The sequence below is a fragment of the Apaloderma vittatum genome, unplaced genomic scaffold, assembly GCF_000703405.1.
Source record: "Apaloderma vittatum isolate BGI_N311 unplaced genomic scaffold, ASM70340v1 scaffold1292, whole genome shotgun sequence".
NCBI classification, from domain to species: Eukaryota; Metazoa; Chordata; class Aves; order Trogoniformes; family Trogonidae; genus Apaloderma; species Apaloderma vittatum.
The window spans coordinates 4,327-66,218 of record NW_009702858.1 but is presented as its reverse complement, the minus strand read 5'-3'; the positions used below and the strand labels follow the sequence as shown (position 1 = coordinate 66,218).

Genomic DNA, 61,892 nt, shown 5'->3' with positions numbered 1-61,892 from the left:
ATATGTGTGTGTATATATATATATATATAAATATATATAATCTTTGTGGAAAGTGATCTCTTCTACAAGGACCAACAGCTGAGGGGTGTATCTGTCTATTATCTCTGATTTACAAACTCACATTACACATGCAAGTGAAAATACAAATACTCACAGAAAATAAACACAATATAGCAATAACTCATTGTGATAAGGTGACCTGCTCATAGTTAAGAGTGTCCTAGCAATACATCTTGGAAAAAAAAAATCTGAAGTCCCAGCTTGCTATTGCTGCTAAACACCAGAGAACTTCGAAAAAGCTGAAAAAGTAACGATTGTTTGGCTATCTTGGATTATTATTGTTTTTGAGACACTGAGTTCCATGAGTTTCAATGACTGCGCAGCTTCACTCAGATGATGAAGGCTGAATGATTTCAGAAACTGCTGTTGTCTCAGAGCAGGTGAAATCCCTACCTGTGTGGCTCATGTCACATATCTAGGCGAGAAGTGTGACACCATTTTTACTGCCTGTGTCCTCTCATTCAAAGATGACAACAAAAAATGACGAGGTAGATGAGGACCATGGGAAAAGCAACTGGGGTAAATCTAAGGAGGGAGAACAAAGGTTTGGAGATGCAGAACTTCTTCAAAGGAAAACAAACATTATTCACACAATGTATAGGTCCACCAGGAATTCCAAAGCCAAAGTTGGGCTTTGGAAGTGGAAAAAAACTAACAGAAACTTTTTCCAGTAGCGTATGCCAAAGGGAGTAATTAGTGTTGGGTTATACTTTGCAGTATACTTTGAAATGCAAAGAAGTAATGGACAATTTTGCAGATTATCACCTAAGCCTAGAGAGTGCATTGCAGAGGGAACTGCAGATACACAGATGCATGTTTTATTTAGGTAAACACAATTCTTGTACTATCTGAAGTGAAGGGAGGCTGGTTTTAGAATCTGTTTCAGTATGTGGGTAAGGCATTACACGCTCTGGGCAAGGCGAATGGTAATGCCTACAAGAATAGTGTATGCATCCCAAAACTCAGCAGGCTATCTGTGGAGAAAAGAGAAAACAGTTTTGTTCCCGGGCAGGGGCTGACAGATCACATTTCTGGAAAGAGGCAACACCAAAGAGCTCATGCTGAAAACAGGCAATTTTTGAGCCTGAGTGGTAAAAGGATTTTCAAATCATTGGGTCTAGCATTAAAGGACACATATATAAGCACTCGCATCACCAATTTCTGTTTCTCATGAGTGGGATTTTTGTCATTATAGATGCTTAATCCAGGGGCCAGTGTAGCTAGTGGTAAGATTTCTGCTGGTTTTGATAGGCTTTGGATTCAGATCTTAGTCTCTAAGCTTAGAGAGTATCTAACATAGTGCAGCCACAGCGCTGCTGGATGCTTCCATAAATAATAGTAAATTATCTGAAATCCTGGCAGACAGAAAGAAACCTAGGCTGTGGAAAAATAAGGGAGGGAGCACACAACTCTCGCCTACTAGCTCCCTGCTTAAAATAAGCAGAAGAAAGCTGATGAAGGACTTATTTCAAACACCAGGAGCTTAAAGTAAAGTTCCTCTGGGCTTCATATTTGCTTGTGCATTTTGGGATTGTTTTTCTTTTCAGAGTTCTTTATATTTGCTTTGAGATTCTTTCTAACTTGGTTTATTGGTTCTTCCCAGTCTCCTGACTGGATTTCATCACTGGTTTCTGTGATTTCTATCTTTCATCACCAAACCCCAAGCCACCCACTGAATCTCACTGAATCGTATCTGCAGTCTCTGCCCACATGTGTTTATGTAGCCCTCACCCCAGGGCAGGCATCCTCTCCCTGCTGCCCCACTAAGATGTACAGCAGCTCATCTTTCTCCAGCTGGAAGGTGGCTGAGATGAAGACCCCGTGGGACCTCTTATTGTGGTTTTTGGCTCCCTTCCCCCCGGCTGCTCCATAGGCAGAAATCCTGGAAGAAAAAGTAAGTAGTTAAAGAGACAAATCTCACAACTCCCATTCCCCACCAAGCAACTCCATCTGCAAGCTCTCCCCAGCCTGCACTTCCAAACAAGAATTGCTTCGGAGCAGGCTCCCCTGCTGCAGCATTCTCATGGCTATTCTTTGCCTGGGATCCATGAAGCCAGGTTGCTCAAGGGAACAGGCCAGAGACAGAGACTTGTGGAGCAAACAGCATGAGCTGGTGTAGCCAAATCTACAAAACCAAGGCTTTGGGACCGAAATGACGGCAGCGATTCCACTTGACCACACACCCATGCTCCTGTTGTGACCTCTTCTAAGTCAGCGCTCCACCCTTCCACGCTTCACAGTAGCTTGGACACAGATCCCTACAGCTAGCGTCCCTAATTTCTCTCTTACTTCACCGCCCCCTCCCCTCACTCTGCACAGACGGTCCCACGCTTAATGCTTGCTGTGACTCCACACACAAAAAGCAGTCAAACGTGGCTGCTTCTCCAGCCCATGCTGATACTCACCTGTACCGGTTTGTGGCTGGCACTCTCCAGACTTGCACTCCCCGGAGCCTGCCCTCTTTCTCCACGGTCACCGACACGTTGCTGTTCTTATAGGCACTGTCGCACTGAGCCTGAGTTGGCCCGTGTGGACCGCTGGCACCACATGCCGTGAACCACCAGAGAACAACAGACGTGTCCCCTGTGACCACAACAGCAAGAGTTGGGGCAGATGTGAGCTTCCCATTATTTCTCAGACATGTACCATAACTCATAGAACTATATAACCAAAGGGCAAGTGTCATTAAAACAAGCAAGTGTTGATATCTTTCCTTAACAGTCCTCTGATAACAAAATTCATGTTATTATTATTACTCACAAAGAACATTAAAACAAACAAAAAAAACCCAACCCCCCCCAGATGATCAAAAGAAAGACCATGTTGCAGCAGTATAGGCTATCTACAGGGCTTTAAAACTCAGTATGTCTGTTTGGTCATGTTTATTATCATAATCATACCAAAATCACCTAAGTTCGCATTTACAATGTGGAAGAGTTGAAAGGCAGTACATGTTATAGTTAAATTTATCCACTCAATTTAATGCAGCTCCTTCATAATACAATTCACTAAAATACCACCTTTAATTGTATGATCACAGGTCACTTATCCCAACATTAGTCTAGTCATAGCACCACTGCTGCTCTGTGTATAGTCACTGTTTTTTTTTTTCCCTTCTCACCTTATTTCCTGCACGCTATTTAATAAATCATGGACCACAGATAAACCCCATCAATGGGGCAGGGAGAAGAGGGGACACATGGGAATTCTGAGAAGGGGTTTTATCCAAGTGTCTCACAGACATTATCAAATTTCTCATCTCCATGCCAGTATGAAGCAAAGAGATATTTATTACTCAGCTTTCCAGATGGGAACTGAAGCACATACGCAGAAATAAAGTTTAAAAACATCTGCCATTACAACTAGTGAACATCTATGAAGTACGGTGGAAGTTTCAAGTGATTTGTCTCAGGCTTGCACGAGAACCCTGTTGCAGCAGCAGCAGTCAGGACAGCCTCTTGCTACTTTTAGTAGGGGCCCTTTTCCTCCAAGCAATTTTTTTCCTGGCTTTCATTAGGCATTATTCTTTTGTTTCCACACAATGCAGGAGATAACCACCTCCTCCATTTCACAACCCTTATCCAAGACCCAAACATATCCATCTTGTCCACTGAATGAGATGAGGCCTAAGAACAAAACTAGCCAATAATAATCTATAAACTCTGTGATGCGGTGCATGCACAAGGGCCAGAGCCAGAGGCAGAACTGTTTAAAAAAATTCTAATCTTGTTTAAAGGAAAAGGCAAGCAAAACTAGCCCTAGCACATGTCATCCTAGGAAGATGCAGTTGGATCTCTGGAGTAAGAGCATTCACTGCATCACAGAAACCTCTGCCCCTTGAGCTCACAGGAACTGACAGCAGTACAGACGGTCACACTTCGGGTGGGCACAGTCTTCAGGAGATGGTGCAGTTTGTTGGCACCCAACTTCTCCTCCAATTTTTCCCCCCTCAGTGGATTTCCAGATCTTCATTTACTTCCCCTTCCTGGATCTTCGTATTTACACCCCTGTTCCCTAATCATTAGGTTCAGCTTCACTGCTCACTAAGTCCTAGTATAGCTCTTTCTATTCCCAGCTTTCTGTACTGGTCTACACCTTTCTGTCCTGAGATGGCTTTTGTACACTCTGAATTTGTGTCACTCAGCTAACTTCCGCTTTTACTTCAAGATTCTTTACTTAAACATTCTGCATTTCTTTAAAGACATCCTGCTATTTATGGACTGGTGAGTTGGGCTCTAGCAAACTGCTGCCCTATAGACAGACAATACTGACATGATCTCCAAATCTTTGGGATGGATTATATTTAGTTGCCCTGCTGCTATAGGGCAGGCAGAGCACACAGAGGAGATGGAAAGGGTACCAATCACCTATTATAGGCAAGAGACAGGTTTTCAGCACTGAATTGTGTACCTGGGAGCGAGGGCTCTTCTAGGGGGTTCAGAATATGCTCATCCAGGATATCAATCTCCTGTAGGTCCTGGCGTTTCTCACCAAAATGATTTGGTTGTCTTCCTATGGTAGTTTGTAGAATAGATGAGAGCGATAGCAGGATGGTAGAAAAGACAGATGGAAAATTTAAAGGTCACATGAAAGAACAATCATTTGGTTAAAATAAGTAAATATTAACTTGAGCAGGAAAGGTGCTATAAACAATCATAATTTTTTATTATTCTTTGGGCTCATGTCTTGCCTTAGCTACTGGTATCTGTGCTGAAGTCAATGGGTGTTCACATAAACACAAACTCCTCATGTGACACCATGCAAGTTCACCTGCAGGATAAGCTCCTTGGCCAGCAAATTGCACAAGAGACTTTAGGAAAAGAATGGTGTGTGAGAACAGATACCAGGTGTCAATGTTCTGCTGGTCAAAGGGGCAGGTGACAATTCTGGACAGGCAAATGAGTGGAGGTGTAAAGGAAAGTGATAGCAAAAATCGTTATCTTTGGTTCTGAATGGCATCATGGTAAGTAAAACAGCCTAACACATCTCTCTCAGCAACCAACTTTGAGCACCTGAGCCCTTGCTTAGTCAGTGAAATACTGTATAAAATTACGTGACTCACTAACATACACAGTTCAGAAACAACATACCCTTGACACAAGCCTTAAATCTTTGGATAGACCTTTCTGAAGACTACAGAGTAAAATGCTCCATTTCTGACCAGTGAGAGAGGCCTTTAAAAATCAGCCTTTTCTCAGAGAGGAGGGACTTCAAAGCAATTCCTGATCCAAAGCATCTGAATGCATCGAGGACACCAGACAACCAAAGCTGCCTTACAACAGGAAAAAGTAATAACCCAGTCCTTGCCTTATAAAGCAACTTGTTTCAACAGTTAAATTACCCGTTTTTATGCAGATCTTTGATTGGAAAATCTCTATAAGAAAAAGGAGAGACTTCCTTCCATTTTAGGAGCCCTCAGTTGATTTAATATTGAACACTTTTCATCAGCTGAAAAACATTACAAATATTTCAGTTTGCTCCAGTTGTGAGAATCTAACAGCTGTTTGATGCTCTATTCAAAAGAGACTCACTCAGTTCCAGCTGGACAATTATCTCTGCCGCAAAGCCACTGCTCTAAATAGTGATAATTAACACCCTTGTTAGCTGTGTCAGAAAGGCCAAATAACTAATTGAAGCATGGAGACCTTGATGAGCTTTTCCTCCTGAGAATATTCCCCCCAGGTCTGACTGAAAGCACATTGATGGATGGAAGTAAAAGGCAGCTTTGTACTGAGGCACACTCTGTTCATACTGAGATAGAGAACTTCAATGGATGAAGTTGTCAAGCCAGCGAAAAATGAAATTAACCCCAAACAAATGAACTGGATCAAAGACAAGAAGGAAAACCAAATGAAAAAGACAATGCACGGCCAGAAAAGATGCTTGGTCTCCCAAGGCCTGCACTGAATTACAAATCCCAAAGGTCACAACAGTTTCAGATACTTGGAGACGTACAACAAGTCTGGTTACATTTGCCAGAGCAAAGGAATGTAAATCACCCTCTGAAATAGAGAGTTGGTCTGTGTGTCCGCATGGATTTTTTTGCAGCATCCCAACCGAGTATCCTAAGGCAATGCCCCATTTCCAAACAAACAATCCTTCCTTCTTCAAACAGTCTCAAACACTCACGTGTTGAAAAGAAGTTTGTCTCCTCCGTGCTCAGCAGCAGACAAGCTGCAAGATGGGCTGAGCAACATGCTGTCCACATGAGCTATTAACTCTTAGAAGGCTGGCATTTTATGCACTGTCAGACATGAGTCTGTAAGGTGGTGTTCTCCATAAATGTGGTGTAGCCCTGGGATCCAGGGGCTGGTGCTCCAGCCTATTTTAGCTTCCATTTCCTCCTCTGACAGCCAACGTTTTGACCGTAAGCCAAGGGAAGACAGCAATACTTAATTCATATTAAGGTGCACCTATACTAGAAAAAATAAGAAGAGCACAGGATGCCTTTCCCAGGATTTAGCTAATGCTGTTGATTTTCACTCTGAAAAGCCACAGAGGGAAGCGTAAAGAGAAAGAGAGGGCGTCTTTTGCAGGCAAAGACCTAAAGTAACTCCGACATCTCTGTCTCTGGGACTCTAATGAAGAAAGATAAAGTGGTCTTGTGGCTGAGATTAATCAGAGTAAGGTACCCCACAGGATCCTCTAAGTGTGCATGGTCTCCTCAGAGATCCCACCTTACTTATGCAGGTTGGAGTACTCCTGGGAGACTCTCTGGCTTGTCCTGGAATTGGACAGAGAATGAGGAAGCTACACAAGCTTCCCCCTTCCCCATCCCTGCAGCTGATCCACTGCATTTCGAGTCAACACCTTCTTAAATCACTGAAATGAGGCAGTAATGAGGCTTGAACCACTCCTCACCTCAAGCAATCAGATTGGTAGGTCGAGAGAACCAGATTTTGCTGGGTCGGGGACTCCTAAGTCAAGAAGCAGAGACATGCAACACAAAAGTTCTCTCTGGACAGTGTCGCCATTTATAAACAAGTATTCTGGGAAACTGTAAATGATGCACAGAACAAAATGTAATACCTAGGCCAGGTGCACTTTGACAGACCACAGACCCATGATCTTAACTGGAACGATATGATGCTTGAAGCACCTAAAGGTAACGGTAAAAGCAGTGTCCACACGAACACCGAGGAGGGTAACAGTCAGCACTCTATTTGCTGTGTCAGCTCATGTTTTCACCTCTAGACACTCAAAATTCAGACCTCTTCCTGTGAAAGCACTAGTTAACTAAAACAATAACATCTCCTTATGTGTGTTCCCCAAAATGTTCTCACAATGAAGCAGACCCATGTTATCTGACACGACACAGTCTTACACAGGGTGATTGTATGAACCAGAAGTGCTTGGATCTTACCTTTTTCACAGGGAAAATATCTGTCACTGCCCAGGAGCTGTCATCCAAAGAATAGTTTGTTTGGGTTTTGTCCTTATTGTTTTCCCTTGAGCTGCCCTTGCTACTCACTTGTTTTCCTCCTAAATCTTAACAAATCTTTCATCTTGATTTTGAGGTATATGGAAAACCTTACCTTCTTACCCAGCTTGCATACAGACAAGCAGTGCTTTCAGAGCCTGCCCTGGGTTTTGAAGAGCAATTGAACTACAGGATTTAAATAGATGGAGAAAATAATATTTACATCCTAGCAAGCAGCAAATTCTTCCTTCCTGCCATACATCCTTCCTGCTGCCCTCATGCAAAGAACTCACTGCTTGGATCTTAATTGGCTCCATCTCTGACATCTGAAACCTCTCCTTGCCAGGGAGAAATAATTTCATTACTGAAAACACAGCAGAGCTGCTGGGCTTCTCTGCAATGTAACCGAATTAAAGTCATGAGAAGACAAATGGAAGGGGGTTGCTTTCAGAGGCGAGAAAACGTCAATTTGCAAAGACAATTCAAGGAACAGTGGCAAGTGCAAGGCTTCTGAGAACCATGTTTCCTTCTTCTGCATGAGTCACACATCTCTGGGTTGCACCTTCAGATGGGGTAAGTGCCAGCTGCTCCTGGTCATCAGTGCAATTTATACTAATTGAAAATGAGGAGTAACTTGGGCAGTTTAATGGACAAGCTCTGATAACGTTGCTGCGGTGGCATTTACGGCCCACCTACTTGCCAGACGATACACACGAGAGCCAGAAAAATGTCTGTGGATAAAGTGGAGGCTGTATTTGCTCTCAGGATGGCAGTGAAGTCCCGAAGTTGAGTGCACATCAGCTGGCACAAAAGCATCTGGAATTACTCCCTTCAGTTTCCTCAAAAAATTTCAAAAGCGTGTCAGCGTGGAGATCCTAAAGTGTTTGAGAGCCAATGGTGTTAAGGAGCTGGAGCGAACAAGTGACATTACCCTCAGAGAACATCTCTTCCTCTTAATTTCAAATGAAAATGCAAATGCTCAGCATTTTGTAGAAGGGTAGTTTCAGTAAGCGCAGAAAAAAGGGACAGAGAATAGGAGATTGAAGCAGACAAAAGTGGGAGGGAGAAGAGGCTTTTGCTGATGAACTTTTCACATGCCTGTTTTGACATAAGCCCTTCCACATGTTACGTTAGGCTACAGCTAGTCTCGGCAATGGCATGTTACTACCCTAAATGCTGACCTACTGGTGTGGTGACACATGAAAAGTAGCACAGGACCACTTATCCACATTTTCTCTGCAACAGAAGTCACAATTCAAGTGCTTCAAACAGAGCAGGTAGGTCTTATCTCCAGGGACAAAAAGAAGGCAGTTTCTAATATGTATAGAAGTTCTAGTATCCAACCTCCTTCCACATGTCTGCTAAGAAAATCCTGCTCTTGCTAACATGCTTCAGAGGGTACCACTGGCTCCATTTTTCAGTGGAATACATCATCGTCAGTCCCGTTTGCAGTGATGAAGCAAAGAAAAGTACGTCTGTTACACATCTGCCAGTGACAGCTGATGTACCTCCTTGCAGAGTTAAACAAATTTGTTGCAATAATCTAAACTTTATGGTCAAATAGCCACTTTATTCCTTAATTTTCTTCCTTTCCTCCTCAAAACCACAGTGACTTTCCCCTTCAATTTCAATAAATCCCCTTCAGCTATCAATTGCCAGGGTGCACAGGTCAGCAGGGACCGCTGAAGAACAGTGTGATGTAATCCTTCTACTTAGGGAATAAGCCTTGTGTTTCTTGCCAAGACACACAGTCAGGTCTCAACACTGTGATGCAGGATATCCCAGATTAGAGAGAAAAAAAGAGTGCTAGGACATTCTGGCACACTATAAAATTGCCTTTACTTGCAATCTTCAGTAGGTCCGAGATAAAATGGCACTGTGCTGTAAAAGCCAACACAAATGATCCACGTGTGGGGAGAACAAAGCATGCGTGTACTGGATCTATGGGGTGCTGATCACACTACCCAAATCATTTAAGAGATTCTACAACATTTGTGGCTCACCATCAGTGAAGCAGTCCAGTCCAAATGTAATATTGTCGATAGCGATGTCAGCTTGGGAATTCCAGCCCCAGGTTGCCAGGAGCTGCAGTTGAAACCTTTGCAGTAAGACAGAATTTTTAGAGAAGACAGACTAAGGGGCAGGGGTGGAAAAACAAACCTAATAACACAATGTTCCCTTAACATCAGATCATGATTATCACTCTTTAGAATGTTTCCTCCAGACAAATGCTGCCAAAAGAGCTTGCTACTAATCTTATCTACACACCGACAGTTAGTAAAGACCAACCAACATTCATAATGCCAGGTTGTATGGGGAGCAAGAATGAGAACCCTACTTCCCCTACTACCTGCACACATGTAGAAACACAAGATACTGACCCTCACTAATACTTATATACAGACAATCATCCTTCTTCAATTGTTATAAACAGTCAGGGAATCAAACATGTGTGAAAGGGAATGGAAAAAATAATCTCCTTCTCTCTATCCCCAAGGAGAAAGCCAGAATAAAAACTGAACAGAACAACAAAACCCAAAGAGACAGGAATCTTGATACCTGATCCTCAGCCAATGACATTTTAAATTTCAGCTATAACTTCCTGAAGCTTTTGCTTTCTAGGCTGTCTCATCCTTTTCAACTGTGACCAGGTGTTTAGCTACTTATCTAGGAGGTCTATCATGTCCCATGTGCATTGCCATGCTCCGAATTCATAAGGAAGAAAGAAAATGGGCTGAAGAATTTCCTTCTAACGGATGGAAATGAATTGTTTTTCATTAAACTTCAGAAATAAATAGATGTCTCATGCTCAGTCAATTTAGAGCTTATTAAAAGCATATGGAGAGGACCTTTACTGCTGTCATTGGTGAATGCACTTGCACCAAATTATGGGCAACAAAGTATGTGTGCGGATTCCCCCCACCTGCCAAATGTTTGTCCGTATCCACAGCTAATACGGCATGGTATAGCTGTACCAAAATCTTTAGGGACATGCTGCTTTTACCCCAGCTCAGGAATGGCTCCTTGTGCTTAAATGAAAGTGTTCACACCTGCAAGATCTGAGCACTCTGGGAGTAGGTGTTGGTGCAGCAAGGGTGAAGCAATGGCCACTTCAATGACCACTCCCTTAGCTACAGGGCTAGCAGGGCAACTTGCCAGTAGATCCTTCTCCTCCAGAAACCTGCCTCTTTATTAGCAAGTTTAGCAATACTTCTGCATTTTCAGACCTCATGTCCACTGACACAAGACAGTAATTCCCTGGGCCATTTGGTGGAATAGAGAGTCACAGCACCTCGAGGACCACAGCACTTCTAGGACCCACAGCCACAGATACAGCACCAGAGCCTATCCCTTAATTAAGGCACTGATATGGCAGCATACCCTTCATCTGGCCCATGGAGTCAGGGCAGGAGAGGGTCCACAGCCCTGCACTACAAGGTAGATTTCCGCTCTGGCTGAGTGCAAGTGGGAGCCTGGGAATGACCCCCTCCCCTGGTGCATGAGAATCTCATGAGCTATGGGTTCTGTATGCCTCCCCTCTCACGTAACTTCAGGAAAAGGTGAGGAATTTGCCTTTTGAACTTTGTGCTGTGTTAGTCGGAGGGGTTTCCAGTGTTCCTGCTCACTGAGCTCATTTGGCTGACTCCAGCACGTTACACTCTCCAGACCTCTGATGTCTGGTCTTCTGCCTGTCTGATTTTCTTCTGATAGCAGCATTTTTCCCTGTGCATGGGAACCAAGTGAGTAAATTTGCCAGCTGATCACCAGCAGAAGCAGCTTTCCAAGTAGCTGGATGCCCAGCTGGAAAGCTGAGCAGCAAACTGTAGTTTGTCTTCCTTTGAGCATGATGCTGATAACACCAAGGTTGCAGGTTTGATACCCGCTCAGTCCCCATGTGTTGCCTGACCTAGTCGAGAGGTGGCGTCCCTGCCCACGACAGGGAGGTTGGATTAAATGATCTCTAAGGTCCATTCCAGCCTAGGCCAGTCTATGATTCTATGGTTCTCTCCTGAGAAATAAATTCACTGGAGGAAGCTGTTGCTAAAAATTACTTATAGATCCTCTCCATGGCCTCCTCCTTCTATCTCCTTCTCTTCTTCTGGTCCCATCAAGCTGTTCGTGTCCTGCTACAGCACCTATTTGTGTTGCACCCCTGCTCCTTGTGTGATCTGTCCCTTCCCACTCATTTTACTATTTGCCATTATGCCCTCAAGAAACCAAGGAAACATATAGCCCTTTCACAGAGCAAGAGAAGGACAAGAGTTTCCTGAAGATTCAGGATACAGGAAAATGATATGCCAGCCCAAACTCCATAATAAAAAATTCCCTCAGCACAGCACTGCTGGGGTTTGCATTACCAAGGAAAACTGCCAGCACCCACAAATACACAGAAAAGTCATTCATGGAGGTTTGTACCAAACCATACATCGCCCAGCACTGTTCACCATATGCCTCTGTTTACAACTGTTTGCAATGATGTCAACCTTAAACCAGTTTAGGCTAGACTTTCTTTCCTATCTAGGGCTAACCCTGGCGGAGCTCTTACCGGTTCTGAAGCACTGGCATTGGTAAGGTGATGAGAAACCAGTGATCGCTCCAGCTCCCCGCCCTTTCCCACATGGGCAAGGTGGTTGGAGCTCCCTTTATCTCTTCCCTGATGGAGAAGGAGACGGTACCATTGTAGCTGCCAAAAACATGCACTGAGAATTGGATCTGTAATAGAGGAAGAGGAGAAAAAGAATGGTATCCTGGGATAAAAAGCTACTCATTTCTCCCCTTCCTGGAGATCTGAGACACCAAACCTTTGGCCCTGGGTCACGTAGTTTAACCATGCAGACCATTAAGGCCTCCTCCTTGCTTGTGTGTGACTCATCACTGTTCCTCGCACAGAATTTTCTCTCACTGGAGACCCTGCCTGATACTCCTATTGGGAGGCTGTTCTCCAACCACTCACAACAATATCCACGGCCTCAGACATCACCTGGGTGACAGAGCACTGGTTTCCCTGTTATTTCCTTCAGGAACCAAAAGCAGTAGAGCAGAGGAACACCAGCTTAAACCCAAGAAAGACTATCATTAGATGCTTCCACTAGAGCTAGGTTATCGCAGAAAAACATAACCACGTTCCTCTTTAGTGTTCTCATCAGCTTAAGAGATCCTGCAAAAGGGTTTGAACCACAGGTTAATTATTTTAGGGACTCCCATTTTAACCATCCAGGTTAATGCATGGCTCAGTCCATACCCAGGCACCATATAGGGCACAAAAGCTTTCTGAGGGAAGAGCTGCCCTGCCCCAAGTGCCCTTGAAAAGAGGAATTAGGCTGTCTCTGGAGGCAGGAAACCTCAATCCATACTTGCTCCAAGTCATAGATAGGCACCACCTGGATAGTAGCACCCATATAACAGGTGAGCAACCTGAACACCAGACCAAAGAATGTTTTGAAGCAGGACTCCTTCTTCTTTCTTTGGAGTAAGCACTTCCACTTTGCCACAGAGCAAGAGAGAACTGCTGTTTCCACCAGTGCTTTGATGGCCCGACTGCTCTTTATATTACAAAGAGCACCAGCAGGAAAGGGATCACACACATGCGTGTGCTGCAAAGAACAACCACAGAAAGTTCCTTGCTCCTGAAATGTGGGTTCTAATCTTTTCCAGTGGAGGGAATGGACCTAGATCTCCTGTGATCACAGCCAACAGCTACTGCTCCTCCTCCTCCTGCTTTTGTGAACCTAGCTCCAGGCACACTTTATTTCGTTGAGACTACCCAGAAAACTTGACCTGGATTTATAAATAAATATTAATGCTGAAGTTAAATTTTTGGTGACTGCATTATATTTCTTTTGCCGTCAAAAGGCATCAAAATTTTGTGTGTTCCCCTAGCAGGACTGGACTCCAGCTGAGACTTGCAGCTTAATTTTCCTAAGTGTTACGGGTACAATATTATTTAATATTTTTAATTCCAGTGTCTTGGAGTTCCCTTTACTCATTACAGAGATTTGGGCTGAAAGCAGGTTATGTGGTTTTATCCATGCCAGCTGCCCTCACCTATTGAAACTCCCAAAGAACGTGGACAGATGTTTATCGTCATCTTCATCTATTCCCAGAAAATCTAAAGCGTACTAATATTACACCCCTGTTCTCAGTGAAACCATCAAGTTTGTTAACTCCTGTGAAAGTATTGCAGAATTTATGAAGAGACATCTCAGCAGCAGGTGTACTGAACAGCTCGGCAGCCCAGACAGCTGACACCCTTTCTTAAAAATCAAGGCCACCACATACAATTCACGTGCTGGGTATCCTTTGGAAGAATAGTTGGCACAGTTAATCTGAGAAGTTTTCCACATTAAGGAGTTGATTTGGGGCTCCTGCTTTCATATGCTGGGCATTCATCTCACATCTCCTTTCCAGTAGCTAGCTAGGTGGTATAACCAACTCTTGTGGTTTCCAGTGTCCTGCAGAGCATGCAGAGGCACAGGAGAATGCGCTAATGGTGCAAATGGTGCCTACAGCCTGATGGTTAATGCCCCAGAGGTGCTAAGACAGTGATATACCTGGTGGTCTTCCGTGGCAATGCTCGCTGGCAAACTTGTACTGTAAGCTTTGGCCACGCCACTCGTCTGATTGCTCTCTGCTCGCAGGTAGAGGAAGTGTCCTGTGAACAGAAAAGTGAATCAGGGAAGACAAGATGATGTTTTGCCTTTTTTTTTTTTTAATACTCTCTTGAAATAATTTAACATCAGTGTGCTGAAGAACAGCGTTAAGTGAGGTGACAAGCATGTCTTGAGAGCAAATCTGTCAGTGAGGATATAATAAGCGCCCTGCTAGGTTTTAGCAGCTACAAGGATGATTAAGGAACTTGAACATCTCTCCTATGAAGAGAGACTGAAAGAACTGGGACTGTTCAGCCTTGAAAGGAGACGGCTGAGAGGGGATCTTATTAACATATATAAATATCTGAGGGGTGAGTGTCAAGAGGAAGGGGACAATCTCTTCTCAGTGGTGCCCAGCAACAGAACAAGGAATAATGGGTTTAAGTTAGAACAGAGGAAGTTCCACCTCAACCTGAGGAGAAACTTCTTGGATGTGCGGGTGCCAGAGCCCTGGCCCAGGCTGCCCAGAGAGGGTGTGGAGTCTCCTGCTCTGGAGACTTTCAAAACCCACCTGGATGCGTTCCTGTGTGGCTGCCCTGGAGGATCCTGCTCTGGCAGAGGGGTTGGACTAGATGGTCTCTAGAGGTCCCTTCCAACCCCAAACATTCTATAATTCTATGAACAGTCGACATCCCAAACCCCATCCTGGAATGTCAGTGCATAAATATCAGACACCACCCAAGTATCTTCCCAAACAGAGGCTCACACCAATCTACAGTGACCTCCTGGTCAGCCCTAATTCTTACACCACTAATATCAATGACTCTTGCTGAGACAAACACTGGGCTGAAAGAGCTTATTTGTGGTCTTTGCTCCCGGGAAGAGTTTATACAAGCTCTCAAGAGACAAAGAAGATGCTCGTATGGACAACCTTCATTTTGACAGGGAACCTGAGGCAAGAGTCATCTGTGCTGGCACTTTTCTGACTTTCAACCTGAACATGTGGGGATCTGGCTTCCCTCTTTCTTATTTACCAAGCTCACAGTTCGGGGAATTATCTGACTTTTTTGCCACTGTTAGAGTCTGGCGAGGGCTTTCAGAAGACTTGTTTCTACAAGCTGCCTGCTTCTGTTGGGCAATTTCTGCTTTGTGATGCAGCAGCTATCACGTTGTTGCTGAAGTGCTCTGCAACTGCATAGCTCATAAGAGGAAGAAGGAAGAAGTATATATAGAGAAAAGAGAATTCATTATATATATATTTTTTAAGGTGAAGGAGAATCCTAATCTCCAGTAGTTTCATGTTAACTATTTTTTTCAGAACCTGTTTCATATAAAGTTTTGGATCATGTTCAAAAGTTAATTTTAACTACATTTAAATTATAGATAATTTAAATTATAGATAATATTGATGCTCAAGTTTCTTTGATGATGATGCCAAAAATTTTAAATCAATTTAAAAAAATGGAAGTTCGAGGCTACTGCACATATGCATACACACAGATACATTTACACAGAGAGAATAAGACAGAACTATGAGGAACTTACCACCAGTGGCTTGCAAGGTAGACCCTACAAATGAGTCATCTTTCACAATTTCAGTAAAGCTCCGAATAGACCAAGGAAATGCTGCAGTTTCATTCAGCACCCAGCCACATGGACCCTCTTCAAAAGAGCAATGTGAGCCCTCTGGGAGACTATCTACAATGGAGGATAAGAAAAAGCAGGAAAATAGGAGGAACTTGATTATGAGAAAACATAAGGAGTAGCAAAAGTCAAAACTCATTATGGTTGTCTAAGCGACCCAACATATCCTGGAGATACTTGGAGCTTTGCAGTTCTGTCCTGTTCTTGAATTCTGTGCAAAAACTGCAGCTCCCACTATGTAAAGAAAGGTAAATCACTGCCAAATGTCTGTAAAGGCCTTGTTGCATATGAAATTGCAGCATCACAAAGTGTTCTGTGTCTGCTTAAAGGAAGGCAAAGCCATAGATTATTTTAGACGTCTTGCCACTGTGCTTGCAACAAAGCTAAATGATGCTTCTTAGCACCACATATACTGAGTCCGGGGATTTCTCTGTCATGATGTGCAAGGAGAACTCTGAACTGGGATCTTGGAGGGACAGATTCATGACTGTGTTGGTGGCTGGCACTGGAGAGATGATCAGCACCTTTCACTGAAGGTAAGTTCAGACCCTGGGTCCAGAAGGAATTTCTCACCCAGCTGCAGACATGTAAATAAGGTTTTGACTTTCTCTGAAGTAGCAGCAACTATGAAAGGCAGGTCATTGAGCTCCTTACTCTAATATTTAAAAAACCAAACCAGGTCAAAAAACCCAAATCCATTTTATTTTATATAGGGTGAAATTTCAAAGAGAATCTTCATATTCAATTAATGCAAATAAGCTAAATTAATTCAGAAGGCAAAATACTGAATCAATCTAGAGATGGAATCAATTTGACTTATTTTTCATTCTAAATTATTTCTTCTAATGGGATGAAGGTTCGCATGAAGTGCCATGCCACATACTCACCACATCTCATTCCTTCTTGCTCTTTGGCAGGGCAATCACTGATGAACTCACAGATTTGTAGGTGGCTGACACAGCCTCCATGAAGGCAAGGGAAGGTGGAGCCTTTGTCATATAAAGAAAGATCTTGGTTTTCTTTATCTAAAGGGAAAAAGAGAAAGAAGCACAGAGATTAGCTGGGAGAATGTGCATGACATTTTTTAGCCTTAACATGTAGGATCTCAGAAAGCACCCTTTGGGTGATAAATGATATTCACCTCTGGTTTTGATCAAGTAGGCTTCTATCCACCATGAGATTCCTGCAGATCACCTCAGCTCTCATGGAGACCAAACTTATTGCTTCTTTCTCATGCACTGCCTTCTGCTGTGTTTGTGTAGATAATCACTTAGCTCTGGTCCTGACAGACACATTGCTACGCCTATTGAAACTCAGGCTTAACTAACACATTTCTGTGCCAGCTCTGTGGCATCCAGCCCATAAAGATAGCTGCTTCCCCAGCAAGTTGGCTCACTGCTTGGGAATCTTACCCACACACCCTAGCTAGTTTAGCTGGCTAAAACTCCAGGAGCATTTGACTGACAGCACAGGTACCCAGCAACCAGGCCAAATACAATTTTTCAGTCTGATACTTCCCAAAACCATGGATTTTAACGCTACCAACCCTGTCCTGTGAATGTGTGTGTGCTGTTATGGACCTGCAGGTTTGTGTAAATCTCTTTTAGACCTGCTCCCCTTCAGCAGAGCTCTGCACAGAAGTTCCCCTGGGATTGTTAGTGCTCTGGAAAAAATGCAAAGGTTAGGGAACCAGTTCCAGAAGAAAAAGGACACCTCTTGTCGAGGGTTAGGACTGGGCCAGCCACTGAACGCTGACAGATGCTCTCTAACCCCTCTCTCTCTCCCCAATGGGAAGGAAAAGGGAATGAGGCAGAGAAACTTATAGATTAGGAAAGAAAATTAAAACAGCCTTAACAAAACAATAATAAAAACCACCCCATATACATATATACAAAACCGATATCGAACCTGATTCCTCCCCCCTCCCCCGATGGCAGCTGTGCACAGGAGCTGGACTCAGGAACTCAGGATCAAAGACAGAAGATTGGTTGGAGTCCTCCCTCGACACCGGCCATTGCAGAAGAGGCCTTAACCTCCGTGACTCCTCAGTTTTACAGTAAACACGACTTCCTTGTGACCCCTTCTAATTCCCAGCCCCCTCAGCATGGCACAAGAGCCCACAGTGGCCTTGGTCACTATAGGAATAAGCATCAGCAAGAGCCTTTCTGCAGCCCAGTACAGGCAGGAACTGTAAACATCAGGTGTTATCACTGCCAGTAGCCCACACTGTCTGCAAAACATGCTGCTGACTTCAGCCAGCGCAGCCTCCTAGAAGAGATTGAGCTGAAAAGTAAAATCACTGAGTAGAATTGGTTCTGTTTAGCTCAAACTGAGACACCTCTGCAGCAAACCACGTACACAGTCTGAAATTCTATTTCTTCATGGTACTGTCCTGTGTGGGTACATGCATTAGCTTATTTAGGGACTGAGTGTTTAGCAAAGTGCTTCAGGCTATATGCATCCCCTTAAAATGCCATGACTGTCAAAAAAAATTACATTAAAAATACCATGTTTGTTAAATTAAAATATTAATGACGGCAGTAAAATTAAATCTCTAATATCAAAACCAGTCTCGTGGCATATTGTGAAACAGCTCTGTGAAACCAGTATTCTCATTTTATATTTGAAACTTTCTACATTACATTCCAAGCTTTTTCTACAGTGTCTGCAAAACAAAGGCAGTAGCATTATATTAATGCATGAAAACCAGGAACGGAAGATGATTATGTCTCCAACCTGCAGGCTACCTGTGCCAAGAGACTTTTGTATTTCCAAGAAACTTAAATGTCATTAGCAAGGTTCTGCAGAGCTACTGAGGATCATTTGCACAGCACTCACAACAGGACAGTAAGTACCAAGTAAAACTGAGGATTTCTGATTTAGACAGAAGTTCTTAGCCTGGCTGTAGCAAACAGACGCCACAAAGTGCAAAGGAGATCAGTGTTTCTTCATAAATTTGGAAGGTAGAGCCCCAGTATGAAAAAGGCTCTGGTAGGACAGAGTGGTATTTTGTTCTTGATTATTTAAGGAAGAAAAACATTACATGGTAAAATAATCTAGGCAAAGACATTTTTCCATTTCTGTTACTGGATGCAGCATAATTCTTGTTGTTTTGTCATGCAGAGATCAAGAGAAGCAAAGCTGAAAAATGGAGAGGATCACTTAAATCAGTTCTAATTCTGAGCTTCCACCCTGCCTTCAGAGCACATACATATGTGTGCACACACATAAAACACATGCAAACATGACCCAAACAGCTAGGCACTGCCAGATAGCCTAGAGGATACTCAGCTTTCTTTTAAATCCCATCCAACCAACTCTCTGATCATAGTCATCAATTCTGGCGAGGATGCTGCTCTCTTTTCTGACTGTGTTTATTTATTCCAAACCTGACTGTACTGCAACATACCATGAAAGCAGTTCCTGAGTTGCAAGGAGCCCACTGCCAGTACTCCACCCTCTTGTGCTCCACAGCTTGAATACAGCAAGGTGATTTTAAAAGGTCTTTCTATTCGGCCAATCTGGGCCATCAGGTATTTCCATTTCATCCTAGAAGACAAAGAGCTATCAGACATTCAGACAGCACGCTGGAATCCATGGAGTCTCTAGCATAAAGATTCCACACCATATCAAATAGTATCCACACAGTGAATATATAATCCATGAATGTAAACAGCAATGTAACAAACAGGTGTTAATATAAAAAAGTGACATTCAGCCTAACAAGCTCGTGTTCAGTTATCTTTGCTGCAGATCCTATTCCTAATGATGAAAAGATCCAACTTTTCCCAATGATTCCAAAATCAAAATGGGACTTAAGTTATCAGCAGTTTTGAACTCCCCGTATGTGTCTTTCACATATATGGTTGTGTTCTCTTTGCTCTTGCAAGTACAGAAGAACCAAGCAGCTGGATCTCCTCAACCTAACACTGACATTGGATGTTCTGCAATTAAACATCTGGCCCTGAATGTTTCTTGGTTGTGTCAAGTGTGAAAACAGTTTTTTTCTGTACACTCTCTATCTAATCTCCCACCTTAACAAGCTACAGTGCCCCCACGAAACAAGGGGAAGAAAAGAAGTGGTATTCCAGAAAATGCAGCTTGCTCTGGCAATTTACATTTCACCACAGAACCAATGTCATAGTCCCGACACAGCAAAGGCTTCTCAATCGTGCGGCGCTTGTAACAATTCAGGGAAAGACAGATGGTCCCATGCACTCTAATTTTAAAGACGGTTGTTAGCCATCAAAAGCTAGAGAGATGTATCAAATGGGAATCTTCACTCAAATAACTCTGACAGAAGTCAGTCCATTCAGATGTCATTAAAAAAATCCAGCAGGATTCCTAAAATATTTTTATTTTTATTTTTAGAAACTGCCTTTCTATCCCACGTTTGCAAGACAATAAAATATAGTTAAAATTACATGCTATTATTTTGTAAAGGGGTAGTAGCAAGGATAATGACATGGATCCTTGCTCTAAGTTTGTTTTTGAAGAGTATCGGTTTTACCCATTTGCTGGAGACATCCTGGGTGAGTGACTCTAAGTAAGTGCCAGTGGGACGATAAGGCCAGGCCACAGCCTTAAGATGTGTTGCTCAGGCTCTGCTCCTAGTATTTTTCGTTTGGGAAGCGTCTTCGGTTGCCATGAAGTAGTCATCCAGCCCTCATCCTGTGTCATAGACTCATTAGAAGGCAACACCTAGACAGCAAATAAACCTCTACTGGACACAATATAAAAATCACAGACCGTCTAATTTGCAGCTTGTAAAAAAAAAACAAAGCAAGTTCAATTTTTTATCACACTCTTCAGTTTTGCTTGCCACTGATTAGTTACCTAACTTGTTTTCCCTCCACAAATCAACTATATACTTTTTCTGGTGAGAATTTCTTACTACTCCTTCTATGGCATCCATCCCCTTATCTTCTACTTTCACCATTGGATGCACACATAAACATCCATGGTAACCCTAAACTCATCTGAAGTTGAGTTCCTCTTATCAAGATGAATCTATTTCTCCAGTTTCCCATCCTATCATATTATATTCAGTAGTTCAGTATAATTTAATTCAGCTTGAGAAATGTCCAGTCCTGGACCACAACTGCACTATCTCTATCACCCAACAAAGGAGAATTACTACTTTACTTTCATTTTGTATGACCATGCAGCTTCAGGAATGTCCAGCACTTATAAATATATGTTATAAATACAAGTATAAATTTATCGCCCTGCCACACTGTGGCACAATGCATGAGGCTGACCTGGAACTGAATCACTTCTGCCACATGACACAGCTTTGTTCATCATTCCATTGCATCCTCACAAAAATCAATGGGCCTTAATCAAATTGGTTCAGTGAGCCACTGAAGGTAAGGACAGTCTTTAAATCTTTTGAATTTACCTACTAAGCATTCCAAGCACCAAGACATAGTTCTAGTACCTCCACCAAGTTGCAGCCTACCCTGTGGCTGTGACATCCCAGTATCATGGAATCATAGAATGGCCTAGGCTGGAAGGGACCTCAGAGACAATTTAATCCAACCTCCCTCTCGTGGGCAGGGACGCCTCTCAACTAGATCAGGCAACACGTGGGGACCGAATGGGGATTGTCTATGTCACCGCACCCCTGCGTACCAGAACCTGTAGTACACAGTCTCTGATTCACAGTGAGAATTATATTTACTAGTAGCAACCAAAGAGATTACTGCCCCACAGCTGAAAACGACGACTACTTCAGCTGCTGCACCTTAATCTTACATGGTTTATGAGCCAGACACTTTGGAACTTGCCATATATAGCCTGGTATATCAAACTAAGCGAAAATCACTGGTGATCTCAGTCAATAAAACAACCACTGAAACGTCACAACTGAGAAAGATGCACTCTCCATTCTGTCATTTCTGCTGAGAGAACTGTGGCATCTAGTAGAAGAGCAAGGCCACTATCTTAAACCACTACTTGTGTGAACTGACAGGTCTTTGGAGTCAGAGCCCTAAGGTCCTGTGAAGCACTCTAGTTCTGCACTGAAATATCTCTAGTACTGATTCCATTTATAACACCACAGCAAACGCTGGCGAGCATCCAGAGACCACAAAAATGACAAGTAGCTTTGCATCACCAGAATACTTCTGCATATGGACTCTCATCATCATCAAGGTATTCCCCTTCAGAGAAAGCCTCGCCTCCAAGATTCAACTGCAGTCAGATTTCTAATGCTGTAGATAATTATACCTTCACTGCTCGGTCCCCCTACTCAAGTAGGGCCTAGGCAGAGCCAAATTAATTTTCTTAATGGAATCAGGAATGAAGCCCATTGTTGAGCTAAGCAGAAGATGGATCATTGCAGCAGGCTTCCAGATAAGCCAAGCTTGACAATACCTTTACTATTGATTTTCTGTCAAACCAGATCTCAAGTAATGAGGTAATATTACTCTTCTTCTAAAGAGAGACGTTAAAATTGATCTCTGTGTGTGGAAGGGCTATCGGAGTCTGACCTCATTTTGAAAAATTTGCATGGATAGAAAGTCTAGAGTTGCTAGCAACCTGATGCTTAAGGCGAGAGAACTCAAGATTCACACCACAAACCTATAATTTCAACCTCTGATTGTGTTTACAACTTTTTATTTTCATCAGCCTCTCAACCTCCTCTTCAGAGAAAACGTTTCCAGCTCCTCCTCCTTGCCAATCCTTTCTACACCATGCCTTTCCATATCCAACAAAGATCATTAATTTTAAGAAAGACTTTTAATATTAAGAACAACAATTTTGCCATTAAGAGTGAAAAATTCAGTAAGACTGAACAGGAAACTGAATTAAGGGCAGTCAACACATGGCTTATTGCACAAAGATATGTATGCAAAATGCTTCTAAGCTCAGTCAGTGAACATGCAGATTAGAAGTTTTACATTACTTTTCTACATACAGGAAGCTGTTGCCTCCAAGTCTTTGCAAACACCCAGCTCTTAAAAAGAAACAGGCGAGAGAGCAGAATACATGCCCTCCCCTCCCACCTTCACCCACCAGTTGAAGGTTCTTACTTGCCCCAGTGTATTTTCGGGTGCAATTTCAAGAGAAGCACAAGGGGCAGTAAATCATACTCCCAGACTGGTGTTCGAAAATCACAGTCTTATACAGGAGCTGGACTGTCCTTCCCTTACTAGCCGCATTTTTTTTCTAATTGAAATGACTGTGCTCACTGTTGTCAGTATGAATTAGGCATTTTCTGGGGACGCTTACCAGACTACTCCCTTTCAAAGACTTATGTAGGTGGACGCCTAATTTATGAAACTCAAACAACCGTAGATGTTTCTAGATGTTCAGATTAGCTATACCGCAATGTCTCCATGTACAATAAATAACTTCTGTGGACGACAACATCATTAGTAGAACAGAAGTGTCAAAGATGGTAAGTTTCTACTACAAGTGTCTCAGAAGCTGGCAAGGTGTTTTAGCACCACCACCACCCCCAAAAAAGAGAGAAGACACAAAAAACCTAAGCAATAATTGCTTTGTGAAGTTGGCTAACTGAAGACCCATGTGTGCACAAGGCTGTGAACTTCTTTGCTTTTCTGACCAACCAGACAGCCAGTGCCTTGTATTTCACAGAAAGAAAATAGAACAAAATCAATTTGTCTCACTGGCCACAGAAAGGGAAAAGAGTATCCCCACTCCAAGTGATCCTTTTTTATTTTCACTGAAGCGTGAGTACTTGTTGCTGAAAGCAACTAGCTCCTTACTGAGACAGTTTTGGCTGACAACACTGAAATAATTGTGGTCAACAACACACACAAGCATGTGAAACCCTTCAAAGCAAAACCACACAGGTCTCAGAAGCATTTTCAGCTGTGACTGCTTCTGGGTCTGTGTGGTAAAGAGGGAAACGGTGGGATAAGTAAAATAGTAAAAAAGACATTAGATGTGACCTGAACAAGCATCAAAACTGTAGCCCTGGGAAAGTGAAGACAGCTTTCTGAGCCAATTGCCACAAGAAGAAAGGACTTGCAAGCAAAGCTACAGGGTGTTGATGTTTGAGCTCTACGGGGGCAGTAAGAAATATAATTTTATATATTATTTATAAATACATAGAACCTCAAACACCTTGCTCTCCCAGTGGTCCTCCCTCTAACAGTAGTAACTCAGAATACTCTCACCCAATCGGTGTGGTATATAACAATAAATGCTGTGACTTTGTCCTAGTGGCTCAGAGGACGTGGTGTGAAGGCCCACCTGCTTCTTTGTTCTTGCACTGTGGTATATGTGTAAAAAAATGAGTGGCAGCTTCAATACCACCAATTTAATGATAAATCTAGTAGTTACTGAGGTGAACAGGACTGCAAGTTTCTCTCATGCATGACATATCTAAACTTTTGGGAACTGTGTAGCTGATGGCTCCTGAAGGAGGGAATACCATCAGAAGAAGTCTTCTAGGTCCAGAAAGAAGACAGTTCACCAAAGTGGACTGGTGCAGATGGAATTTATGATGAAGTATAGCTTGATCCTGGAATTGAGGGGTGGCAAAAAGAACTGAAGGAGGATTTTCTGGAATGCCTGATTATCTGAAAAACTGTCACCTTTTTTTTTCCTACGTCTAAGTTTCTACTCTGATCTCAAGACAATGCCTTGGTAGTAACTGTCAATGGTTAAACTACGTAATACACATAGGTATCTATCTCAAGGTCATTTGCTCACTGTCTTTCTTGCTCTGCTCTAAATTGTGTAACAGTATTTGTTTAACACAGAAAAGCTTGTAGAACTCCCACTCCCTGTGGAAAGGTGCTGGAAAGTGGAAACCTATCAGGATAGTCTCTTCTTAACAACCAGTAATGTTAAAATCTTAATCATGGAGAGAATGTTCATTTCAAACTACCTGCCTAGTAAGAAAACTCAATCACTGTGTTAGAAACAAATTTTGTCCTGCCTGTATGCTAAGATTTTTCAGGAGTTTCCCTGTAATGAGGGGGAAAAGAAAGGGTATTTAACATAACGTGATTCCTAACATTGTTTTGTCTCTTTTCTGTATCTCCTTTCTCTCTTGATTTTAAACAGGACTTAGTCATGTTCCATCTTTAAAGCCTTAATAGTAAACCTTCTGAGCTTACCAGTGCTACTCACTAAGAAAAAAGTAATACCAGTGTCTATGCCAACTTCCAGTAAAGCTAATTCCAATCTAATAAATCTAAATGCCTTCACATTTAGGGAGGTGATAATCTTGACTTCATGTAGAATTATTTTGCTTTGCTCAAATAAGTTGTTCCACAACATCTATAATCTATTCCAGAGGTGCTGCAGTGATCGTGATCAAAGGCTGGTCCAGCCGGCTCAGTATATCAAAAGGGTATTTTATGAGTTTCTGTAGGGGAACGGAGATGCAGCTGCAGTTGCAGAGGCTTGTCAAATAGTACAGCAAGGGCAGTTACAGCTAAAAAAGGACATTGGAAACTGATCCCAGAAAATGCAACAGATTCCTTGCGAAATTGGCAAGCGGAAGGGGAATGAGTAGTCAGGAAGAAAGTGAGCAACAGCTAAAAGCAGGAGAGAGTGAGAGAGGGATCTGAAAGAAAATAAATACCTTTTTTTTTAGTCAAACTCTGCTATCTTTGGCTGACCAGGAGTCTTGGCTACAGATCTCCATGGCAGCCTGGGGAGTGCCAAAGAATTCAAAGAAAACAAGAACTGGGATCTGTTGCTTAAGTTCTCCACAGGAGTCAGTCAGGTGATGGAAATAAAAATCTCTGTTGTGCGTCCCAGGTTCTTACAAGGCAGATTGCACCAAAGGAAAAACAAGCACATGAAAAATGGCAACATTGGATGATGCAGACTTTTCTCCTTCTTTTCCTGCTGTGATTCATTCCCTTTCCCCATCTCTCCTCCTTAACTGCATTCTGCTACATGCAGGAATGAAAAAGTAAAAACACTGGGAAGATCAAAGAGAAGTGAATACAGGACAAAATCCAGGGCTGCTGCACTTTCTTTTTTTGTCTTCACCTCTTCTCACCTCTAGCCTCTGTTTCGCTTCTCCCTGAACTCTACAAGAGAAGCAAAAGAGGATGCTTCTGAGCTTAGCACACAGAAGGAGGAAACTACAAAAGAGGTGAAGTTAATCCTACCTCGAAATGAGAAATGTGACCCTTATAACAATGATAGGACCCCTTGAATACTTAGAGATGTCAGTCACGTTGCCAAGGCAGGTTTTGGAACGGGTGCATCATAAAGTTAGTTTTAGCATCAGTGAGAGAGTCAACCAATCCTGACCCTTCCAAATGTGAAGGAAGAAGAGCAAGTCCTACACGAGTTTGTTCTTTCTAAAGGGGGCACACAAAACCTGGATCTGTTACAAACATGCTGTCAGGGAGCGGCACCCTTCAGTCCCGACAGTTCTACCTTCATTTTCAGCAGCAACGATCTCAAGAAAGGAGGACACTGATAAACAGTGGCCTGGAAGGACTCCACCTTACCCTGCAATTCAAAGTCTAAATAGCTGTAAATTGATTGTCTTACCCAGCATCCTCCTCATGGCCAGATCTCAGGGAAATTATTACACTTCTGTTTGTCTCCACGTATGTGATTTCAGCTGTGAACCTCTGGAGGAGAGGAAGAGCATCCTGTGAACATACGGCCAGTTCCAGCAAGCAAGAGTCCAAGCTCCCAGGCAGGATAGGGCTATGCAGGCTGAACTCACATCTATCTGGGAGCCTACTGGCGTTCAGAAGGAAAATGTCCCCTGTGAGGAAAAAAAAAAAAAAGAAAAAAGAAAACAGAGGAGACACACGGCGTGGATGGAAGAGTGATAATAAGAAGAAAATAGATGAGGAATTTGAGGAAATGAATCATGAGAGGAAAGGAGAGAACTATACACAAATCCCCCAAAATTATGGGAAGTAAAGAGAATAAAGTAAAAATGAGGGAAATAAGTAAAGACATTATAGAAGAAATGAAGAGAAACCAAACAAAGCAGAGTGAAGATATGTCCAGCAAAACAAAAGCCAAGCTTTGCAAGCCAGACAGCAGGTATGTGGAGCCAGCGCTGTCTTGTAAAGGTTTGTGTTTCCTAAGAAAAATCTTGTCTCTGTAAACAAAAGCAGCTTATGTTAAAATGGGGAGATACAAAATGAGAATATAAAGGGGCTGGCTGTTTACTGGGTACTTACATACACTACCTGGGCAGTACACATGCATTATATGGCTCTCAGTGACTCTTGGGCACCAACAATCCATGTAGGCGCTGCCCACCAGAACAAGCACATGGCAGGATTTTTGGTGACATGTACCCGAGACCTCAGCCCACCGGCTCCACAGCTGCTACCAGGGCTGAGAGAAAGCAGATGTGCATTTGAGGGGAAATGTAATGGCCTACCTTCAACATCTCCACGGGAGGAACTGTTTTCCAGAAGCAGCTGCTCCCTCTCCTGAGACATCAGGGCACCAACTGAAGATAACACCCAGTCTGGTTTTCCAAAACTGTCTGTGGACGTCATCCATGAACAGCTTGAGCCGATGACACAGGAGATTTCTGTTATGAGGAAACAAAGGTTTCGCTGAGGCCTTCCCAAGCTCAAGGGACAGGGGTGATGTGGGAACATGAGTGAGCTGGGGTACAGGGCATGGGGTTTATCTTTCCCAAGGAATGGAAGAGTTGAAGGGACAAAAAAGAAAGTTTGTCTTGTGCAATAACAGCAGAGTCTCTCACAGGGCAGGTGAAGGAACACGCCAGAGTGAAAAACAACCTTGCAAATTTTTGGTAGGTGTAAATCAGCATCTTCCCACTGGTATCAACACTGAATTTACATCGGTGGGAGGTCTAGTCCACACATACACAAAATCCTGAATAAGAATAATACCTAGTGCAGAAAGGATACTGAAACTCTACAGATTTAGCATTTTGGCAGAGGAACAAATGAAACTTTAAGGTCAACCCTCTTTCAGAAATACAAAAAGCTTGACAGGGTCTCAACGCAACGCAAATCTGCACAACGCAAGATTTACATATTTTTTATTTTTATTTTCTTTAAGAGTTTTGCTTTCCTCCAGAAGGATGGACAACAACACTCTCTTAACAAACTACAGAGTCCTGGCCAGAATTTTTCATAATCAGCATATCATAAACCAGACAAGAAGTAATTCGCTGTTCTCTCATCAATCTAATGAACTCCCTGAAGGGATGTTAGCTGCACAAAGCTCTCCCACACAGAGTGCGGCTGAACAGATATGGCAAGCTGATATTAACTTGCACAATATTTATTTTCAGTAGTAATAATAATATTACAGTAATAACTGGAGTATCCCCAGGCCATGTGAGAAATAATAAGAGACTAAATATTCCTATTTGGGTTCCTGATGTTCAGAGGGGATTTGGTCCTTGCAAACATGAATCACACAATGTTGTCCCTTTGGTAGCCCTATTCCTAGGGAGGAAGAAAAGACAGGTATAAAGAACAGAAAAAAGGTCAGAGGTATAAAACAAGGATAGGTGGTTGCACAGGCAACACAGGTGGGGCAGGAATAAAAGGAGCCTCCAAAACATTATCTATACTTTAACTTTCAGGAAAAGAAGAAATGGAAGTGTCTTTCGAGTGCAACAGCCAAAATAGACAAGTTTTCCTAATTTTTAAAGTTAATTGTAGCTACATTTTTATAAAACACCACCCAGTGTGCAGGGCTAAGAGAAACACAGACATCACGGAGTTGCACATCACTCTGGCCTGGGACAGGCTGTGAACTCCCACCTGAACATCTCCTCCGTTCTTCTGCGTGCCTCCCAGCCCCTCCTGGCCAGCTCACTGCGGGAGGTTACTGCCTCTCACCTGAAAAGCTTCTTAGACCACCTCAGCAAACCCACACAGCTCAGCAAAGGTCTACGGGTGTAAAACAGCTTTAGGGATCTCAATAGCTCATAAACTCCGTGGCTGTGTGAGACAAAGCAGAGTCCCAATCCAGATCTGCTGCGCTGTTTCAAATTTATTAAAGTTTGACAAGTTAACTCGGTACCCAGGGACTCACAGTCAGTAGGAGTAAAATTTTTATCAGGTAAAAATCTAGTTGGTCGTAAAACCCAGAAAGCAATTTCTTTCACAACAGCATGACACTGCAAGAGAGCAAAGAGAGAGCTCAGGAAGGAAAAAATTCCTTTTCTTTCCCTTGAAACTACTATTCAGGACAAGATCATTTCATTAAATTTCAACAGTGTGCCTGCTTGCAGTAGCAAGGGCTGTAACAATGCAGACTTAATCTTTGCTACCTGCCTCACATAACAAAGCAGTTTGCAGCTCAGATAAGATCTCCCTCAGAAGCACCTAATTCCCAAGGACTCTGGGCTGTATAAAGCCCATGTGCCACAGTCCAAGGCCTGGAAGGAACTGAATGCCTGGAAGAAGAGTCTGAAATGATCAGGGAAGTTGTTGACATCTGCTAAAAAAAAAAAAAAAGGGGTCTCAGCTTTCTGGCAATGGATCATGTGCGTTGCGTTGTGACAGAAAAATCTATCAAGAAGCTGTTGTTGAGCATAAATCACAGAGCAAAAGAACTGGGTATGCTCACGTGGTCACAGTGAAAGAGAGCACTGAAAGCTGCAACCTCCAACACCACCATCTACCACCTTATGGATATTTCATATCCAGCTTTGCTTATCACCAATGAACTGGGACAATTTCAAGAGCAGGTCTGCAGAAAGGCAAAATATGACAGAAATGAAAAGGAAAAAAGTAAAATAGAGAGAAAATATCTCTATGTTACTACAACCAGCAAAGACATATTTTAAGATGTTACAAAAATGCTCTGAAGAAGCTTAGATTGAAGAAAGCTCCTGGACAGTGCAGGTCATGTCAGAAATGAGAATCACGCCTTAAAGAATGGTCTCTCTGTATGAGGAACTCCTCCCTGGCCAGACTAGGTCACCTTGCCACCTCCTGTGAGGAACGTATGTGACTTTTCTAACTTTCACAGGCCTTTCTTTGTTGTTTAGCATCTTCATCAATGACCTGGACAAGGGGGCAGAGTGCACCCCCAGCAAGTTCACTGAGGTTACAAAACAGGGAGGAGCAGCTGGCACACCAGATGGGCTGTGCTGCCATTCAGAAAAACCTGGAGGGGCTGGAGATTGGGCTGATAGGAAGTTCTTGAAGACCCACAGAAGGAAATGCCAAATCCTGCACCTCAGGAGGAATAACTCCTGGCAGCAGTACACACTAGGGGCTGGAAAGAACCTCTGAAAGGAGGACTTTGAGGTCCTGGTGAACGACAAGCTGTGCGTAAGGCAGCAATGCACCCTTGTGACAAAGAACGCAACAGCCTTCTGGGCTGCAGTAGGAAGAACATTGCCAGCAGGTCGAGAGAGGTGAACCTACCTGTCTACTCAGCATTGGTGAGACCACATTGGAATACTGTGCCCACCTCTGGGTTCCCACATACAAGAAAGATACGGACTTACTGGAAGACCATCATAGACCCAGAAAGATTGAGGGACTGGAGGATCATTCATAAGAGGAGAGGCTGACAGGGCTGAGACTGTTCAGCTTGTAGAAGAGAAGGCTCAGGGGGATTTTGTCAATGTGTACAAACACCTGATGAGAGGGTGTGAAGAGGAAGCCAGACAGGACCATAGGCAATGGGCATAAATCAAAAAAACCTCAACCAATAAATTGAATCCGAATACATGAAAACACTTTCTTACTGTAAGAGTGGTCAAATACTGGAGAATAGTGTTGCCCAGAGAAGTTATGCTGTCTCCATCTGCGGAGATATTCAACATTGTGGTGGGAAACCTGCTCTACCTGACTCTGCTTGAGCTGGGAGGCTGGACTAGATGATCTGAAGAGGTCTCTTCCAACCTCAACCATTCTGTGATCATTTCACTAAACAGAAAGGTGTCACTTCAATGTCCAGGTTTCCACACCACTGATAACAACTGGTTAATTTCTCTTAGGCATTTATATAGTATTTGCTACCTCTATCCTGGCACCGCAATAAGACCAAATTCGTCCTACCTATCTCACAAGCATTTTGCCCAGCTCACTGGGCTTTCAAAATGCCTAGAAAAACAAAAATCCATTCGAAAAAACCCTTCGTTCATTATCAAGAAAGGTAGTTTCTTGTATTGCTGCTGGAAAGCAGTCCCACTAATTAGCTTTTATTTCAAGAACTCCCAACCTCAGATCTCATGGATTTCACTGTGCTGATAGACATTAGATTATTCTCTGTCTTTACATTTTATATCTAGTGGAGGATGTCCCTGCCCATGGCAGGGGGGTTGGAACTGGATATTTAAGGTCCCTTCCAACCCTGACAATTCTATGATTCTGTGATTCTATATATTGGGAGTGATATACATACACTACTTTATTTATTTTTGTATAAGAAAGTAAGGGATTCCCTTAAGGTTACACTGGCCTTATTGAGTCAATGGTCTATTTCCAGTAAGAAATCCAGTGACAGAGCTTTCTGGCAAAGGGTCTTTGTGACTACCAATATTTATCTTGCACCTAAATTCTCAAGTAAAAATAAGGAGGATGTAAGGACAAGGACTTGTGGTACCTGATTTAGAAGGCTGATGCAATGAAACCATCCTATTTTTTATCACGGATTGCTTCTGGCGTGGATTTGGTGACGAAGAATTTTCTTCATGTGATCCAGAACCGGAGACAACAACTATAACAAAACAAAAAGAACGGGAAGAGTTTGATGGTTCTTTACAAAACTATGCTCCCATATTGTTAAGCATGAACACAGATCTAACAAAGCCACAGTGTAAAGTTTGGTTGTGCTGGAAGTGACCAAAATCTCAGGAGATATAAAACACCACAGAAAGAAACTATTTTCTACTTCACCAGTATGAACAGCTAGTTAAATAAATTAGCTGCTTGAATAAAAGAGTTCTTCTGGTTCAAATTTTTGTTATTCAAAGTAAAACAAATTTACCAGAATTAACATCCATTGTAGTACTTGTGACAATTAAATATCCAGTACCATCTGATTTCCCCTTGGAACAATTCACACCAACAATGGCTTTTTTATTTATTTAACCCATGCATGACAGGGAGGTTGGATTAAATGATCTCTCAGGTCCCTTCCAGCCTAGGCCATTCTATGATTCTATGTGAAAATACACAAAGTCCCAAACTAAGCACGCAGTAATCTTTATTTAAGACCATTCTTGGTCTTTTCTTTCCTAAGAATCATGAACAAGCTGAGTAAAACAAATACATTTGTTTTCAGAAGGTGTTCAAAGACAGAGATACACAAAATTAATTGCTTTCAGACCTCACCTGTGTGGGTTACAAATTCAGCAACATAAAAAAGTAAAATCATGTCAGAGGGGACAGGAATCTTATTCCCATGAATTGCAGTTGAGACAAACATGAATACACATGCCTTTGATAATAGCTAAGATATTCTCAGCAGAACTAATTTCAACAGTAATATTATGAAAACACACAGCAGGATCTAGAAAAAGAAAACAATAAAACAACACCAAAACTTGAACATATGCTCAACTTTTTCAAACTTGTCCCTGCTTTTCATTTTTCAGCAATATCTGGTCTGATTTTAAACTGCTAAAATGATTTCCATTTTAATTATCTGACAATGTGCATCACACAAAGAGTAAAATGTTGTATCTTTCCATCCCATATCTTCGCTCGTGAAGCCTAGCCATGATGATGAAGGTGAAATCCTCAAAATAATATGAATTCTTACATGGCACTTAGCTGGCCAAACTTTGGCCAGCGTTATGAAAAATCCATACTAAAAAACAATCACATATGTTGCAAACAAATCTACTTCATCGTATTAAAAGAAATTCTGCTGTGGAAAGGAAACAAGACCTTTTGACAGCTTGAATCTGTTCCTCCCAGTTCTGTGTCTGTTGAGATGTTGCTCAGTTCCGTATCTCCCCATCTTTGTTCAGCACTGCTGTAGTTGCAGTATTTACTACCCTCGGGGCTTTCTCTAAAGTCTGTTCCACCCACTCATCTCTTTAGATGCTCCAAGCTGCTCATGTATTTTGGAAATAGCCTGAATATCACGAGACCCACAAAACACAGTACAGTCATAGCAGAAGTTTTGCTGGAGACATTCCGCCTGAAAAAACTAAAACTTAATCAAAATATCTGATTTGCATTCCCCTCATCACCCTACCCCCTGCCCCAATTACATAAACACCTTTGGAATTTTTTTATTAGCAAAATCCAGTGCACATAGTCATTGCAAGAAACTTTTTCACTTTCTTTTGAAACTGGGAGCTCCAGAGATACTTCCCCACATCATATCCTCTCATACGTGCTCATATGTAATTCTTGTATGACATGAATTTCAGCATTAAAAAAAAATAAAGACTTATCAACTCATCACTTATCAACTACATGATATTTCTGTCTTGATCAGCAAAAGACAATGCTTTAAGTGAAGAGAAATAAAAGATGGAGAGAAAGGACATCTGTGACTTTAAACTAAGTCTGCCATCAAGGGACATAAAATGATCAGGAGGAATCAGTAAATGTAACAATATTCAACTGTCACAGCAAAAATACGGGCTCTTTTAACAGTAGAGCACAAATCTACCACTTTTTCTGTAATCGAACATAGTAAACTCAAGCCTCCGGCGCTCAGAAAGTAATTCCATTTCTTTCACTATCTTAGAGAAAAAAGACATTCAGACACCTTCAGGGCTGACTTTTTTCCTGAATCTTGATGTTTTTTTGCAGAAGAGACGTTAATGGCAGAAAATACTTATAGAACTCACAATGGGAAATCGATTCCAGGTCAGCCAAGCCATCTTCCTGCCAAAGTAGGACTTTCCTTCAGAGCATTTTCTGGTGCTTTTCCCCATCTAATATCAAAATAGCAATTCCATATTTCTTGCTGCTTCTCTGAGAAAATAAACTAATGTACAGACTAATAGATCTGACTGTCAGGAAGTCAGACTAGGCAAGAAGGCTCTTTGTCCACTACATATCCTAGTATTTTTCAATTATTCCTAAACCTCCCACTTCCAGCTCAATAAATAATCTCTCTCCTTCATGAGTACTTACAGCTTTAAGCTATTAACCTTTCAGCTTGAAAATGTCACTGTAATCTCCTGCTGCTTGTTATTAAACTCTTTTATTCTTTGCTCATTAGTTGATTGGTCCCTGTGTCCCTTGCTTACTTCATCACTCTTACAATCCTAGTATCATTTTGGTTGGAAAAGATCTTTTGATATCATCAAGTCCAACCGTTATCTAACTCTACCAGACTCACTTCTAAACCATGATCTTTCTGTACTCTGTCCAGATAGATTGCAGGTAATGGTCAAAAAGGGGAGCAACATGACAAAATACAGTTTTGCCAAAGTTTCTTATATAAGGTGATACACTTCAAAATCTTAGATCCTTCCCTGGTTCTTCAGAGTTCTTGCTGAAAGGCAGATGTCAGCACACACAAATGCCATGCATGTGGAATGGCCATTCTGCTCCCTGCTGACATCTGCTTGTTTACCCATGCAACTACCTCATCAGTCATTCTGGCTCAAGTAAATCCTTAGTTGATCATCCACTATGGCATCAAGTCTCTCTGGCATGTTTCCTTCCAGAACAGGTATTCCTACCCTCCATATCTACGTTATTTGCCCCTGAGATACCTGGTTTTATAGCACTGGTCAGTTGGATTCTGCCTTGTTTTTCTCCTGTCTTCATCTTTATGTTACCTGCAGATCACCAGTACAGTTTTTATGTTGCCTTCTGACTTACTGCTAGAACTGTTAAATAGTACAGTAGAACTTACAGGCAACTTGCAGGCAGAGTTAATTAACAACAATTCCTATCTATATTTTTATTGTAAATCTACCTGTGACACAGTGATTTGTACCAGCCCAGGCACTAAAGTGTGTATCAAGAGTTACCACCTTAAGCATGTGACTGAAGTCAGAATGTCCTACGTCCACACTACTACTTTTTTTCAAACTTGTAAACTCATTAAAAAAAAAGACGCTGCAACATGTCTTTTCAACTAAACCATTTAGACTGACATGTAATTATAAAATCTACTCTAGTTCCTTGGTCCTATGTCAAGTATTCTGATATTTTTACTCAGACTGGTATTAAGGCAGCAAGAGTATATCAGTACGTGTAATTAAACACAGCCATCCAGCACATTCCATTTCCCCTTCTTAAATACTAATGCAACATTAACTTTCTTCCAGTTCTTCAAAATCTCTTCAGTATCCCAACACTTAGAGAACAATTCACCATAGATGTCTTTTAAAGCTCCTTAGCAAGTTCTTTCAGAATTCTTGAACACAAGCTATCTTGACCAGTTGTTCTGCAAACTAAGTATTTTATTAATTGCTTTTTCACAACATCTTTGTGTTGTTATGAAAATTATTGCATTATTTCTATGTGTCAATGAAGCATTAAATATTGATTTGTTTGGGTTTTTTTCCTACTGAACCCTTTTCTTTTTTTTTCTCTATTATTGACCAACCCACCACACACATCCCTGACAGACTCATATCATTGCCAAGATGTTTTTGCTACAAATGCACCTGGAAACCCACCTTAGGCTTTCTAACTCTGCCACTGGTTTCTTCCTAATTTCTTTTGCTTTTTCTCAACTGTTGCTAAACTTTTGACTTTTCAACTCCTTTTTACTGCAAGCAATGTACTTTTTCCCCTGTTTTTTATACCAGCATAGCTTTTTCTTTCAGCTATAGGTTTGTGGTTTTCAAGTCATTTACAGAAACAACTCAAGTATTACATGCAATTTCTGTCCACAGCCTTTCTTTCAACTGAGTTAGTGTGACATCTTTTTAATCTTAGGAAGATTTACCTCTTCTGGAAGCACCGAGATAGAGTACTTCAGGTGTTACTTAGGCACTAAGGTCCATTTATTTGAATACCTAGGCTGAAGTACATATCGGACCACTTCAGATTTTATTGTTTCAGCAAAATATGTATTCAAGTCACAATCACTTCCATTTATAAAACATCTGGGCTTAGTTCTGAGCTCAATTCTCACCTCAACTCTTTATTTACTGAGAATAGACCTAAGACAATATAATAATATGCAATATGAGGATTTGCATTCAGATCACAAAGATCCTCTCATGCTGGCAGAATGAAACCTCCAATACATGGCACTGTATTGAAGGCTCCACACACACACACCAAAAAGGTTTTTTTCCTTCCCTTACATACAGCAGGCTACTTAGTATTTCATCCAGGTCTTCAGCTGGATTTGACAGTCTACAGCAGTCATCAGCAATGTTTACCTTAGGTATTACTAGCTCTTTTGGCCTGCAAGATAACTTGATTTAATGGCTTGGCAAAGAGGAAATGTAACTTTTGCCATGCGATGTTGTTCCCAACCTACTCCTGTCCTTTAATTCCAATCATAGGAATCCTCCTCTCTAATCTGAGAAATTCCAGTTTACCAGCATTTAAATTTATAATTTAGTAATTCCATTCCATTGCCACTTGTTTATTAGCCAGCCTCATCACATTGGCAGTAGGAGTTAAAGAACTCTTTCAGTCCTTGCTGCCTTGATTAATTTTATTCTTAACACCTTGATTCTCTGCTAAATAAGTGAACTTTATGCCTTGTTTTTCTACAGTTTTCTTTAGTTGATAATTTAACACCATCCAAACAAATCTGGCCTAACAAGTCTAGAAGGTTGCTTCCTCTCCAGTGAGCTGGAGGCCAGTTAAACCATACGGTCTCTTTTCCCCAGAGAATACAGACGTATTTCATAGACCCAAGTCTTCTACACCATATCTGGCTAGCAGAACACTTACAGAATTATTTTTTTTAAAAAAAACCACTTTCTGTGTTGTTTTATGTGCAGAACATGGGTGGCATCTAAGAACATACTCTGTCCGTGCTGCTTCTTTGGCACCGTTAGAAGACTTCTAAAAGTTGTGAAACTAAACCCAGCTATTGATGCTAGTATGGACTATCCTTCGTAGGTCCTTGCTTGTTTACATCGGAGAAACTACTTAGCTGTTGCAAACCTATCTGGTATCCCATCCATGGGATACAGAATGTCACCTGCTTGCCCACCTGCTGGCAAGAATCTTCCTTGAAAGGTGGTAAGCAGATCAGTCTGAAGAGTTTTTCACAACCAGGCACAGAGCAACTCCCTGATATAATATTCCCTTGGACTGCCAAAGATCATCTGCAGTTGCCATGACAGACAGAATGACTAGATATCTACAGCTGGACAAAATTCTTACAGTCCTCTTTCCCACTGCTCACAGCACGCTGGCTTCCTGGCTGCCCCTAATTACACAAAATGCTGCTTTGTCTCTCATTTCCTCGCTCCTGCTATTTGGTCACGCAGTGGCCAGTTCTTTCCCTGGATAGTGATGTTCCCTGAATCGTGTTGTCCAACTACTCTTTATCCTTTCTGATGCTTTGTATAGCGCGTGCTCATCCTTTGATGCCTCAAATATTTGTTTCTACTAAAATCACTATGCAAAAAACAAAGATTCTTCAGGCTCCAGCACAAAACACAGTACACTGCAGGTTTCCACCACTGTGCTACAGCTATTAGACAGAACTCACTCAGAAAAAGTTTCACTCATGCCATCTACGTTTTCCTCACAAACCTAACCTATTAGATAAGATGGCAAAATGGAATTCTTGGGTCTTCCTCTTGATACTATTTCCCTAACTTGGCATATTGCCTTCAAACAGCAACTTGCTAATGATGACTTTTTATTCAGTTTTCAGTGCACATGTACATCTACTGAAATAGATCTGAATGACTATTTTAATTACAGTTGGGAAATAGGATGCCAAAAACACTTCTAAAAATCCAAAAATATGCCAGCTACTGCGTCGGCCTAATCTCCTAATTGTGTAACGTATACATGCGCATAACTCATGTGTGCACATATTGCCACATTAACTTAGATTTCTCTTTTTATAGCACAGCTGCTCATTACTCACATGTCTATTTTTATAATACTAACTGCTCATTACTCACAGATAATATGGGATGGGTTTTGCATTGTGTCTCACGTCTATTAAAGCTGCCAGGGATCAATCACATGCTACCGAACTGCTTGAAGGCTTTCCAAGGACCTTTGAGGAGGGGAGCTCCACTCTGCTCTACTTTTTGTTTTCTCTTCTCTGTTCAGGCAGGAGTGATTGCCAGCAGAAGAAGGCATCTACTCCATTTCTGCTAACTGTGCGCAGACGTGATAGTAGTACCCAAAGTGGGTTGTACCAATGCTGCTTATGAGTAAGTGGGATCTGTCCACAACTTAAAGCTTTCCCGGCAATCAGCTTTCTGGTTTTCTTGGTAGGATTCCTTTGGTCTGAGCTACATCAATTCCTGGCTTGACAGGATGTAAAAACTGCATTTACTGCTTATATTACATCTGTGTTGGAGACAGCAGAATTTCAAATCCTGAAAGCTTATTACCTTTTACTTTCCTTGCTCCTCAATACACATTAATGGGGAAAGAAGAATTTAAATTAAGAGAGGCATAACTGTGTGTTTCTCACAGGAAATACAGATCTCCTTTGGTTCGCAAAAACTCACCAGAACAGAAGAAAAAAAAAATCAGAAGTGTTCAATGAATCAAAAAGTGGACCCCCCTCCCCTGATTATTTAAAACCTTTTATCCCCTTTTGAAACCTTAAAACACTTTTTTTTTTCTTATTTCTACAATGAGAACACCATCCATTCTTAACTAAATTTTTGCCTTCTCACTGTTTAAATTTTTTAGGTTAACCTTTCCATATTGTCTATCTAGTTTACAGTCAGGCCACATGAACGGTTACATTGTCAAAACCAGAAGGATGACAAGTTGAGGGGAGATGAAGGATGCCAGCATTTCAAGCCGCTTTGTCATTAGAGGAAAGGGATGGGAAACTGCATCCTAAGATATCTGTTTTAAAACAAACTGGCAAAGAACTATCATCACAGAGAGAGCATAGCTTAGATAGCTGGTTTACAAGAGATGTATACCTCCGAGATGAATAAAATTAAGGGGGATGCGTCTTAACAGAAAAACTCTTAATAGAGGTTTTCGAGCAGCTCCAGAGAAGAATGAGAAAGGAATACATGACAGAAATACGTTTTGCCTTCCAAGGGAACAGCACTTCAAAACTGCTGTGCATAAATTTAGAAGAAGAAATATAATTGTTCTATTCCTTCAGAACAGCACTCATTTTAAGGTTTTGCAGCTCAAAAGGAGATACGTATGTGTGAATTCACACATGTAGATGTGACAGGCATAATTAGCCTATAGATGCAGAAAGAGTTAGAACATGGAAGAGAAGAGCTCCCTCAAAAGAATACCTGTAGCCTCACTCTCTGCTGATGATCACAAAATGCTGAGCAGTATCTATTTTCTCACAGCATGTTTTTATATGAAAATGCCAGTTTCATTACTTACCATGACATACTAATATTTTCCAAATATTCACATGGAAACTATTATAGCATTTTGTTAAGCTTGAAACCTGTCTTCTTCACTCTGTAATCTGCTCTGAGTTCAGAGTTTGTAATATTAATTCAGTAAAATTGTGTAATACCTAGCTGAAGGAAATTATTTTAAGGCTTTCAAAACAGACTGGTTGCCATACTGGACCACTCATTTTGACTATCTCAAAGCATAAATTTGGAAAAATTTGGTTTGCGAAAAGTGTTAAGATTTTGAGTCTTCATGATTAGAAAGGAAACAAGATTTCGAAAATCAGTTTCCCATGAGACAGAATATTTTGTTTTCAACAAATTCATATGCTAAGATGCCAGAAAACGACCTCTGTGAACTGCCCAGAGCCAACAATAAAATTAGGTGAAAAAGAAATAGGAGACAGGAACTGCTAGACAGCTGCCCTCTAGGAGATGTTCAGCTACCAGGTTCAGGATGCTTCTGCATTTTATGTTGTGTGGCAGGAGCTCTGTGTCCCTGCCTCTCAGTTTCCTGAGGCACTGCAGTACAACATTCTGCAGCAAAAGAGAAACTCCATGCCAAGAAAGAAAGTGAAAGAAATATAATTTTCAGATCCAGGTTGTGAATGAATTAGTACAAGGAATGTGGAACTGATCCTGCAGAATTCAATTTAGTGAAAAGGAAATTATTTTCAATTTCTTGATTTCACACAGTGTAACTTCAGTGGAGAGGACAAAAGTGACTTTAAGCCACCCTCGACTCCCTTGATATTTGAAGTTACGTAATATTCCTTTCCATCCTGCTTTACTAGGAATAGCCTTAGGAATGCTCTAAACCACTGCTCCACGAATCCCTCAGGGACTTCTGGGCTCACAGAGGTGTCCTAGCACAAAGGCACATTTCCTGCACTTCTTTTTCCTTTGATCTATTTTTGACACCAGGATGACTGCCAACAGCCCTTCATCATCTAAGGATTCCCCTTTGAGAACTTAACCCTCACACAGCCGCATAAATCAGCTCTCAGGATGCTCCATACATCATTAAAAGCAGTTCTACGAGATACATCCCTTTCTGTGGTAACTCTTCCCACGCTGGAACAGAGGCTCCCACGCCGCAGCACGGTGCCTAGCAGAGACACCGCTGAGGAGCAGGGTTCCCACTCCGCTCTGCTCCCAGCCCTCTGAGTCACTGGGTGTAACAACACAGATGATGGGAAGGTGCTTTTAGCAAAACAAAAGGAACATATGTTGCAAATGCTTGGTTATTGTTGTCTTATCAATCCTCCTGGTTCACGTAAAGGAGGAAGAAGAACCAGCATTAACTTCTTTCTCCAGGACTCTTGGCTGTCAAACCCCACAAGCTTTTCTCCAACATTCAGCCTCTGTATGAATCTGTTGAGGGATTACTGAGGGGTCAGAAACTAATCCATATATGGCAGCTAATTCCATCCTTTTGCAATCTCCTATCAGAAACAATGCCACCTCCTAGTTTCATTAAATATTCAAAAGCAGCAGGAACAAACTGCATGCAAAGGGCTTCTCACTACAGTTTTGAGTGGAAGAAAGCACGCACCATTGTGCACTATGTCCTCACACATAGATGGGATGTTCACATACACACAGCCATTTGCACAACAGCCTGATCAGCAAGTAAAAAAAGAAAAATATGTCTATGTCCTGGTTTGAGCTAAAGAGAATCAACTCTCTTCACTGATTTTACTTTCCAGCTCAGTCTCTTCTAGGAGGCTGCACTGGCTGAAGTTAGCAGCATGTTTTTGCAGACAGTGTGGGCTACTGGCAGTGATAACACCTGATGTTTACAGTTACTGCCTGTACTGGGCTGCAGAAAGGCTCTTGCTTATACTTGCTCCTGTAGTGACCAAGGCCACTGCTGGCACACTGAGGGGGCTGGGAATTAGAAGGGGTCACAAGGAAGTAGAAGGTTGCACCTCCTGTGAGGAACAGACAGCACAGGTGACCAACAAGAGTATTCCATTCCATATCCGTCATATTTACTATAAAACTGAGGAATCACGGAGGTAAAGGCCTCTTCTGCAATGGCCGGTGTCAAGGGAGGATCCCAACCAATACCAACACTTTGATCCTGAGTTCCTGAGTCCAGCTCCTGTGTCCAGCTCCCCTCTGCCTGAGCCTGGGACTTCCCCAGTGCTGCCTGTTCTGCGATATCAGTGGAGCTTGATATCAGCCGGGGGGGGGGAGTGGTGTGTGTGTAAATCAGGTTCGATATCAGTTTTGCAGCTTAAAAGCTCATTATTTTTATTATTTCCTTATTAGAACTATTATTGTTTTATTAAAGCTGGTTTAGTTTTCTTTTCCAATCTCTAAGTCTCTCTGCCTTATTCCCTTTTCCTTCCCATTTTGGGGAGGGAGAGGGGTTAGAGAGCATCTGTCAGCACTCAGTAGCCAGTCTAGCCCTGACACTTGACAGATTTATTTATTGACGCAACCAGGGTCTGACATATTGCCTGAAGAGTTTAAATTCCAGCAGGCATGGTTGAGAGTGTATCAGATCTTTTCCTTGAGAGGCCTGAAAGGTTGGAATAAATCCCCCCCAAAACACTAAATGGACACCTTACATCATGTTATCATTGAATGAAATAATATATTATGTCCTTTAAAAATTGATTCAGGGTTGAGTTTCAAAGTGCTGTCTTACTGAATGCATTTGGGGATTTTCTTTTGTGGTTTGTCTGTTCTGGTTACTTGATGAAAGCTGCCACTGGGCTGGGTGTTTTACTGCTGATTTACATTGTGATAAATTGGGTGACGGGTTTACCTGGATACCTTGGGAACAGGCTGATTAATTATGTTTCTAATTACACCTTCAATTGCACCTCGGGAAGTTATTTTTCTTTGTTTGATAATCTGAATCCACTAGGTTTTGAGGATTGTGATCGTGAATGCAGTTATTGCCATCAAAAGACTGAGATTTTATTATTTATATTGATTTTAATGTTGATTCTTCCAAATTTCTTTTTGTTGTGGCATCTGAGTGACCAACGGCACAGGGCACTGACAGCCACTGTGGCCTCTCCCGCTCAATCCATACCAGTAGAAGTTGGCCCTGTGACCAGAAGAAAACACCAGAATAAGTCACTTTGCCCTGCAACAGATGACAAAGATCTAGGAGAAGGTCGTTCTAAAGCAGAATCACCAGATGAGACAGAGTCAGAATCAGAGAGGAAAGACGGTGCCCCCGTGACTGTGAAAAAACACCTAACAAAGACAGATCACCCAGTGTCGGATGATGAAGATCCAGGAGAGGGTCTTTCGAAAGCGAAGTCATCAGATGGGTCAGAGTCGGAATCAGAGGTAGCTGTCAAATCTTTATCTCTGAAGGAGTTGCGAAATGTGAGAAAGGCCTTTCGCCATCATGAAGGTGAGCCACTTATCACCTGGTTGCTCCGATGCTGGGATAAAGGGGCTGATACCATTGATTTGGACAGTAGAAAAGCCAGACAGCTCGGATCCCTGTCTAAAAATGCAGGTATCGACAAGGAAATCGCAAGAAAGAAAAACAATTTCAGTCTCTGGAAGCGACTTTTGTTGGCTGTAAAGGTGAGGTTTCCCTTTAAGAAAAACATCGAATGTCACCCGAGGAAGTGGACCGCCATGGAAAAAGGTATTAATTACCTGAGAGAATTAGCTGTGAAAGAGGTGATTTACAGCAACCCATGAACAATAGTAAATCCTGATGAAATGCCATGCCATAAACCTATTATACAGAAGTTTGTGCGGAGTGCAGCACCAGTTTATATGCACACCTTGTCAACAATGGTCTGGGGGCCAAAAGATGAGACACTGACTGTGGATGAAGTGGCCAACAAAGCACAACAGTACAAAGACGTTACTGCTAATCCCCTACAGGCCCACATTGCTGCCACTGAAAGACTGGCCGAGGAAACCAAGAAATCATTTGACAAACTGTCTGATAAACTTGCTAAGAGGGACAACAGACCTGAATGGACCCGTGTTGTTGCCATTAGGAGACGCTTCCTTGTGAGAGTGGCTAGAAACAAGTAGAACGTGTCATGAGGTGACTTGTGCTTGAGTATGGAGGCTACATGAGTAAGTGCAATGGAAAGCCTACCTCTGCTCTACAGGCATGAATACGTAAGTTGCAAAACACAAAGAGAAGAGAGATTTCTCCCAGGAGAAGGGTTGCTCCAGTCAACCAAGGTTCAAATGTAAATAAAGGGAATGTAAATGTAGTCCATACAAATCCTATAAACCAAATAAATTCTGTGAACCACGCTCAAAATCACAGGCAGGCAGAGGAGAGGGACAATTGAGTTTATCAGACTCTGTGGCCTGGCACATTAGAGCCACGAAAGTATACTGCCCTGGCGGACACTGGTGCACAGTGCACCCTAATGCCATTAAACCATACAGGGGCAGAAACTGTTACTATTTCTGGAGTGATGGGTTGTTCTCAAGAACTGACTGTATTGGAGGCCAAAATAGGCCTTACTGGGAATATATCGGAAAAGCACCCTGTAGGGACTGGTCCAGATGCCCCATGCATCTTTGGCATAGTCTTCCTCACAAAAAGGGTATTATAAGGACCCAAGAATGTATTGATGGGCCTTTGGTATAGCGGCTGTAAAGACTGAGGACATTGACCAGCTGTCTAACCTGCCCAAACTTTCGGAGGAGTCTACTACTGTGGGGCTAACGAAACTGAAGACCAACATGTACAAACTACCACTAAAACCATGCACAGATGACAATATTGTACCAGCTGACACCCTGTGATTCCCACCCATATGCTGGTCCATCAACTAGAGAGCCAAGGAGTGGTCAGCAAAGCTCGCCCACCATTTAAAAGTCCTATCTGGCCTGCGTGAAAGTCTAACAGAGAATGAAGATTACCTGTCATGGACTGAATGAAGTTACGCCACTGATCGCTGCTGCTGTGCCAGACACAGTAGGACTTCAGTGTGAACTGGAGTCAAAGGCAGCTAAGTGGTATACCACAAATGACATTGCTGTCTTTATTCTTATAGCAGCAGAGCGCAGGCTGCAGTTTGCTTTCACATGGAGGGGTATCCAGTACACCTGGAATTGACTGCTCCAGGGTGTGGAACCCCAGCCTTTCCATCTGCCATGGACTGATCCAGACTGCACTGGAGAAAGGTGGAGCTCTGGAACATCTGCAATACATTGACAACATCATTGCATAGGGTAACACGGCAGAAGAAGTCTTTAAGAAAGGTAAGAAAATAATTGAGATTCTTTGAAATGCCGGTTTTGCCATAAAGAGAACCAAGGTCAAGGGACCGGCATAAGATATCCAGTATTCGGGAGTTAAATGGCAAGATGGATGTCACCAGATCCCACTGGATGTGACTGACCAAATATCAGCCATGTTGCCACCAACTAACAAAAAGAAAACTCAATCCTTCTTAGGTGCTGTGAGTTTCTGGCGAATGCATATTCCTAATTATAGTAAGATTGTGAGACCTTTCTTTGAAGTGACTCAAAAACAATTTTAAATGGAGTCCTGAACAACAACAGGCATTTGAACAAATCAGAAAAGAGATTGTACATGCAGTAGCCCTTGTGCCAGTCCAAACAGGACAGGATATTAAAAATCTGTTCTAGACCTCAGCTGGCCGGGGATAATGGTCCTGCCTGGAGCCTTCAGCAGGGGGCACCAAGAGAAACTCAAGGTTGACCCAAAGATACAAAGGCTGTGAGGCCAACTATAATCCAATTTAAAAGGAACTATTAGCCACATATGAAGGAGATAATGCTGCTTTGGAAGTGATTGGTACTGAAGCACAGCTCCTCCTGGTACTACAATTACCAGTCCTGGACTGGATGTTCAAGGGTCAGACTTCTTCCATGCATCATGCCACCGATGCTACATGAAGTAAATGGATTGCATTAATTACACAAAGAGCTCAAATGGATAATCACAATCATCCAGAACTTTTAGAAGGAATCGCAGACTGGCCAGCAGGTAATGATTTTGGGACGCCACTTGAGGAGGTGGTGACAGGTGCTGAAGAAGCTACACCATACAATCAGTTACCAGACAATGCAAAGCAATACATCCTATTCACTGATGGGTCAGTGCCACCTTGGAGGAAATCGTCGTAGGTGGAAAGCTGCTGTGTGGAGTCCCACACAACGAGTCACAGAAGCAGCTGAGGGAGAAGGTGAATCAAGTCAGTTTGCAGAGATAAAAGCCATCCAGCTGGCCTTAGAATTTGCTGAACAAGAAAAGTGGCCAGTGCTTTATCTCTGTATTGACTCATGGATTGTGGCAAATTCTTTCTGAGGCTGGTTAAACCAGTGGAAGCGGAATAACTGGCAGCATAGAGGTAAACGTTTTTAGGCTGCTGCATTGTGGCAAGATATTACTGTCCAGTTACATCCTGCTGCTCAAGTGTTTCAAAGAGACTTGGACTAGGAACACAAATTTTTAGCTCGGTGGGCCTGTGATGCTTCAGGACATCAAGGGAAGAGATGGAACATACAGACGGGCTCATGACCGATGGGTAGATTTAACTATGGAAGTTATTGCGCAGGTTATCCATGATTGTGCAACATGCAATCAAGTAGGTTGAAACCTTTGTGGTATGGGGAATGATGGTTAAAATATGAGGAGGCCTGCCAGACTGATTCCATCACACTCCTTCACATCTGCCAGGGTAAGCACTATGTGCTCACCATAGTGGAAGCAACCACCAGATGGCTGGATGCTGCTGCCTGAAACACCATGCTGAGCCTTGAAAAGCAAGTCTTGTGGCAACATGACACTCCAGGAAGAATCAAGTCAGACAATGGGACTAATTTCTAAAACAATCTTATAGAAAACTGGGCCAAAGAACATGGTACCGAGTGGGTATATCATATTCCCCATCATGCACCAGCCTCTGGGAAAACTGAACAATATAATGAACTGTTAAAAAGTCACTCTGAAAGCAACAGGAAGTGTAACTTTTAAAAATTGGGACAAGCATTTAGCACAAGCCACCTGGCTAGTTAACACCAGAAGATCTATCAGTCATGCTGGTCCTACTTAGTCAGACGCTCTACATACAGCAGAAGGAGATAAAGTCCCTGTGGTGTTTGAAAAAGAATTTGCTGGGGAAATCTGTCTGAGTATTTCCTGCTTCAGGCAAAAGCAAACCCATTCATGGGATTGCTTTTGCTTAAGGATGTAGAACTACTTGCTGGGTGATGATGAAAGACAAAAAAGTACCATGAGTACCTCAAAGAAAGTTATCTCTGGGTGAGAGAACTCAGTTTAGGACTGCACGATGTTGGCTGTTACATAATACTAACAGTGTTCAGTAAGTGTCTTTTAGGATAACATACTAGTGATGACCAGAGCTAGCCTCATCAAGTGATGACCAGTAACTTTCCTGAAGGGAACCTGCAACCCATGGACATGAATTGCAACGAATCTCACATCAACTTTCCTGCCCTGAGAGACTGCTACGACAGATGGAAACTGTAATTATGAGCTCGGTGAACTTACTGAACTTTTCCATAGAAAGAAGATCATAAGCTTGTAAACAGTATGACGCAAATGGTATGGAATAAGGGGTGGAATGTCCTGGTTTGAGCTAAAGAGAACCAACTTTGTTCGGTGATTTTACTTTCCAGCTCAGTCTCTTCTAGGAGGCTGCACTGGCTGAAGTCAGCAGCATGTTTTTGCAGCTACTGGCAGTGATAACACCTGATGTTTACAGCTACTGCCTGTACTGGGCTGCAGAAAGGCTCTTGCTTATACTTGCTCCAAGGCCACTGCTGGCTCTTGTGCCACACTCGGGGGGCTGGGAATTAGAAGGGGTCACAAGGAAGTAGAAGGTCGCGCCTCCGGTGAGGAACAGACAGCACAGGTGACCAACAAGAGTATTCCATTCCATATACGTCATATTTACTACAAAACTGAGGAGTCACGGAGGTTAAGGCCTCTTCTGCAACGGCCAGCTTCGAGGGAGGACTCCAACCAATCTTCTGCCTTTGATCCTGAGTTCCTGAGTCCAGCTCCTGTGTCCAGCTCCCCTCTGCCTGAGCCCGGGGCTTCCCCAGTGCCGCCTGCTCTGCAGCATCAGCGGAGATTGATGTTGGGGAGGGAAGTCAGGTTCAGTATCAGCTTTGTATATATTTGTATATAGTTCAAAACTTTTATTACTTCCCTACCAGTACTATTATTGTTTTATTAAAGCCGTTGTATTTTTCTTTTCAAATATGTAAGCCTCTCTGCTTTATTCCCTTTCCCTTCCCATTTGAGGAGGGAGGAGAGTTAGTGAGCATCTGTCAGCGCTCAGTGGCCAGCCCAGCCCTAAGCCTTGACTCAGTAAGAACACACTCAGATATTAAACTAAAGATATATAAGCCAATCAGCTCAATATATACTGTTGCTTCCTGGACGTGGCAGTAACATATGTAGCAGAAAAAAAAATAAAATCACCACTTTAGGAAAGTACTAGATAACATGTTTTAAGATGAAAAATTAATGTTTAGTCAAAAAAGGACAGTCTAACATGCATAATGGCATTTTTAAAGAGTAAGTCCCCACTGCATTTGACCACACCAATCTTTACAAACAATTTGTGATTTCTTGCTATGGGACATACTGTATTTTCTCTTCTAAATCACAAAATCCTCCTTGTGGTCTCAGTAGTAAACACGAAAAAACGAACTTCCTCTAGCTCCTTTTAACACTCTTATTGACTGACTGCTTTATTAAGATTAAGCTATCCTTGCCTTTACTTATTCTCTTTAAAACCATCTCTGCTCTCAGCTTCCTTTTAATGACAAAAGAGATAAGGAGTTACACCACCTCTGTAGAAAGACAAAAGGCTGCAACTAGTTAGTTGTTTCTGCTCACCTCTATTCACTTCTGAGACTGCCCCAGAAATGCCCTACATGTCAGCTCCAGGAGGAGCAAAGGAATAGGTAAAGTATAAATAAATCAATAAAAAAAGAAAAGTCATAGGTATTGTAAAATCATCATTAAACAAATAAATAGATCAAAGCAAATAAACTAATCCAACCGCAAAAACAACTTTTTAAAAAACCCACAAAACCCCCCCAAAACCAACCAATCCACATGCAACTTGAGCAGAATAGTTAATAAGGGAGGGGAAATGATGCAGAGGTACCAGCTATTTGATTTTTTTCTTCTGAGACTGTGAAAAACACTGTGAAACCATCAATTATATAAGGACACTTAGAGTTACATGACTACTTCTAATGTTGGGCTGGTACATGATTTCCAAGAGATGGTCTACAGCAAACTTTAACGGGTAGCAACTGTACAATTTGGAATCATAGAATGGCCTAGGCTGGAAGGGACCTTAGAGATCATCTAGTCCAACCTCCCTGTTGTGGGCAGGGACGCCACCTCTCAACTAGACCAGGCAACACATGGGGACCGAGCGGGAATCAAACCCGCGACCTCGGTGTTGGTCATTGTTGACGGCACCATGCTCCAACCACTGAGCTAACCGGCTCCCTTAGCAATGAAGAGCTGTGTAAAGAAGACAAAAACTCTCACAGCAGGAAAAGCTCCCAGTTATTGTTCCCCTAGTATTGAAATGTGGTTTGGTATCAGAAGCACAATGTGTGCTTTGAAGTATTCATTTGAGTATGAAAGTGCAAGAATGAGGCTCAAACCTCTTATTCTAGCATAGCATGAATATCTTTGGAATAAAGTTTACAGAGAAGTTTGCATTAGGTATAGAACACAGAGCATAGAAAGAGACATTTGCTAGAACCACGATATTCCTGGTTGTCCTTGGTCTCATGCTGGCATAGATCTGTCAGAAACGGTATCTACTCTTATCGAGGTACCACCATTAACATTTCTTCAGGAGCTTCATAGTAATGACACAGTAAAACATTGTAAACCACATTTTGATTACTACAGTTATGGCTGCAGTTCTCGTTTTAGTTAGTTAATTTGCAAAGGAAGTTCAGACGTATCAAGGTAAGTGAGCTGGAAGAACAGCAAGTAACTTGATCTGATAGTTATTGCAACATATAATTCATCACTTACGATTTCAGTCTCATATAAGAGAGGAGAATGTAATTATTGCTGTCTGTGCTTGATGTCTTTACACCTAAAGACAAATGAACTGAGAAGTAGTTAAAACACTAATTGTTGGGAAACCAGGACTGCAAGGCCTTACCAAGAATTTCACCTGGCTAGCAGAAGCAAACATCAGAATTTCCAAAAGATGGTCTATAGCAAACTTTAATGGGTAGCAACTGTACAATTTGCATGAAGAGCAAGTGTCTGAAACCCTAAAAGAGAGTTGAGAACCAAAAAAACCAAGTTAAACTCAAAGACTAAACAGATTTTTTGTTTTCATTGTAACATCTATAATGTTAAATAGGTTGTCATACACAGTGATAGAGACAGCCAGTCAGCAGCTGCCAAAGAAAACCCCTGTCAGCAGCAGATAAAGCCCCCGACTGAGATGGAAAGGGTCAGGGCATAAAAAAACCATGTGATCACAAAGTCCAAAGATAACCAAATGTAGAATGAGGCAGGATGCTTTGCCAGGTCACTTATCTGATTTCCCATCTCCACTGTCCAGTTCTGCTCTCTACAAAATGCTAGTGTGCTAGTCTGAGTGAGAAGTTTTATTTGCACTGTTTTAAAAAGAAAAAAATAGCAATAATCAGTAAGATTAGTTGCAGTAATCTCTTTCACCTAACAGGGTTGCTTTCCAAGACCAGGAAACAAATTGGCTTTTTATCAGCTCTTTCATGAAATTTCTCCTTTATCTCTGCTAGTCTGATTGGCAGCCTTCCTACTCTTCCTCACGACCAGCATCGACAAGAGTTTGAATAGAATACCTGACTTGACAACGTTGTACAAAGATACAGTTGCAAATTTAGCCTTGTTTGTGAATATGGAAAGGCATATCAGAAAGCTAACATATTCTAAACAACAAATTAAGAATATGGGGTGTTAAAGTTCAGAGAAAGAAAATGATGTGGGTAACGAGAAACTTGTTATCCAAACACGTGTGTTTCTATAACCAGGGGAGGAATGTGAAAAATAACCAGCGTTATTGTTTTATTTACTTTTTCCCTTTTTCTTACTTGGTCACCCTCATGTGAAAATCACTCTGGGCTTTATGACTTCAAAGGGTTGTATGTTGTACACAAGGAAAGATACCTTCACCATTTGACTTGTAATTTAATATTATGATAATGTTTTCTTTTAATGAAGGAGCAGAGAGTGTTTATTTGAAAGTTGGCTGCTGGCCACCTCTTTTTAAGCTATATGAGGCTGTGGTTTCTTAGAGCTCTGTGAAACATCTTTTATGAAATTCAAGAGGGGAAGAGAAACCCTCAAGACCTGAAGAACTGCATGCCTTTTTCAGCTCTTCCATCGATTATTAACAGTTTAGGTATGAGCAGAAGCTCTGATCAACAACACATTCCATACAGAAAACACAGATGAATAGGACCAGGCTCTATCAAATGCATACAAAGGCAAAACCGCAGGATCTGACATTCTCAGACAAGAGACAATGAAGAAATGTTACAGCAAATAATGATTCATGGAGAGAAGAGGAATAAACATACATGCTAGGAGAGAAGAGACAGACACAACTGAATTGCGCTCAAATATTAAAAAGCATTTTTATTTAAAGAAATTGGAGAAATAAGCTCATCAGTCCTGGGTAATGCCATTGTTTTGAGAACACTCACAGGGCTCCAAAAGTGAGTATTCAGCTCTCCCAAGCTGTGCTATCAATTCCTGCTTTACCGAAGAAGACCAGAAACTGTACGTCCTGGAAACTACAGAACCTAATGTGAATATTAGTGGTAAAAGCATACTTTAAAAAGTTACTACTATAACGTGGCAGAGTTACTTCTTTAGGTTCTCATTAGTAAGCAGCCAAAGGCTGTAGCTAGATCCTGGGGTGACCATGTAAGGGAGTACAAGACCTACACCTTTTTAGAGGAGAAGCACTTGTGTTTTGCCATAAAATACTGACTTCCTCAGAGTTATCTCGCTCAGAAGTCTCACCTACCACACTTTTTTAAACCCACTGATAAGCAAAAAAAACCACACCACACTATAATCTTGGTGGGCTTCGACATAAGAAGGCAGTATCTGAGTATACACCGACACAGGTCACACGTTACTATAGCCTTTATCTAGAGGTACCACTGGGTGTGCACAGGAACACGTGTGTGTGTGTGCCTGCACATAGTAGTGACTGAGACTTGATTACATTTGCTTTGTGAAAAAGAGAAAGTAATGAAATCATGTGGTTACGCAGACACTAACTTTTAATCATGTGATCAATTCTTCCCTAACTCATAAAACTGACTTTTCTTGTACCAACGCAATGTGGTTTTTTGGAGCTGGGAAAGCCTTACTAACCATTTTTTAAACTCTAGGAGGCAGTTTTAGGGCCAGAAGTTTAGACCTTGACATGTGTCACCACAATTTAAGTCCTGCTGGGAGTTCAGGCAAGAGCTTCAGATCTCCTTTGTCATTTTCATGCACAAAGTCTTGCCGGCTATTCTCCCTGCCACGTGGCCCTGATGTGCCTTGCAGACTGTTTAATCTACAAGGAAAAAAAAGATTATTTCCATGAAGGATAGAAGCAAAGGTAGGAAAAAAAGTAGACCAAAGGTCTAAGTAGAAATGGCAAGGGGCGGTCCAAGAACTGAATTCCAGAAAGCTCACAAGCTCTTAGAGGTGAGAGAAGTTTTTATACCGCAAAATTATATTTTAAAAGGTATAAACACACAAGAAGGAGAGAATAACTTTTTCTACTGCCTATTCTTATATCCTGCGGTTTTCTGCTCCAAAGAACTTACGCGTTCCTTTCAAAGGGCCAGAGAATGCAACACTTCCTTATATGAAACAAGAAGCCTGTGGCAAAGGCTTGCCCAGGTGCTGCTAAACATGAGAAATGAAGCAGGAATATGAATAGCACAGTACAGAAGAATTGTGTTAGGGGAAAGAGAGCAGAGGAGTTGTGATGGCGATACAAACTTCTAAAGTGTGATAGACTTGCTCTTGCCTGGGATACTTTACCCTAGTCCTGACAAAAGGATATATCATTACCAGGAAAATCATCTGCATGCAGACTACAGTGGTCCTAGGTACAAATCACAGTTCTCTTCTTGACTGAAATAATCAGCAAAGACATTCATAATCAGCCCAATGCTCCCCCAAGAATACAAACAGAGAAGGAATATAAAGGATACTCCCCTAGACCATGTGAGAAATCGTCTCCCAATTTTACATACAGCTGTAGAAGCATGATTTAGGTCATAAATAGAAAAAGACACTAAAGCTACTCGACTTGAAGGAAAAAACTCAATTATTTTCATTAAAGGAAAGTATATACATTTGACTCTCTTCAATATATAATTTTATTCTCTCTGCAGGGTACTGGCCTGTAATTCCTGCCACTAATGTCCATCAGATGTCTGACACGCCAAGAAGATCTCTCCCTGTCCTGAAAAGGGCTGCCCTTGTTCTGCCCACATTCTCTCAGGCCATAATGCTCTGACTGATTGCTTTTCTCTCTTCCTTTTCTTCAACACATTTTCAAAGTCACTCTACAATCCGTACGCACTCAGCAACCACTTCGGTTACCTTTCCCAACATACCTGTGTGTGAAAATCCACTGTTTTATGTTTTAGGTTCAAAAATCCTAAAGCAAGCTAGGAAAAGCTTAAAAGTTTTATTTATCAGTTGGTCAGTGGCTTGGTTTTTTTTGCTTTCCAGAAGACAGGGAAAAGTAGCAGTTGTTGCAAAAAAAGAAATGAAAAACAGAGTCCACCCTGTGTTCTACATCTTCTTAAAAAAGATGTCTCCTCCCAACTAGTTTGTGAGCTCTATTATTGCGGATCAGCAGAGGACACGAGATAATCTCTATGACAGAAGATTCTGGAGACCACGATGGAGAGTTTTGTGCACATCTGCTTCATTCATGAATTACACACCATGTTAGATGACAGAAACAAGAGAGGTCCCTACCTTAAGACAACACAGACAAAATCATGATTTCTTAGTGTCTGTAAGACTTTTTGGACAATGACCTGTCTTGATGGTTTTTGCATTCAACACCTTAGCCAAGACTGAATAAAGCATCTTCTGCCCATGCTTTTTCTGCCCTTCCCAGTAATATGGCTGCTTGAGACTGGGAAGGAAGAAGGCAAATCTGTGAACATCCAACTGAACTTGCAGCTCGTATGAAGTGGATCAGCAAATACCCTAAAAGCACTTCTTACCTTTTTATTGCATTATGTCTTTAGTGGAGACATCCATAGGAAATATCATTATAGGGGTTAGAACCTAACTGCACTCCTTCCTGAGAAATCAGTCTAATAGCTGAGTTATGGAGGAGCAAGGAAGGACTACTCCAATTTCTTTATTACCTCAAAAAAATCATGCTGCACAGTTAATACTTCATTTCCTTGCTGGTAGGACTGGTACACAGGACAATTTGCTTGTAAAATTTAAAACCAGCATTTTAGAAATTAAGCAATTTCCTTTCAGCATATTCCATTAAACAGGAGGAACCTTAGCATGTGGGACACTGTTATTTAAGCTGTGTAAAATTGATTTCAGATGTTTAGAAAAATCAAGCTAGTGAAAAGGACTTACACTATAATGTTTTGCTGCTCCCATAAGCATTAGACAGAGCACATATTCAGTTATCTTTAGTCTGATACTCCTGCAATACTGCAGTAGTCTGTGATACAGCTCAAACCCAGCCATCATTTAATGAGGCATCTACCTTTATCAGGTGGAATGATGCAATTGGTACATGGAAAAAAAAAAGATCAGACTTAATTGTTTGCTTCTGCACTTGGTCTGGGTCAGAAAACCCGTAAGAGAGCTCTGCTCCACCACCACACATTTGAGAGGTTAGCATCACCATCGTCTCTTGCCTCTTTTTTTTTTTTTTCTTTTTCTTTTTTTTTTGCATTTCCAGCACTCCCAGCACAGGGTGAGTATTTTGTGGTCCTTTCTCATCTAAATTTCCATGACAAGGCTGCTAGGGACTGTGGCAGGCTGTACTCAAAAACCCCAGGGACCCAACTGGTCCTACAGTCCTCTTTTTTCGCAGCATGCTTGGCTGCTCAAGAAAACCTGCTATCACTAAGTCACACACTTTGCTCTACTTTGCCTTGGCAGGTTATACAACTGTTACTGAAGTCCAAGCAGTCTAGCATGAACGCCAACCCTGACAACAAACCATAAAGAAATCAAGCATCAGCGACACAAGCAATGTCTTTTAACAGAGCTCTATATATTCTCAAGCAATAGAGAGTCAAGAAGTCCTCCTTGGCTGTATTTAAATATTCTATATATTTCCACTTCATACAGAACAGACTGTCATCTGTAGGAGGCTTTTGTCTCTCTAGTGAAACCCAGCCTTGATTTTCACCCCCATTTTGACATTATTGTACCTTTCTCTTTGTTCTAGCTCCTTAGTGCACTGCATTCACTTGCAACCATTTCAGGTTTGACTTTCACCACAGGAAGCTGTTAAATATAAAAGCTTTTGACCTCCAACCAGATCTCCTAATATATGAATTTGATAAGAATTTTGAACGATATCATGTTATTTCAGTGGAGCTAATGTTGGGTTTTCAGATGTTTTTTCTCTTGCTATTTGTATGGACATTTCTGCTAGCTCAGTTCACAGTACAGCAAAGACATGGGTTTATGGATGTGAACTGAGGCATATAGAAGACAGTTGCCAAAATGAGTCACTAGTGGTTTGTGGATAATTACCTGTTATTAGTTAATTTTGGATCTTATAATGAGTAAACTGCATCTTATAGGGTATTAGTTCACTGCTACTTGAAGCATTGTGGAATATGTGGGAGCAAAGGATTTTAAATTAAAGAGAGACAAGTATCTTTCAAATATCAAAGCTAAATTACATTTTTTCCCTCAAGGCTTCTGAGCTTAAAAGAAAAAAGAATATATAAAACATAGATCTATGCAGTCTGCATAGATTTTCTTTCCAAAAATTACTAAGGAAATATTAAGAACAAACCAAGATATCACTGGGCCAAAACTGGTTTAAATCCTCTAAATTAAAATCTAACTATGGCCAAGTCCAGGTCACAAAGAACCTGGATCAATAAATCAAATAGGTTAATGGCATTGTCTTAAATAATCAAATTCTGAAATTGTCAAATGAATGCGTCAGCTAATCAAATCAAATCACAAGGTTAACACAGACGGAATTGCTTTTCATCAGTCCTCTACCAAGAGATTGAACATGATGGCTATTTTCCTTTGATCTGAAGCTGCACCTAGGTTCCGATGTAGCACAACAGGCTTGGTGCAGATGTTGTGGGACAGGACATTCCAGACTGACTTTAAACTAAACCAAGTTTTAAGGGAGTGCAGCAAGCTTCCCTCTTGTATCACATTGCTGTTACACAAACTACTATTACTCCATAACTACTCTCACTTGTGATCTTGCATACAAAACCCTGAATCGTTAATGAAACCATTACTGAAATAGGATGGAAACTCACAGCACTAGCTCTGAATAACACTTATTTACCTGCCTACTAGTTTTAAAAAGTCCTATCCAGTTTTCATTTACATGCAAGGAACTATTAATGGCATTATTTCCCACCATTTCAACCATGCTCACACTCTACGTGTAGAGTAACAAACAAGGCAGATTCCTTGTGTTAAGCACTGGAACAGGCTGCTGAGGAAAGTGGTTGAGTCACCATCCCTGGAGGTATTTAAAGGACTGGTAGATGAGGTGGTTATGGATATGGTTTGGTGGTGGGCTTGGCAGTGTTAGATTAGTGGTTGGACTCTTAAAGGTCTTTTCCAACCAAAATGATTGTATGATTCAAGGTTAAAGAGAATGAGACTTAGTTTTGGGGTGTGTTTTTTTTATTTTTGCTTTGCCGTCTTGAAAGTTTTGATGCAGGTGACTACAATTACTGGCACCAAACAATGCAGTACCTTGTGAAGAAAACAAAAACTCTTCTCTAAATGGAGAGATGCCCAAATGACATGGTCTGTCTAGCGGATGAATCCCAGTGTTTCAGGGCTGAAGCATTACAGTGATATAGCCAAGGACAAGTCTTCACTTCCCAGGCACTAAAAAGTTAACTGGAGTCATTGTTCTGCTCAATAGGACTGATAGAGCCCCACTTCCTAGTAACCACGTTTTTCCTTTGAAAAATATAATTAAATTTAAAACACCGAGACTCATATGGACTTCCAGTTACTCAGGGATTCAGGGACAATTAAGTGACTTGTGCATCCTAGAAATAGCTAGCATGCTCTAATTCTCTTCTAAGATGCATGCTTTTGGATGTCTTAGCCAGAGGTTTTTAATGCGTTTAAACCCAACAAAATCACAGTACTTTGGCATTTGCCTTTTAAAATTTGTCTTGTGTCACCACAGAGAACCCCAATGGCAATGACACTATCAAAAGAGCCCATGGTGCAAACAGCAGCAGTGAATGTTACAAAAATATTTCTCAGCTGGGATAAATAAGAGACAATGTCAAGGATACTCCTTTTCTCCTTCCTTTGGGCTAATGGTTGGACAGTATAGGCAGTATTAACTTCATTGAAAAGGACCCCAGAAGCTACACAGCTGTCACTCACAGCTGAACCATTGCTTTCCATTACTCACCCAAACTCAAAACAGTCTTCTAGCAGCTCTGAAAACAAACAACTCATCCCCCTAAATAAACCAATATACACACATTGACAAACCTCTTAAGCATTGTCCTATCACTGCATCTGAGAAAAACGAGGGAAGCAGAGAAAGCCTCATCTGAACTATGTGAGAGTATATTTTGCCCCAAACTTTTTCAGTGTGAGTGCCATTTCATGTAAGAAAATTAAAGCTTACCCAGATGCATTTGTATAGGAGTTATTCCAACTCAATTGCAAATAAACTGGAATAACAGCTAATAAAAGGAAATATTTCCTGTTTATTTCAAGTAGATTAACACTCACTGTGGCCAGCACTGCTAGGAATTTAATGTAGCTTCCTGGATTGGCTACATATTTCTTAGCTTTGATATTTACTTATAATTGCAACAGCTATGCTGACACAAGTTAAAAGTTTCCATCTTTTTCTCAGTAATAAGTTGGGCACTGAAGCAGAGATACAAGATTTCTGGTTGCATGGTATGTTTTCACAGACATATGTATATTGCCATTAAATATTCAGCAACTTAATAGTGCTAGGCACACTACAATTTTTTGTTCTTGGAAGTTTGGCCAGTTGCATAAAATACTCTACTCAACTTAAATATGAAACTTGTGTTAACCCCTTCATTATTTAACAGCTTGTCCATTCTCAAGCACACCTGAAACTTGTGTTAACCCCTTCATTATTTAACACCTTGCCCATTCTCAAGCACACCCCTAAGAGAATTTACAGTCCCTATTCTTAGCAATTACTTTTGCAAAATTACATTCATTTTCTTAGGCACAGGTGCTGCAACAGTATCTGTAAAATAAGTTTTGACTGTTTACTGCTACGTGATTCCTACCCATAAACAAAATCCTATCAATTAGTCTCTAAAGTTTTCTTCCTCAGTCTGGTCACCATGCTAGTTTGCTATGGTCAATGCTCATGGAGTCTATCCTCACAAAGAATCATAGAATTGCCAGGGTTGGAAGGGACCTTAAAGATCATCTAGTTCCAACTGCCCTGCCACGGGCAGGGACATCTCCCACTAGGATCAGGCTGCCCAGAGCCCCATCCAGCCTGGCCTTAAAAACTCCCAGATGGGGCTTCCACTACCTCTCTGGGCAACCTGTGCCAGGGTCTCCCCACCCTCACGGTGAAGAACTTCTGCCTAACATCCAATCTGAACTGACCCATCTCCAGCTTCAATACATTCCCTCTAGTCCTATCACTACCCAACATCCTAAAAAACCTCTCAGCAGCTTTCTTGTAGCCCCCTTGAGATACTGGAAGGCCACAATAAGGTCTCCTCAGAGCCTTCTTTTCTTCAGACTGAACAGCCCCAACTCTCTCAGTCTTCATAGGGGACGTGCTCCAGCCCTCTGAGCATCCTCGTGGCCCTTCTCTGGACACGCTCCAGCACATCTACAGAAGTAAACAGTTCATACCCTGTCATTCATTCAGTGCTTTCTGCTGACTTCAAAATTACCACATTCCACATTTTTGGTGAAAAATAATAAAAATACTACTTTTTTTTCTTTAAATCATCACACTAAAGCCCCCTTGTGCTATTGAAACTCCCTCTTTATGGAATTTTGTGTAGGATAACTTAAGAATGAACATGTTTAGATGTTAACACACTGTTTTGTCTCCTTTTTAAGGTTTTTCTGATAATTCAGCTGCTTCCACGTAAACTCTGTTTTTGAAACATTGCTGTCACAGTGTATAGCAAATGCAGTTTAGCCATTCCTCACCGCTTTAAAGCTTTTTTGGTGGCATGCTGTAGAACAGAATTCAGCATTCATCCTCTCTTCACATCAGTCAAGATCTAGCATTCATTTCCATGTCACAAAGCTTGTAGTGATCAGTTGCTTGGTGTTTTGGTGCACCTCAGTGACTGACACAATTCCAGTATATATTCGATCACATCAGTAACAGCTGTAAGCACTATCTATCAAATCTACAAACAGTTTTTATTAACCCCTCACATTCTTCTTTGCTGATGCATGCACAAAACTTCCTCAACTGATTTTATGAGGTCATGATCGATGCTTTTATTCTCATATGACAGTGATATATATCAGATAACCACAAGGGTATAGATGAGCAATAAAATAACCACAGCATAGAAATAAAAGAAGTAAACGGATGTTCTCTAATACAGAGAAGAAAGAGAATCTGGGGTCATTCGGACAGATTAGAAGTGTTACAAGTATCAAAGAATTAACTGATACCCAGTGAACCAGCAACTACTGTATCTGTCTCTGTAATTAGCTTCTGGGTACATACTTTTCCAGAACCCTTGAGATATAAGGGAAGCATCTATGAGACTAAAAAACTATGTAGGAAGAATAGGCTGTGTTAGAGAAAAGCAGAGATGAATCAGTGATATGCTAAATTACACCACTGCTGCTTCAGTACTGCAATGTTTGAATGCACATGGCTTAATACCAGGTAGCACATAGCACAAGAGGGAAGAAATGACCATTCACTAAAAAAAACAAACAAAAAACCAAAAAACACCAAAAAACCCAGAAAAAAAACCCCACCCCAACCCCACCCCAACCAACTAGCAACATAATGTATTCAATAACAATGCTGAAAAGGCAAATTGACCCATTAAGAGTAGGTTCTGAATTTACAATGGAATAAAACCACAGTACATGTATGCCATATAAGAATGTAAGGACACTACCTCCTCAGGCATAAACAATTTTAAAAATGGAGAGCTCTAGACAACTTGAATCCTAAAGTCCTTAAACTAGCTGGTGATACCTCTGCCATAACGCTCATTTTAGAAAGTCTTAGAATGCTGAAAGCCTCTTAGTATGAAAAGAAAGGGAGTGTTTTCTCAATTCTTTAAAAGGGGAACGAAATCATATGCTGGATCCTCATTACAATCTTGAACAAAATAATGGAAAAATTGTATCACGTTTGATTAATTAACAATACAGTTTAAATGACAATTTTACACAGAACAAAACGTTATCCTAAACCCACCTTATTCTTTGGAGACTGTGATAGTATTGTCCACATGAACATTCCCTACAGCTCCTGAACTCCAACACTCTAAAGTTGCAACAAACCCCCCAATTTAAAAACACACCTGCAGCTCATGGTCTTCTAATGACAAGGACATACTCTATCAGCTTTCCAAAACATGGCAGAAAATTACTTCTGAGATCTTTTTAGCTAAATCTTCATGAAAAGACATCCTTCCTTTATTCACAAATTTTTCTCTTCAATGGCATTCATTAGTTTATTTGTTGGTACATTGCATTCTGTATGATCCACTCTGTGGTAGGGATATTAAAGAACACGGAAGGTCTCCAGGGCAGCAACCTCCTGGCTTCCACAGGGACATTCAGCTGTTTTCCATATAACAGAAAAGAATAATAAACTGAGGTACTTCAACAGTGACCTTCTAGGTCTGTTCAAGGAGAGCAGGTGTCAGAAGCATACAACCTTTGCATTTTCTGTTTCTTTTTTTGGAGGGAATTCTTTGCCATCACATTTGCAACAATTTCATCTGAGCACTGACATTTACATGCTCTTGCTTACAGTTCGTGTGCCAGGCACAGGATGTTACTAGGTGTGACACTGATTCTAATATGAGGAAAATGCAGCTCATACAAACCTCATACACAGTTAACGTTCCTTCTAGTGCCCAGCCTATTTTTCACAGTAACTTGCTTCACCCTGCTTTTCACATACACCAACATGTATTTCAAATATTTATTTCGCTTTCCATGTAACAGATCAGATTTATGCAACTTGTGCTTTTCCTTTGTCAGAATGGGACATCTTTCTCAAATTATATTCTCATATGAGGCTATGAATAGAGGAATTTTTTGCTAAACTTCATCTAGCAGTGTGCCTACCACCAACAATTTGGCAGCAGCTATATTGAGCTGCATGGAAGATTCCATCCTCTTCAATTTCTCTTCAATACTGCCAGGAAAATATGGAAGTACTGCCACAAGTCTCCTCTTAGTATCTGCCAAATTTCTTTCCAGAAGGAGAGATTCCAGTTGCACTAGGCCAACATTTGGTTTACACAGGCATAGGCTGGGAAAAGGTGGGGTGCACAAGTGCACTGTTAGGAGATTAAACTATTTCTTGTCATAAATTGTCTGGTAAATACATAAGAGTGGCATTTAGGACTTAAGCCACCTAGCACTTAGGTGTTAAATCCAAGCTAGTTAACAGAGAGAGAAAAGTGTGACAGGAAGAGTCTAAAAGACCAGCTTAAACTACTCACGTACTAAATGGCTCAAGCCGGCCAAAAAGAATCCTATTGCAAGTGCCACACAGTGACCTGGTTTGTCACAAGTTCACTTTGTACCCCTTAACATGGGCTAAAATATCTGACAGTGAAAGACTTCTGTGTGGATCAGCCCTTCAGTGGCTGAACTAGGTTGGAGAAAAGTAGAAGATTAAAAACTGAATCTTCTGCCAGTATCCCTTGTGTTCTTCATGATCAAGACCCTGGAATAAATTCCCCAGGGCATTACCAACACTCTGTGTTACCTGGGGCTTGTTCTGGTAGGTTCCAGACTGCCATTGTAAAAAGAAGGCAGAACTTTTTATCCTACTCATTCTTTGATGTTCTTCAGGGTCACATCCCATTCTTTTTCTCCATGCCCTCTCCTCCCACATGAAAAAAAAAAAAAAAAGATCAGGACTTGGAAAAGGGAGAGAATGTGTATACTATGCTGTGAAGAACTTTGGTATCTACTAGGAGCTTTGAAGAATAATCCTGAAGAAGAAAGATGGAGATGAAGGACCAGATCCTATTTAGCAGTCACATGGCATAAAAAGTACAATTTCCAAGCAAATGGATGTCTAGGAAGTAATATGAGGCTAAAAAAAAAAAATAATATTTCTACACACAACTGGGAGAAATGCAGTGCATTATCAGCACTGGCCCAGCCTCCAGAGAAGGAATTAGCAAACCTGGAAGAAAAAGAACTCACATAACATCCACTGAACTATGACCAGATAGATCACTAGGCTAACTGCAGTGAGAAGTGTTTCCAGTTACTCTGCAGTGACCACTAACCACCTAATGCCCAGGACATTACTGCTTATTGAATGAAGAGAAGGGGATAGAAATTAAGTGAAGGAAGAGACAA

At 41.6% G+C, this 61,892-nt stretch overlaps 1 protein-coding gene across 1 annotated transcript; it reads right to left on the bottom strand.

The window, feature by feature from the left end:
* Positions 1-1,791: 1,791 nt before the first annotated feature.
* LOC104270109 (ALK tyrosine kinase receptor-like) lies at positions 1,792-34,295 on the bottom strand (the record flags this gene model as incomplete). Its single annotated transcript, XM_009864373.1, has 13 exons — positions 34,289-34,295; positions 31,240-31,353; positions 27,068-27,223; positions 26,212-26,434; positions 19,124-19,263; positions 16,602-16,739; positions 15,616-15,768; positions 14,032-14,132; positions 12,027-12,193; positions 9,484-9,578; positions 4,471-4,572; positions 2,466-2,643; positions 1,792-1,942 (listed from the first exon to the last, which is right to left on the bottom strand). Coding segments are annotated over exons 1-13 (1,725 nt in total), but the record flags the coding sequence as incomplete, so codon positions are not given.
* Between the last annotated feature and the right edge of the window lie 27,597 nt (positions 34,296-61,892).